At 37.9% G+C, this 52,056-nt stretch overlaps 3 protein-coding genes and 1 pseudogene across 4 annotated transcripts; 2 read left to right on the forward strand and 2 right to left on the reverse strand.

The window, feature by feature from the left end:
• Positions 1–12,759: 12,759 nt before the first annotated feature.
• LOC147495534 (BTB/POZ and TAZ domain-containing protein 3 pseudogene) lies at positions 12,760–14,447 on the forward strand (annotated as a pseudogene). The gene is made up of 2 exons (XR_015199186.1): positions 12,760–13,022; positions 13,135–14,447. The product of XR_015199186.1 is annotated as a BTB/POZ and TAZ domain-containing protein 3 pseudogene (transcript).
• A 6,651-nt stretch (positions 14,448–21,098) lies between these two features.
• Positions 21,099–23,278, reverse strand: LOC147495535 (cyanate hydratase-like). The gene is made up of 4 exons (XM_086564180.1): positions 22,915–23,278; positions 22,740–22,811; positions 21,858–21,966; positions 21,099–21,430 (listed from the first exon to the last, which is right to left on the reverse strand). The coding sequence occupies exons 1-4, from the start codon at positions 23,181–23,183 to the stop codon at positions 21,386–21,388; spliced, it is 495 nt and encodes a 164-aa protein (XP_086420306.1). The 5' UTR covers positions 23,184–23,278; the 3' UTR covers positions 21,099–21,385.
• Positions 23,279–24,417: 1,139 nt separating this feature from the next.
• Positions 24,418–28,706, reverse strand: LOC147495536 (plastidial pyruvate kinase 4, chloroplastic-like). The gene is given in 7 exon segments (XM_086568396.1): positions 24,418–24,736; positions 25,327–26,660; positions 26,662–27,007; positions 27,384–27,832; positions 28,109–28,152; positions 28,429–28,554; positions 28,703–28,706. Coding segments are annotated over 7 exon segments (2,439 nt in total). The 3' UTR covers positions 24,418–24,600.
• Positions 28,707–28,919: 213 nt separating this feature from the next.
• LOC147495537 (uncharacterized) lies at positions 28,920–30,351 on the forward strand. Its single transcript, XM_086564181.1, has one exon. It carries the CDS (start codon positions 28,960–28,962, stop codon positions 30,349–30,351), a length of 1,392 nt encoding a protein of 463 aa, XP_086420307.1. The 5' UTR covers positions 28,920–28,959.
• The last annotated feature ends 21,705 nt before the right edge of the window (positions 30,352–52,056 follow it).

The following is a 52,056-nucleotide window of genomic DNA, read 5'->3' on the forward strand; positions in this document are numbered from 1 at the left end:
CGTGATTTTAGGGACACACAAAGAAAGTCTAACCTAATATAATTATGGTAATATGTTGGTAAATGATATATCCTTAGATAGATGATTGTATATGATTTGGCCGGGTTAGTATTTTAGTTAGAACCTAAAAGCCTCGTGGAGGAACTAAATGCCTTTTATTATCGCGTATGGTATGTTGTATTAGTTGTTGGAAGTTAAGGCGCCTCAGTGGAGGAACTACCTGCCTAGATTATTGAACTTAAGGATGTTATATTAGTCGTTGGAAGTTAAGGCCTCGGTGGAGGAACTAACGCCTTATGGATCGCGGTATATATTTGTATAATTATATGTTGTATTTTAGGTATTACTCACACCAAAGATTGTTTATAATCGTCGACCGATATGCATGTTTGCTTATCGGGTGTGTTCATTCAATGAACATAGTTGATAAGTTTTTGCGGGTTTAGTGTTGAAGAAGAGTGGGTCACGCTTGTGGTTTTGCATTAAGCGTTACATCTCCGGGACACGCTTTTGTTTTTCCTTGAGGTGATATAGCTTTTCAGTCTAGACAATGTTTTTGCATTTTCATTTGTATATTGTTTTTGATAATGAAGATGACTGTTGTTTAAGTTAAAATTTTTATTGGTTTTAATTATCCGCATATTTTAAAACTGTTTATGGGTTTTTGGAAGTGGAGAGTGCGTCACACCTCGGAGATCGAAGAGTCGGGGACAAATAATGTTTTTCCGAATTCTGTCGAAATTCGGGGTGTGACACACGTAATCACCTTATTAAGCACTAAAGTCTCCAACGTGCACATATACAAACTTTACTGAGCAAGACGAACGAAAAAGAATTATAATATCATAACTTTGTTTTATTTTTATTTTTTTTCTTCTCTATGTCTACTACTTATAAGCAGCATGGGTGAGTTAGCCGTTTGAGCTGTCTATCAGTTCTGCTCTTTGCTATTTGTTTGACACATGTAAAACACTATAAAGAGTTAGCCGCCATACTGCAGGCCCATGTTATTTTGTGTATTTGTTCCATTAATTATAAAAAAAAAAAAAGGGTAATTTCCCAATTAGTAACCCATAATGTCAATCTGTTCCCAAGTAGTAACCACTCTTCAATTTTGACTTTTCAACCTCACTTTTGACACTTTTGCCCTTCTCCTTATTTTCAAACAATGCCCACGTGGACCTGCAACTCTCTCCCCTCTTTACCCATCGCTAGATAACTCATATTGTACTACGATGAGTTTGACTTTTACAGATGATGGACAACCGTTGGATCTTGATCAAGAAAACACGTTAATCAAAACATGTTGTAGTATCCGTGGTTGCTATAATGAAGAAGCACCCGACTAATAAACTATCAAAGAACTCATTGATTTTGGTTGTCGATTACCTTTACAACTTTTACCTCTTATTTTGAGCCAACCTAAAAAATAAGGACAAAAGCTCAAAGTTTTTTTTTTTTCTTGGTTGTTTCTTCTTCTTCCTCGGCCATTGTCCCTCTGCTTTTGTATTTTTAAGGTTTGACATGGAAAACATGACACATTCACATGATAAAGGTATAGTTTGTTGTTTTTTAAGCTATCTAGGGCCTTGGGTCTACGGTTTTGTTCCACGTAGTTTAGTGTTTTGTTTGTTTGATGTTTCATCTTTCAAGGAAGAGGGTTTTGAAGACAGCTATGACGTCTCCATGCATAAATGCTTGTTGATTATATAGTTGTGGTAGAATGTTGGTGGTTTCCATGTTGATTCTATATTTAATGTTGGGTTTAATATTAAGGCATTTAAGATAGATTCTGTCATAAATGTCCTAAAAGTGTTAGTTTAACTAGTTTGTGCTTAAATGTTTGAATTTACTTTTCAGTTTTTATGGTTTATGGTTAGGTACTTCTTTGTAACCATCGCTTTTTGGTTGTTTTTTATATATTTACTGGTTAGGTACTTCTTTGGATGTTCTTATTCACTACAATGGGGAGATGAAAGCGGACAAGTATGGCCGGATGAAGTATGTTGGTGGCGAGGTGAAATTGAGAGTTTGTGATGGGGTTATTTCATTTGAAGGATTCATGAGTACCGTGGAAGGTGTGTTGTCGAGAAAGAGATCTACTTTTTCTATAAGATACTTGACGAAGAAGTCCCCGCGGTCGAATTGATGAAGAAACGGATTATTTGAACATGATTATGAAACAAAGAAAGTCTCCAAGAAAAACAATGATGGTTTGGGTTATCAACGAAGTAGAAGTGGTAAGCAATGGACAACCTAATGTTAAGAAGAAAGAAGTTGCTACTAAGTTGTTTAAGAAAGACGCGACTCCAAGCATTGTTTCTCCTGTGAAACACTCTTTCTAAAAAAACGAATGAGCTAGCTTGTCAGAAGCGTCCTATTAACCAATTTAAACTTGTCGATGAAGCAATTGGTAAGTAATGCAGTTCCATTTGGTTAGGTCATTATTAGTGAGGGTGGGTACATGCTTTATTTCCTGATAGTTATGAATCTTTGGTTTTCTAGAAAGTCCCTTGACCAACCCCGAGTGGGAGAGTGGGGACTCATCAATGGGAAGATGTGGAGATTCACGACGCCGAAGAACACATTCAACCTCACGGCTTGTCAACGCTCGGAAAAGGTGATGGCGGGTAAGTCTTCGATATCATGGGATATGTTGATAGATGATAGCTTACCGTCGCCGATAGTGGTGTGGAACTTATCGAAAGTGTTCATTGAAATATAGATATTTGGCCGGAGGGTGTTTCCTCCGAAGTTACACTGAACCTTCAAGATGTAAAAGAGAAACGGTCACACCGCTTTCTCTTTTGTGGAAGGTACACTCTATAGCCTTGCAAGGTAACATATAGTTCGAGTTCTTTGATAGTGGGGAGCTAATCATCGATATAATATCTGAGGGACGGTCAATGATGGTGATGAGCAAGATGGTGTACGGATCTTGATCAACCCGATTATGATGACTTTGATTCCCAAAATCCATATGGTGATACTGAGAGGACGCGTCTCACGAGGAATATAGAATTTTCATGAATCAAAAAAATATTGACAATAATGAGGGTGATGATGATGAAGTTGAAATACTACATGAAGTTAATTTTGAAGAAGAAGTAGTACAAGTAAAGGATGGAGCTGATGATGATGAAGTTAGAGTAGTAAATGGTGGTAATCAAGATGATGATGATGAAGTTCAATTATTGGATGATGATTGTGATGTATGGTCTACTCCTAACTGTAGTCAAGAGTTTTTTGGGGAGGCATGCCTATGATACATTAATGATGAGGAAGGCCAAAGTGAACCTGATATGACTGTTAATGATGAGGAAGGCCAAAGTGAACCTGATATGATTGTTAATGATGAGGAAGGCCAAAGTGAACCTGATATGACTGTTAATGATGAGGAAGGCCAAAGTGAACCTGATATTGAAACAAATGGAATGGTTGATGCTACGCTTATTCGGTGCGTAAGATCTCAATTCGTAAGACTTACATCAAGGATATGATCCTCTTCGCTCTCCCCATAGTCCAGAAACACCAGCTAAAGTGGATGTAACTCTTCCTCATGTGAACCTGAAGTTTGTTCCTCCTAAAGTAGGACAACACTATCCTACTCGGGATGATCTTATAAAAGACATGAAGTCATACGCAATAGCAAACATGTTTGATTTGCATCGTGCGAGCACTTCTCCTGAGAGGATTTATATGAAGTGTAAGTCTCCTGGTTGCACATTTCATTTGTTTGCAAAACCGACCACTGGTTCTGATATATGGGTTATTATAACCTTCAGAGAAGCACATACATGTTCACAAGATAAAGCAATTGCAACTAATAAACAAGCTGATGCAAAATGGGTTTGAAGTTCAGGAAATCAAAACTTAGGGACAATATTGATATGGCTCCGAAACAGTTGCAGTTGGAGGTTAAGGACGCACACCAGACAAATGTGTCGTATAAAGTTGCTTGGAAAGCAAAAGAAATTGCAATGCAAAAGGTAACTGCCTTGGTTATATCAGCAACTAATGAACGCAATAGTAGCAACAACTAACTTATGTTTGTTTGCACTTTTTTGCTTGCAGATAAGGGGAAGCTTTAGTCAGTCGTACCAAATGTTGCCAAATTATTGTAAATAACTTAAAAGAGTGGATTTAGATTGTTTCACCGAAGCTGCAAATGTCATCGCCCCCGAAAGCACAAGTTTGAACGTTTGTTTGTGAGCTACGGCGCCACCGTCCGAAGCTTACAAAAGATATCTTCGGCCCATTGATTATGATTGATGGCATTTTCATGACAGGTAGGTACAAGTCAATCATACTAATCGCTATCGCGGCTGATGGCGATAGCCACGTGTTTCCAATTGCATTTGCCATAGTCCCAAAGGAAAATAATGACCACCGGATTGGTTTTCGGAAAAGTTAAGAGACCTTGTTGTTGGGACGGAGCAAAACTTTGTTCTTCTCTCGATAGGCATGTAAGCATTCTTCAAGCCGTGCCTAAAATACTTCCTAACGCGGTCCATTGCTTTTGTGCACAACACATTTCAAATTGTATGACTAAGCAAGAGACAAAAGGGAAGGTGAAGAGAGTCAGCCGAAACTTATGAACATGCATAATTTGTAAGACTTATGAGCCAAATTTATTGGCCGACAAACAAAGGTTATGCAAAGATTGTAAAGATTCGAAAAGAGTCGTGGTGTTGTGCTTTTGCTCCAATGAGAAGGTATGATATTTGCTACACAAATCACATAGAGAGTTGGAACAAGATGATACTTCCGAGAGAGCTATGCCGGTGACATCTCTTGTCAATGGTATCGAGGTTGAACATAATGAAACATTTTTATGACTACCGGGTGATGGCGTCAAAGCTGAAGACAAAACTGACCAAATCAGCTGAGGAAGTGCTCATCTCGTCGAGATATTCGAGTAGACGTTCCACAGCAACAAAGGCAAGTGAGCACGCGTTTACTCGGCAATCACTAGACCGTGACTTCGACACCGTAGACCTTTTGGAGAGGACTTGCACATGCGGTTTCTTTCAACAGGTTGGTCTTCCTTGTAGCCATGCTATGAAGGCAATCGATCACTGTAAGCTATGTGCATATGACTTTTGCTTGCATTGGTACACAAAAGAAACGATGATGGATACATATAGAGAGAACTGGACACCATTAAGAGGAAAAGAATAGTGGGTTTGGGTTTATGATGGCATCATCGTCCGTCCACCCGTTGATGAGGTGATGCCCGGAAGACCACAAAAAAAGAGAAAGCGCTCTAAAGGAGAGGGAGTCCCAGTGCAAAGAAGAAGGTGTATGCAGCGTTGTGGTGGTCTTTGATTACAATAAGGCAACTTGCACGGTTGCGATGATGATCTTTGAGTGGATTGATTTTTCAGCTGGGATTCCACCAGATTTTGCATATGAAGAGTACATATGATCTTTCTTTTAACCAATCACCAATAGTGGCAGCTTTGGTTTGTTTGTTTGAAATTGGCACTTGCAGTTGCATATATGTTAGTGGTAAATTGTTACCCTGTGGCTTTACTTCGGGGTTGATATTTTGGATAGTTTTGGTTGGCAATTTTGGTTTCAGAATTAATTTGGTTTGAACGGACATCTTCTTGTACTATTAATATCAAGTAACTATAACAATGACATGGTCAGTCTCTAATCGATAGTTTCTTTTTACAAGTAGGCTAACATCATCAACGCTTTGCCCTCTATTTTCATTTTAATAGGACCATCAATGGTGATTTGAAACCGGTTTTCCTTTGTCACCTTTTGCTTCACTAGCGTGCTTTAAATTTTATGTGTCCCCTTCACCTTCTAGATCTATCCATTTAAAACCCTTGCATGGATCGCCCTGCATGAGAGAAACCTTCTTCCCGGACTATGTGGCTTTGTACTTACACCATACCTCATATTCAGATTTGAGCATAGCGGATGAAGACGTAGTTGCCCATGGACATTGATCTTCCAAAGGTTTCCCCACACTCAAAACATTTGCTATAGTTGGTTGATGATGAACCAACATTTGTATTATTCTTGGTAGAATCCTCACCCCCACCCATTTTGAGCGAAAAAAAAAGAGAAAGAGAAATGGGATGGACCAAGAAAGGCAACCCAGTTTGTACTTATAAAGGAAACACACTATTTTCCCGCCCAAGTGGTGTTGGCGCCAAACTATTCCCGCCTAAACTATACACAAATGTTTGATGAAACAAAATATTCCAATAACCATATTGCATTGCAGGACCTATCAGCAACTAATTCCATAAAAAAATTCTTCACTAAAAGCTTAACTCATCACTCCATGAAAGCATGAAGCAATGAATGACAAATTCCATCATCACAAATTCGTAGCTGATGATATTAACGGCACCACAAAATGATATTACCATACTAAAATTAGACAACTAAACACAAAATAGAAGAAGTTATTTGTTTCACTAAACACAAAATAGAAGAAGTTATTTGTTTCACTAAACACAAAATAGAAGAAGTAGCATCCACCAAGCTGTTTCATAGTGATTCCCCTGCTCACGTACCGACTTCTTTATCATCCTCCAAACTCTTCTCCAATTGCTCTTGTCTGCTTTTTGAAATAGTATCTGGATTCAACCCACAATTAATTATATCCATTCCAATCCTCTTCCTCATTCGATGGGGTTGCATATCTATTTTGTTTACTTCCTCAGGTACACCCCTCAGAAGGCAGTCTAGATAGGCTAGGCAAAATAGGCCACAACTATTTGTATTTGGTTGTTGAGTAACAGGCACAAACTCACGAGCCTAGGGGGCTCCCAAATCATGAGGTGACGATGGATCAAAGACACCTCATGACATAAGTAAGACAAGTCTCTATAGCAAGTTGCTTTCATCGAAACTTTCTTCGGACCAAGAGAATCATAGTTGTAGATTTTTCTCTTTCCAAAATTGTAGACTTCAAGAACCGGTGGCTACCTTCAACTTGAAGAGGAATGATAAGACCCATTGCCACGGATGGGTGTGCTTTGATCTCTAATTCTTCCTTCATAAGGGTCTAAGTACTCTTTAACAACTTCATGTGGATGATACGCACCACTATCTACTCTGTCATCGGGAGTTGCACCACCTGAATGTTTGGTCTTCCATCTTCTTCTTAAAGTTTGTATACTCTCGCTCATGAATTTCTACATTAACAAAATCATAAAGTACTTCATCGATGGAAGGTGAACTATACAAAACAAATTCCATCAACCAATGAGATACAACTTACAGAAAAGTATACATCCTCAATGATAGTATATGTTTCTTCTTCTGGAATGCCATTTTCCTTACAATGTTAGATGTACCACTTGATCAACAGCTTCACATATATGGTGATCACCTGAGTCATAGAATTTTAAACATTATTATGCAGAAGTCTTCGATGGTTAATATGTTAGTAGTCGATGGTTAATATGTTGTTGTTCTGGCCGTTGGTTAATATGTAAGATAATATGTTAGTCAGGTAATCTTGACCTCCCCATCTACCCACTCTCTTCCATGCAATGAATGGAAACTTTGTACTGAAATAGACTGGTTGTATCCAAACACTCTAGCATCTAAACAGTTTTGTGGACTGTACAACCTTGTGAACATCTTCCAATAGTACTGTAGTACGAGGAAGTCACCTTTGGTGGTGGTTTTCTTAATAAATGTTTTGGCCATAGAAGACTTGATCAGTTCATCACATTCTTGTCCAATGTTTTCTTCCCATGACTGACCTTGCATCCCTTCCCTTCTCTTCTTTCTTCTTTGGTGTGTTTTTTCAGTTTTCTTTTCCATTTCACTTGCCATTTGACTCTGTATGCGCACCACATCAGGAACCACCATTTCCCCCTCCACAGCATCATCATCATCTACATCATTATCACGTTATCCCAACATCACATTATCATTTTTAGATTTCATAACAACAATAGATTTGAGTGACTATCTACCTCAAAGGTTTGGCGGTTGTGGGTGACAATATCTGAGGCAAGTCGGTTATGTCAAGATCTTGCAAGAAAGTAAAGCAAAAATGTGACCTTCTCCATTTGAGTTCGGGACTTCTTCCCATCAATATCAACATCATCATTGGAGGGAACATCAATATTAGGTGTAGGCAAGGGACCATCACGGGGAGCAATGTCCAAGGGACTAATAAATAGCACATGCTCAACAACATCCATATTATAGACTTCCACTAGGGAACTTTGGCCAACCACATTCTCATCAATGGCTCTTTCACACCCTCTTCTCCCCGTGACTTCATTGCTCAAAGACTCTCGAACCACATTCTCTTGACATTTGTAGGTATTTACAACCCTCTCTTCAACCTCCTCAACTAAAAACTCTGGAGCACCCTCATCATTATCATAAGGGCCTTCATGTTCATGTTCATGTTCAGGTTCTTGGAAAAAACCATGTACATGGTCTTCCCCCATCACCTGGTCATCATGAGGAGTCTTGGGTAACTCTTCACTAATATCTCTCAAAACATCAGCTGCTGCAACAAGATCAGTTTCACTACCCTCTCCCTCTCCATCTTCTTCTTCCTCACCTAAACCAATCAAATTTCTTCTTCTTTTTGGTTTGTTAGCTTCCTTGCTCTTAGCCTCCATGTCTTTTCTTTTCTCACTGACTTGACTTCTTTTCAAAATTGTTTGCCTTTTGCTAGCCTTTACAGCCTCTACTTTACTTAACCTTGGTGGCTGGACTCTCACTTGCTGCATACTATGTTTCTCTTCACCCCTCCTCCTTACCATTTTAAACCCCGCATTCACTCCTCTTTTTCTATTTTTTTCAACCTCATGTGAAAGATCAAATGTAACTTTCTTAGAGGATGATGACTTCCTCTTAGAAGGTGGGGATGGCGACTTCCTCTTAGGAGGTGGGGATGATGACTTCCTCTTAGAAGGTAGGGGTAGACCACCTTCTTCCACAACAGCCTTTAACCTTATTCTTAACAAACCGTGTAGTAGGTTTTTGACAACAAACATCGGCATTGGTGTAGACCACGGCTTCTTCCCCTTGTTTTCTTTGTTCTTGGTCCCTTCACAACCCCAGGATGATGATGGTTCACCCAATCCACTTTTCTTCCCACCCTCAGTAAAACCCCCTTGCAAGTATTGTCTCCATACTGTCCTAATTTCAGACTTGATGGTCATTCCGAGCCACCCTAACTCGTATTCAAAAGTTAGTTGAAGTAAGCATTGCCGATGTATCATAGAGTCCTATCTTATGAGTCATATCTACCTTATGAGCACTAACATAAAGTTCGATATATCCGGTTCTGAACCTATCTTATCGGTTAACATAAAACTACCATAGAGTTTTCGATATATCAAGTTTAAGAACTTATCCTGTGAGTCAACACAAATGTAATATATACTTCCCCGATATTTTCGGTTTAAGAGCCTTTCTTATAAATGCAACGGATGTCAAATAATTAAAAATGCAATCTTTGATGTATCCATTCGAGAATATAATTAACAATGCGAGTTTATAATCAACAATGCAATGCAGAGTTTATAATCAACAATGTAGAGTTTATAATCAACAATCAGAGTTTCAATCATATGCTTACAAGGCCTTTCGGTAGGTGTGCTGTCTCGAAACATCTCCTCTGAAACCGGCGGCTTTTTGTGTGGCTTTGTTGGTTGAAAGCCACCTTCATTACATCTTCATTCATTTCTTCTTCTTCAATATCCAAAGTGTCAAAGGCAACAACCTTACCCCTTAAGAGGCTCGAGCTTCTTCTTCCGTTTGGAGATGTAAGTTCTTGGGAGGCAATCGAACCCAATCTAGTATTCTTGGGAATTTACCATTCAATGCCCTACGAGCCCCAAGAGAGGGATGTGAAGGTATGCCCAAATATCAAAACAAATAACACAACCATAAACCGCAAAGGAGTCCTTCCGGCTAACACATTTTTGTAAATATCATCCAAACAAGATATTCCAACATCTCAAAGCAAGGTGTGCCCCATGGAAACCGATCAAAAGCAGCCTAGGTCCTGCGCAAGATCAACATACCTTCCATTTACAGTCCTAGAAGATCGGGAAGCACAACTTGGAGCACATACAACCTATTGAGCCTAAATATATCACTTTTATCTTCACTACTTTGGATTTTGCCACCACTAAAGCATCTAATATTTCTGTCTCACTACTAAAGTGCTTCCTTTAAAAACCTAGCACTAAATTCTGATGTGTTGTTCTTCACGTCGATGGTGTAGAATGAGTTAGCAAATGAGTTTACACTAAGACCCATAATCAACGCAACATCACTCTTCTTGAATACCAAATCTTTGTTACCAATCGATAGCAAAGTCTACCAACTTTATGGTTAACTATGGCACAAACTAGTGTAGTTGTTTGCGTGCATATTTTTTGGATTTGCAAAAGCTTCAAAACAGGAATTCTCAAAATCCTCCATTTCTTCCTTACTAAATCCACCAAATAATTTCTGCATTTTATCTAATGACATTCTACATGTCGGGGTTAAGCTTCCTCATTTCTCCACCAATAATTCGAACCGTAAAAAGATAAAATGAGGGTGGGGTTATAATATGGAGATTGAAGTGAAACTAAAAATTAGGGTTTCCAAATTTAATTGAGCTTCACTAGGAAGTTTTTTCCCCTAATTCCCAATTGATTTCTTTTTAAGTTTAGGTTAATGTGACACGACGCGTTCCAAGGTCATTTCCTCCACGTGTTAGACTTCATTGGGTACCCAACTTCATTTCCGCCAAAATATTGATGTCCATGTTGATTCCTCTATCAAATGAATAAACATATTCCTACCCTAGAAGAACTATCGGCAACTTTACTATACATTGTCTAAATAATTAATTCTAATAAGGTTAAAAAAAATTCAAGAAATTCATTATAAAGATTAACATTCTACATGAAGCTTTTAACATGCTAAAGCATGCTTGCCACTAGATATCATGAAATAAACATGGGTATTTGAAAAAAAAGAAAAAAGGGTTTGATTGCCTTTAAATAAATAAAAGGTCTTCTACAAATTGGGGACACATGTCAATCCTCAAATTTCCGCCAAAATAATGATATTCATATTAGATCGTCAATTAATAACTATATTGTGGCCTTAAGACTATCAAGAACTTTCTTGTACATTGATAATTATTTATAGGTACCCAAATTATTCATTCAATCCATTTAGGGTCCATTTATGGGTTAATTTTCGGGGTAATTTAGTCGAGTTGCATACTTGCATGTCCTATAATATGGCAACAAAGCGAATTACATTGGGTTTGACAAAGGGTCAAAATTCACTTCATTTTCTAAATTAATTTGGTCTTGCTGTCCCTTCATTGTTTTTGTGTGTCATGATGACCATTTACGGCATGACATTAAGAAAGGTGAAAAGAAAACTAACCACCCCACATAATTACAACGCCTCGTTTCCCGCAAACATTTATCTTTGAAATAGTCATCTAAAATTTGATCTCTCTCACATTCTAATATTCTTTATGTTAGCAACAATCTACCAAAGTTAAAACTTTTCTCTCCATCGTTTTTTATCAACATGCCTCTTCCCCGGATGTTCAAGCGGTGAAACCAATCGATTACTCAGTGACGAAAGCGAGAAAATGTGGGATAGTTATTTCGATGATGATGACAACGATGAAGAAGAAGCGATGAAGAAGAAGAGATGTATGATCCTTATTTTGTTGAAGACCCTACGATTACATGTGAGAAGACCAACATGATGATGATAGTTCGGTTAAGGGGATGATGGCGATGATGAAGACGAGGAAGATGAAGGCGAGGAGGAAGATGAAGAGCGATGAAGATTAAGGGTTGTTATGTTACATTTGTTATGTTACGCTTTTTATGTTAGTTTTTATGTTGGGGTTTATGTTTTGTCTTAGTTTCCGGTGTTTTTGCAATTTTTGTTGATGATAGTTGTAGAACGAACATGTCCCCGTGAATGTTGTGTAGATTTTGCTTAGTTTTAAGGGTTTAATACATGGGTTGGTTTAATTCATGATTTTTATCTTGTTATTTTTTACAAGAATCTTATCCATTATTCATGTTTTTACCATTATTCTTGTTATTTTTTACAAAAATCTTATTATTTCTACATTTTTCTTATTAAAAATAATTTTTTATAATAAAAATAGTATATGAACGATGTTAATGTAAATAACCGCCCATCTTAATGTTTATTTAATCTCGAGGCTTTTAAACCACGGATCGTTAAGTGACCGCTCATTTGCATCTCTTCATCTCTAAGATAATCGTGAGTATCTATCCACACACCCATCAAATCACTTCAAATCACTTCAAATAAGGAAAGAGAGTGTTGCAGTAGAGAGAGAGTGTTGCAGTAGAGAGAGAGTGTTGCATGTCCACGTGGGCATTGTTTGAAAATAAGGAGAAGGGCAAAAGTGTCAAAAGTGAGGTTGAAAAGTCAAAATTGAAGAGTGGTTACTACTTGGGAACAGATTGACATTATGGGTTACTAATTGGGAAATTACCCCAAAAAAAATCAGTTCAGAAGTTTGACCTGCTATTTTGTGTATTTGCTGCTCATTTATTGACACCTGTTAAGCAAACAAATCAATTATGAATTTTTGTTTGTTTTTGGATTATGAAATTTTGTTTGTTTTGGGACACGTGCAAATCACGTGTATGATTTCTAGTCACGTGCAAAGCACGTGTATGATTTCTAGTCAGTTTTATGACTGATGAGAGCCGGCTTTTTTTTTTTTTTTTAATCCAAGGACTCATAAAGAAATGTAAACCAATAGATTTGTTTCACAAACAATAAAATTTATTGGGTCGGTCTATAATACAATCTTGCCGCTACTAATGATATGTCCGATCCTTCTTCAATTTGAATTTTAGTTTCCTGATGGTTACTCCAAAATATGAACTCCATTCAACAACTCTTCAAATCCACTACTCATCATTACTAACTGGAGAAATTTGAACAAGATAATTATCTACTTCCTTCTTCAGTACTATCACAGTTTTCAAATTCAAATCAGAATGGTATTTCTATTTGCTGTTCAAAATTTCTTGGGTTTAGATGTATACTTGTTTTGATGTTTGGACTAGCTGTGTTGTTGTCTGCTATATTCTTGTTGCCGCCGTTTTCCTCAAGGTATAAACATAGATCAGATCTGGATCTCAAGTCGTTGATTCAAGCTCACGAGGTAGTGGCTAGTTTTAAACTTCAAACCCCAGTCTCTATGCTCAAAACAGATATTCTGCAGATTGAGTTGGTATCTTTGATGAAATAGCGGTTCCCAACACCACGATGGTGGATATTTTTCTAAAGCCTATGGCAGAATCAAATGCAACAAGTGTGGTTTTTGCCGTTGGTCCAATTTGGTTTTGTTTTGTCTAATTATCACAAGAGGTTCTTGGTTCCCAGTTATGTTTCAAGAGATTTCAAGGATGCGTGGGACAGACTTTTCAAGGAAGGATATGAAACTGATGTTCATGTTGCCAGAGAGGATAAAACTATTATCCCCGCTCACTCTATCATCCTTAGTATTATATCACCTGTGTTGAGAAACTTTCTGAAACAAGCAAATCTTAAAGATGGTATTCGATATATTGAAATCCTTGGTGTGCCCTCCAGAGCTGTCTGTGTATTTATTCGCTTCCTATACTCTGCGAGCTATGAAGAATAATGCCCTACATTTGCTGGTTTTATCTCACTCCTTCTCTATGCCGTCCCTTAAGAGAGTCTGCACAAATATACTGGAGCAGACCTGGTTGACTACAGAAAATGTGATAGATGTTCTCCAACTTGCTAGGCAATGTGATACACCACGCCTCTCCCTCATATGTGTACGTGTGGTTGTGAAAAACTTCAAGAAAGTCTCTTCAAGTGAAGGATGGAAAGTAATGAAAAGAGTTAATCCTGATCTTGAACAGGAACTGCTTGAATCAATTGTTGAAGCAGATTCGGGCTACCACGAGAATATGAGAAAGAATGAGGAGAAAAAGATGTACCTCCAACTGCATGAGGCAATGGAAGCTCTACTCCACATATGCAAAGATGGGCGTAGAACAATTGGACCCAGAGACAAGGTGCTAAAAGGTAGTCAAATCACATGCAGCTTCCCTGCTTGCAAAGGTCTTGAAACACTGGTTTGTCACTTCTCCATTTGCAAGGTTCGAGTCCCAGGAGGATGCTCTCACTGCAAGCGCATGTGGCAACTTCTTGAGCTGCATTCCAGGATGTGCAATGAGCCCGCTACTTGCAAAGTTCCATTGTGTAGGCATTTCACAGATAAAATGCAACAGCAAAGCAAAAAGGACGAGACAAAGTGGGTTGTTCGTCAGCAAGGTGGTAGCAGCAAGGAGTGCTTTAAAGCCTTCGTCAACCCAAAAGCGTAGAATGTTCTTAGCCTAACAAAATCTGGATTCTGGGCACTGTTAAGAATACAAGTTCAAAGACAAAAATTTAAGGGTTATATTGACATACACCCCACCACTAGTTGCAATTAGGATTACCCCCATAATAATTGAAATTAGGATTTCCCCAATTTGACAGTCAATAGGAGTCAACTGTCGTTGACTGGTCAAAGATCATGAATTGTCCTAAATACCCTTTTTGTGGAAATTATGAAATTAGCCATTGACATCGTTCAAAGCCCACAACTCAAAGCCCAAACTCGAAATTAGACACATCTAGGGCCAAAATATCGTAGAGATATCCGATATCTCGCCGATATATCCATAAATTGGTACACCGAATCGATTTTTCGAGATATATCCACCGAATATTGAACCCCTTTTTTTTTCCGAGATATATCGAATTTCCGATATGAAAGTTTATATCGCCGAAATAATCGATATTTCCGAGATAATCGATATATATCGGTTGACTTTTGACCAATTGTTAATAATTTAATATTGAAATTTCAAATATCCTATATATCCGAGATATATCGTGAAAAGATCCGAGATATCCGAGATATATATCGGTGAGATATCCGATATTTTAGAAACTTTGATTTGGTCACCAAAAGAACCGAGATATCCGATATATCCGATATATCTCGGTTTTTGGGTACACCGATATATTAACCGATATCGAAATTTTGGGCCTTGGACACATCTGAGTAAAAACTCTTTTCCCAAATCTCAGACCTTGTTTGACGAATTTCCCCAATGAAACTTGGTCAACCTTCACAAGGAACTCACTTTTCCGAACCACTCCACCTCACCATGCACTCCCACTCTACACCAAAATGCTCCAATCAAATTCCCACCCAAACAAATTCACTTTCACTTTCCTACTCAAAGCTTGCAACAAAATCTCAAAACCTCATTTCGGAATCCACTTACATTGCCATCTCATCAAATTCGGGTTAGAGTCCGACGCTTTTTACTAACGCCTCTTATAGGTACTTATGCCGATGGGTTAGTAAAAATATATCAAAAACTGTTTGATATAATGTCTAATAGAGATGTAGTTACTTGGATCTGCTCTTGTTTCAAATTTTTATGCTAAATGCGGTATGCCCCGATGAGGCTCATTTGCGTGTTTTATAAGATGCCCGAACGTAATGTGGTGTCGTGGGGGCGGTAGTGTCGGGTATTTCGGTGTGGGCAACATGATGAGGCTTTGAGTTTATTTAATGAGACGCAGCGTCAGCGAGAATGTAGTGCCCATTGAAGGTATGCTTATTTACGTGTTGTCTTCTCAAAGTTACCTTGGTGTTCTTGAGGTGGGTAAGTGGGTGCATGATTATGTTAAATGCAATGGGATATTATTGGACCGCTAGCATTGGTACTACTCTTCTTAGTATGTATGCTAAGTGTGGATGTATTGATGATGCAATTTGTGTTTTCATGGAAATGCCTCTCGAGATGCCCTTAGTTGGACAAACTATGATTTCGCACTTTCTATGCATGGAAAGGGACAACAAGGGCTAGCTTGTTTTGATGAGATGCTTAGTCTTGGTGAGACGACCATGTCATGTTTGTTGGGGTGCTTAGTGCATGTAGCCAATATTTGGATTTGTGGAGGAAGGTCGTTATTATTTCGGGTGCATGGAGGAGGTATATAAGATTGCTTTTGGTTTAGAGCACTATGGATGTATGGTTGACATTCTTGGTCGAGGTGGGCACGTGGAGGAAGCTTGGGATTTGGTTGAAACATGCCAATGAAACCCGATGCTTTTGTTTTGAAGAGTCTTTTGAGTGGTTGTGCTAGTTATGGTTACTTGGATTGTGCGAGTGGGTCGCTATGAAGCTTTTAGAATTGGATCAAGACAATTGATTCTCCTTACACTCTACTAGGTAATGCCTATGCAAGTGTTGGTAGATGGGCTGATGCGAGAAAGAGTTAGGAAGATGATGAGAATGCGTAGGGTTGTAAAACACATGGATGTAGTTTGGTTGAGATTGATGGAGTTGTTCATCGGTTTGTATTTGGAAATAATGAAGAACATCCCAAAATGGAAGAAATTAAATCTTTGTTACATGAAATGGGCAAGAATTTGGGGCTAGCTGATCATACTTGTGATTAGGACCATTGTCACAATGCAAAACAATGGTTCGGACAAACTCTTGTGCTTTTAGTAAGTGCACCCCTTCCCTCCAATTTTCGGATCTTGTAGTCAAGGTGAGTCATGGCGATTCTTGGTCTTTGTATATTATGGTCAAAGAGGCAAACAAACTAGCTACATCTACCTCCTTTTCTAAAGATGGCAAATGGGATTGGAGAATTGAGAACACTAAATCGCTGTTCGGCCTTCTTAATAGTTGAGCACGTTCGATAGGTTCTTTGTTGATAGCCCTTAGGTCCGAGAGATTTGGGAAAAGAGTTTTTACTCGGATGTGTCTAATTTTGAGTTTGGGCTTTGAGTTGTGGGTTTTTGTCAATGACTAATTTTCGTAATTTCCACGTAAAAAAGGGTATTTAGGACAATTCATGATCTTTGACGGTCAACCGACGAAACTGTTAGTTGACTCTATTGATCATCAAATTGGGGAAATCCTAATTTCAATTATTATGGGGGGGTAATCCTAATTGCAACTAGTGGTGGGGGGGTATGTCAATATAACCCAAAATTTAATGTCTTTGTCTCGCATCGCTCGCAATTAATCCTCTCATTGCCGAGCCCATAAATGCCGCTCGCATCCCTCGTTTTGCCGATCCTTCTCTATCAAACTAAACCAAATTCAAAATTGCCGATCAATATCCCACCCAATTTGAGTAACACCTACCTAAAAACTTTGGTGAGAACCGTACCTCTTCTCATTTGGCTATTCCAACTTTCGAATTAGACCGATCCTCCAAGCTCTTTTAGCCACTTGCTCCTCGTATTTCTTTAAATATGGCAGAGCCCATTATCAAAGCCATTCCTCCCATATTTACCAAAATACCATCATTATCGAACAAATTTGATTTTTTTATACCAATTTCATGTCAAACTCTTCAAGAAATTTTCCGACCACTTTTATTTTTCTGATCAATACAATCATTATTACTTCTTTCCCCATGTAACAAAGAGAGGGCGATGTTCCAGCCCCCCACAAATATGGCCTAATAAAAACCCAATTCAATACAAACTCACACTCAAAGTCCATGCTCAGAGCTTATCTACCAAAAAGTCCATGCTTAGAGCTTATATACAAAAAAAGCCCACACTCAGAGCTTATCTACAAAAAAAGCCCACACTCAGAGCCCATGCTCATAGCTTATCTACAAAAAAGCCCACGCTCAGAGCTCAGAGCTTATCTACAATAAAGTCCACACTCAGAGCACATATTCAAAGCCTATGCTCAAAGCCTACATATCTACACGTAAAATCAATATCAATTGCGCACATATTTTGCGAGTCAAATAACTTCCACAACTTCGTCCACATTTAAGATTCACTTCCATCAACTTCATATCGTGTGACAGTTCTTCTGCCAGTTCTCCAATTTCATCTCACGATTAAACAGTTCTCCTGCCAGTTCTCCAACTTCATCCCACGATTAGACAGTTCTCCCGCCAGTCTCTCGCTAGTTCTCCAACTTCATCCCACGATTGGACAGTTCTCCCGCCAGTTCTCCAACTTCATCCCACGATTTGACAGTTCTCCCGCTAGTTCTCCAACTTCATCCCACAATTGGAATATTGGAGAACGAGGAAGTAACTATCACCAATTCTATCTATAAAATCCAACCTTCGTCATTTTTTGAACTACGCCATCGAGACTTGATCCCAAGCAATATATTTGGGTACGTATGCAACTTCACACTGAAGTCCAGTCTCATCTTTCCCCAACAACCATTTCCTTCACCATCTCCAAAAACATTACTTCCGACCCTCAACTAGTGTGTTTTGGCAAATCTTGCTGAAACAAAACATAACAACAAAAAAAAGTCGATGGGTTTTATCAAAGTTTGGTGTTTCATTTTTATAGAGAGTGGTGCAAGAAATTTGAATGAGCGATTAATATAATTTTCATATCTCATAGCGCTGTATAGTTGCTAATATTTTTTAAAATAGTTTAATATAATGGTACCCGTTCAAACGGGTTCGAAAGCTAGTTAAAGCTTAAGACTACATACAACCTAATCAAATCTATAATGGTCCTGTGAGGACCAGTGACGGCTCGTCCGTTAGGTGAGTTAGGCAGTCGCCTAAGGCCACATATTTGGGAAGGCCTCCAAATTTCTAAATTAGTCTTATAGCAATCCCTTATTTATGTTTTTAATGTGGTATTATGGTAATAAACAATAGATATATATGGTAAATGTCATTTCGAGGTAACTAAATCCTTTCACTCCACGCATTAATTAGGGAGAGAATTAATTAACCAGGGTACATATTCTAGTGCTCCTCTATCATATGCTAATCCTGAAGTTTATCAAGGATCCAATGATCAGAAATAAGTCATAAGTTTTGTATTTTGTGAATGCGTCCTTAGTTAATCAATTTTCAAAAAAAAAAAAAAAAAAAAAAAAAAAAAAGATTTTATAACCAAAGGGCCCACGTTCTATGTTCTTCTCAATATTCCCCACACCTTCCTTTCACTTCTTCACTTCTCCCTTCTCTTTATGTAATACTTCTACTATTTTTATTTCATTTTTTGAGTTAAACATCATTTTCAAATAATAAAAGAATATATTTTTCTCTAATTTTTCTGTTTGGAATTGGATCTACACTATGGTAAATTTGGTATTTTATTTTCCAATTATGTATAACGATTACATAGTTGATTTTAATATATTATTTGGTAATTTGAATTTTCGTACATGGTACTTTTCTAACGGTTTATTTCTCCATTTAAGGCCACAAATTTTGTTTTCGCCAAAGGCCTTGCTTTGCCTAGAGCCGGCCCTGGTGAGGACATTCTATACTGATGGTGAATATGGGTCTGATTGTGCTCCAAATTGTTTCTCCCATGGTCATAGAAGATTCCTTCTTTGCGACAGCATCCACAACAAAATTGGCCTCTCGCAATGTATGTGAGATGCACCAGTGATCGAGTTTTTGAGCTGCCCTCTTCCATCTTGCTGTTAAGGTCCATGGAATAGAGCGTTTCCTGAAAGAGAGAGCTGTAGGCATCGAGTCACTTTCTAACCATAGCTTCCTCCAGTTGTTCTCGACAGCTCTTTTCATTGCTAACCTGCTAGGACAATTGTTGTATATTCGGTCACATAGTTTGAGGTGACCCCTATTTCATGTGCAAGAACCGCCAAAAAAATCGAACTGTGATCTCTGAAGATAACACCCGCACCTCCAGTACCAGGATTTCCTAATGCCGGGCCTTGATTGTACCTGGTGACGATTGCTATGCGTGTTGAGGATGACGATTCATTAAGTATCATAAATGGATTTGCACCCAGATCAATGTAATGCAATTGTCGTTTATGTTGAAAAACTGCCATATCAAAAGTCAAACACCACAAAAAAGTATTATACATTATTCTGAACTCAAACCAATATTTCCGCAGATATTGGCTTCAGCTGGCGGAAGCCCTCTAAGCCTTTGTGCAACCATACATGCCTCCAGGTTCGCCGCCAATATACTTTGTACCATACTACCATACGGCCTAATGGTGCACGCAAGGGCGGCAAGGCCAGGTTGGACAGATTGCCTCGAATAACGCTTCAGAAACCAAATGAACATGATTTTTTTTTTGCTGAAGATCACTAATTTGGTGATCACCAAAAAGGTCAGAGACTCATTTACATTTTTGCGTTGAGCTGATTATATCCGTCTGATTTCTTTTTATATATCAGCCATATGTCAAAAATTAGCGGTCCAATATGCGTCTATCTGGATAAATAAGCCTTTAGGTTCAATATACTTACTGTAGAACAGCAGTGTAATTATGCTTCTCGGATGAGATAAATGCAAAATGTGGTTCACAGATGAGAAAATTACTTTGGCCGCCCAGGATGTTATTGTTATTGTTATGTTTTGTTTTTTTTTTCTTTTGTTTTTTTAAAGAAATTATAGGGTTAAGGATACCCCAGCCTATATTAATGAATCCTGTAATAAATACAACCAGCTGCATCTTCTTCCACTATGCTTTGCAAGCATTTATTCAGTGGAGGAATAAAATACATTGCAACATCATCTTTTACATTCGATAATTTAGCTAACAGGTCTGCTGTCCTATTAGTTTCTCTGAAACCATGGTGCATGCTGCAAGAGATGAATAAGCCCATCCTTCTCCTAATAGATTCTCTAATGTTATTGTTCTTTCATATGACTATGAAGTAACTATCTATTTAGTCAATAATCTTCCTGATCCCTCGAGTATACTGCACTTTTGTTATGTGCATTAGCAGCAACAGGTTGGTACTAGTAGGTGGAAGGCGGAGAGATGGAAGGTAACGGTTTTGTTAAAAGAAAAGGTGAGCAGCCCGTATCACTATTAGAGCCTGCTTGTTTGCTCCAGAAGATGGCAGACCCTGGTGAAGTGTGGTGAATTTATGACGACCAAATTGAAAAAACAATTAAGCTCCGGAGCCATCCAGGTGAAAATTTATATAGGCCTAAATATGTATTGGTGAATTTTATTTAAACCTTCGAGGTCCTTTGGAAAAAAAATCTGTGCAAGTTGCCATCCCATGCAAATCTGTTTAGATCAAACAAATGAGGCAACGGCGAATGCTTCATTATTCCAGCCCATGCTGGCTTGTTTATGTGTACCTTACCTAGATCTTACAATAAGTCAGAATGCGTGTTCATTAGGATGATCACCCTCCTAGCTATTATTCATGTTTATAATACGTACCTAGTAACACATCGCAATATGCTTCTCACATGACGATTCACCACGAGTAGATTGTTAAAAGATCCAGGTGAAATCAATAAAAAGAAAAAGAGACATATTATTACAGAAACAGTTTCACATCTGCTCATCCCTTAAATTGCTTCCTGTTACTGATCATTCCGCTTTGATGTTGATACCATGTGCTCAGAAATCTGTAAAAAGAAAAGGCAAGTAACAATGAGAGCGAGCGAGCACACACACACACAAGAAATACATCTGAAATTCTGATGGAAGTTTAGGACCTGGTTTACATATACAATGGGAAAACAACTCCAAGGATGGAAAGTCGACAAAATGATTGGCGCAAATTCTGCACCAGCTAGGTTTGGGGCTAGTTAGAAGATGCTATAAGCCTTTCCCTACCTAATGACAATTCACAACCAAATGAGCAAATGCATGGAACACTTGGCCGCATTCTTTGCCCCGCAGGTTCTAATGCGTATACCATTTTTTTCCCGATAGGTTTACAACATAACACTAGCCTATAAAATGGCGTTATCAATCTATGTTCTTTATACAACTTCGGATGAAGCAAACCAATTGCTCCTAATTGTAATGTGCAACTACGAAAGTACTAACCTGTTCAGTATAAGGCAAGAATTTCCCATCAAATGTGATGACAACACGATCCTTCCCATCAACACCTTTAACTTTGTCAACAGAACAGTAAAAGTCTATAGCAGACATTCTGCAGCATAAGGAAAAATCGGTTTACAGTTTGACATACCGAAAGAAAAGTTTAGTGTAGAATTGCCGAACCAACAAAATAGGCTAAAATCATATGGAAATATAGGCCAAAATTATATAGAAATAAAGCAAAAATCAGGAAGTGCATCATGGTTTCTTTCTGTTGGGATGTGGAATCAGCCTCTGGTATCAAACAGTTCCCAGGAATTTTCATGTTGATGCAGTCTCAGGGGGTAATTAAGTGAAAAAGGTTGAACGTCTATATATTGCACCTTTTGTGTGTTGGTTGTATGGAAATCCAAATCATTTGAATCCCTTCTCGTTAGGCATGAGAGAATCCACATATATAGCCCCTTACTCAACTTTAAATGCCCAATTGCTTCTCTCTCTTTTTTTCCTTTCCCTTTCAATGCTCTTTTCCTTTCAAGAGATTTACTGTGTTTCTTAAAAGGTTGTACAAGAGAACTGTAATATTCAAGTAGCGATGTCAACTAGGTTATTTCTCTTAATTAAATTCTCTCATACCATTCTCTTCGGGATTTCACACTCCCTGTGTTCCAAATTCAATCAGAACTTGCAAATTATTTCATTCAAAATCGCCTACATCATTCAACGCCAAGATACCCCCCAACAAGTTCGTCAATTCATTACTCACTTTCAATTGGTAAAAGAAAAATAAATTATACTTACTATCCATAAACACTAATTAAAAATATGAATTAGAATTAATAATTTCAGTTACAAGACTTTTGTAAGAGGAAAAAACAAACTTACATTCCATCACCAAACTGTTCATTTATAATATCCTTGATGCTCTCCCCAAAATGCATAACTGCTTCATTCAATCTAAAAACAATTAATTTAAAACAAACCCATTAGCCATCAACATTCAACACACACACAGAAAAAAAGGGTCCAAACTCAACAAACTTAAAAAAGTGAAAATTACCTATAAATAGCAGGTTCTTGGATAAGATTTGGGTCATAAGACCTCATAGGAGGCTTCATCATTTCATCAACAAGTTCATCAGACAAGTGGGGCAGAGCTGCTTTTAGTTTAGAAGCAGTTTCAGGTGTTAGAATAGCTTGTCTTCTCAAGAGCTGTGCAACATAAACATTTGTTAAACCAGTTTCTTTTGCAATTTCATTGAATGTTTTGCCTGCCTTTTTTTTCACTGATAAGAGCTGGTTCACTATGATTGCTTTGCTCTGTTCCATTGTTTGCTTGAAATGTTTCTGGGCAGTGAAGAGCTGCAGTCGAAAGCCTTTTTATAAGCTCCACACTTGTTGTCCAAGTCCAAAACTATGTGATGGCTTTTGCAAAAGGTGTCAGTTTGATGATAATTGAGACCCAAATTATGGGCCTAGTTGTTGCCTTAGGGTGTACCTTGCCCAACAAGTATAGGTTTCCCGGAAATGGTCGCCACGTCGGATGTCGCCGGCGGCTGTTGGACTTGTTCAAGTGAATCTAGATCAGTGTTAATAGTAAATAAATTTTCAATTACTCAAATTCAGTTGGACTAGAGTGGAGTTAGTTGTTAGAAGTAAATCAATTATGTTTCTTTTCATAAAAATTTCATTCCCTTGTTGAAGGATCTATTGCAATTTTAACCTGGTTCTTCAACATGGTGAATGTGCATCTGAGCCTTCTTTGCTTTAATTTTTGTTCTCTTTCTTTCACTTAGCTTAATTTCCATGGGCTTTTAGGGTTTTAGCTTTTATTCATGCATACTAAAATTGAGTATTCATAGGTGGCATAAAAATCCTTGGTCGCTCTAGAAGAGATTAGCAGAGCATATTCTCAACCAGCAAATACTCCATCTTTTCTACAACTTACCCTTCCTCATTACTCTAATATATCTACTATCTAGTCTATTACCACTTTTGTAACCTAATCATAAGTTCATTTCCTCTTCATTTTTCATCTACTTAACCATTCAAATTATCCTATTTTCTACACAGACAATTACATATTTCCTTTTCATAATAATATATCTATTGCAACTTCCAGTCCAGTTCTATGCTAAACCCTCACACCCTGTAAGTAACCAACTCATTCAAAGATAAAAAACCAGTCAAGTTATCTCGTAAGCTTAATAACACCTTATCTCGTAAGCTTAATAACACCTTATCAAGCGACTATTTAGTTTTGTTTTTGTGTTATAATAATCTATCCTCTCATTTGGTTTGGTTTTTGTTGGCAATGATTAATTATTCCAGTATTTGATACACATACCAGGATCAAATTGTCAATAAATCTGCTTAAGAAATAATTACGTGTAAAAAGTTTCATTTCCCATTAAAAATGGGAAACAAAAGGAATTTTGTGTGGAAATGTTCACATTCTGAACTCAATCAATTTTTCATCAAAAAAGGGTAAGTGCTGTCAAAATACGTACAATAGTTATTCAGGAAAAAATAAAAAAAGCTCGAAAGACCACTGAAAGACCACTTTTCTGAAGCCGACCAATTCATGTTTGTTGAAGTGCGTTTACTTGCCAAATAATTCTTTGATGTTAATTTGCTTGCCTCCTAATCCTTCCCTCTCTCTTTTTTTCGATAAACCCTTCTAATCCTTCCCTCTTTTGTACATAGGCCTAAGCAAATGAGTCATCTAATCACGCTAAGGACTATATTACAATACATTACTGGAGAGCACCAAAGGCTTAAGCTCTGGCTTCATCTTTTTAGAATTGATTCGAACCATGGAATCCAATGTTGAAACTGCTTCAGCTAAATACTTTCCTTTGTTCAACATAATGCAACTTGCCCTGTTAATCCAAAGAGAATATTTGTCAAATTCTGACCAAACCTAATCTGAGACTAAATAGTAAATGAAATATGCATTATTAATATTTCGACCTTTTGTTTTCTTGAGGTTTTTGTACCAAGGTGGCAAGGTTTAAGGAACATGGTTTGGTAGTCTGGTAGAGAAGTAACATACTGGGAATGAAACTGTTATATATCAGAAGCATCTCATAGCTTCCATTTTATTTTCATGGTCAATGTTGGGTTAAATGGGAAACATTAGGGCGTTAGACAGGTTTTATTTCACCCATAAAAATAAATAACGGACGTCATTACTATTTACTAGTCTAGAATATGTTGTTTCAGCAAAGAGATCATTCTAATACCATTCCATACCCCCAACCAGAATAAGATCTCGAACGACTCACACTTAAGGAAACCAGAATTTTGACCAATCAGAAGTTCATAGACTAGTTGACACTGTAGAATTTAGCTGGTAACTTATGTTTTAAATGTCACCGCAATTTCCAAATTTTACAGACAAGATGATTTAAATATACGATAATGGAGTGTTAATAACTTAAAAAAGAAAGTAAGGAAAAGCACCAATTACCTCCTTCCATTGGCCACATCTGTAATTTCAGCTCTAGTAGGCAGACCTGACTTGACAAGTGACTCCAAAACCTGTGTTGCCCAGATGACTGGAATGTGAGCAGCTCCACATATAGATATAATTTCTTCTTGAATGTCTGCTAGCCTTACCCATCCACATTCTACAGCAAGATCACCTCTGGCAATCATAATCCCCAAGGGATTAGGAGACCGCATTGCCTGCAGCAACAAAAGGGGCAATTTCTCAAATGCACTCTGGGTCTCAATCTTCAATACAACCCCCAAGTTCCTAAACTTCCACTTCTCCAATTCTTTCTGTAGAACAACAATATCATGAACATCTCGCACAAATGATACCCCAACCATGTCTGCTTGAGCAGCAACAAATTCAAGATCCATAAGATCCTTTGACGTGAGGCCTTCAAACCGAATTTCGCTCTCAGGGATGTTAATAGATTTTCCAGACCCAAGTTTTGATCCTTTAGGACTTGCACGAGTAATTGAAACAATAATCTCTGAGATACTGGTTCCTTGGATTATTCCCCAAATCCTCCCATCATCAAATGCTATGGGTTCACCAGGCTTGACTGAATCAAAAAGATGGCTGGAGGGACAGGTTACCCTTGGACCATTAACCATGGACTCACTTGAATCATGCTCTGGCGTCAAGCAAGGATCTCGTGAAATAGTAAGCAAGTCCCCAACTCTCAACCTTACAAATTCTTCTGTGCTGGGAACCTCTACTACATGTCCAACTAAGTTCCTTCCTTTCTTTCCCTTCATAAACACCGATGTTCCTGATTCTACGTAAGTAGTTCTCAAACATTCGGCCACAAAGCCAATACCAGAAAAAACTGGAATTCTTTTGGTAATCTTTAGCATTCTTCGTTTTCCCCTGGCATCGTACAACCTCAGAACACTACCCACTTCAAGCCTACTCAGAAGTTGTTGGTTATCTATGAAAAGAACTGCATCTGGAGACAAGTGTGCAGGCGGGGGTCCTGATCCTGTGTGAGACAACCAAACTTGAGCAGCGAAAACTACGTTTCCACTAGCATCCCTCTTAGGAGATATTTTCATCACAGAAGGACCAGTTTTCATGGAACCAGTCCGAAGCTTTGGTCCAGCTAAATCCATAAGAATCCGACAAGGTTTCTCCAGCATCTGGGAGATTCTCTTTGCCCTTCTGATAATCTCACTCCAAACACTTGGGTCACCATATGCACAATTGATACGGATAATGGTGGCACCTGCCTTCAGAAGATCACTTAGAAGCATGTCATTCTCAGTAGCTTCTTTGCCAACTGTTACCATAATGTGGGTGGATTTTTCATCATCGAAGTGGACCTAATAATGTCTCTATATGAGACGATGCCTTCTTCCTAAATGTATTTATGGTGAATTCTCCCTTGTCTTTTTGGTTTGAATATTCCCAAGTGGCTTTAGTATCCCCCATTATATCAAGATCAGGAGTTGTGGGATTGCCATTGACTTTGCTGTTAAGAGAGTCAGAATGTGTTTCCAACATCTGAATGGCCGCAGTAATGCTTGCAAGAACGTAAGGGTTGATGTTGTCCAAATTCAGAAGGCCAGAGAACAAAAGTTCATCTTTGAGTTGCTCGACATCAAGGCATTTGAGTGCCAGGTAATGTATTAGGTTTGTTGCACTGGAAAAATAATCTCTGCAAAAACAAATTAACAAACAGATGGCTAAGCATTACTAAACGGAGAGTTTTAATTTCTTATATATGTTAGCTGGGAGAAAAAGTACCTTTATACTGCCAGGAAGATAATCTACATATACAGCATATATCGCCATCCTACTACTATGAGTTTATTACGTTTCAAAAGTTATTTTAGTTTTACTTGTATTTAGTCAATGAGATCACATGCGAGCAACTATGTAATAAACAATTTATAGATGCGGAACGGTATTGCCGATCAAGAACTCATCTCTTCTCTACATTTTTTATCAAATTTCCTTTAGATGTTAGCAAGATTAATTAAGCTATAAAACAGCACTGAAGTACCTCAAAGGTGATAGAATGAATCACGTACCTATGACATAGTTTAAGCCGAGAAGCATTCCATTGTTCCAATGCTAACACATGCAAGTGAACAGCCTTCAACTTATAGTGAAGGTCTCCTTGGTTCACCACATGACCAAGTGACAATTCAACAGGGTTAGATTCCGGGTTTGGAACAGATACAGGGCTGTCGACAGCTGAATCTTTGGGCTTCTGGTTAGCCCGGGAGACAAAGATTGATCTGAGCATTTCTTCTTCAGCATAAGGCACGAAACTACCTCTATCAGGTTCATCGTTTTCTTTCAGAGAGGCAAATGCTAAATGCTTTGATCTTAAATTAGCATTTGGTTTCAGATGAAGCTGAATAAGACCGTATCCAAACTTCAAATTGCCAACGTAAGCTCTACATGTTGGACGTGAGAGCTTCCCACTTGTCTTGGGAAATTTAGAAGCTGAAGAAGGGTTTCTTCTCTGAAAAACCTACAAGGTCAAAATGATCCAGTGATATAACAAACAACTGATGACCTTAGCAAATACAAATTCTCGCATATAAACGCACCAAGTCAACTTTGGACTCATCGAAAGAATATACAAGCCAACTTTGCATTTCGTGTATAAATTCATTTAAAAGTTGACTAAATTTGCCATTTTACATGGTACCAATGGAATTAATAGAGCATTCTCCTGATAACAGTTAATAGTGAAAATGAAAAGAAGAAAAATAATATACAGAAAAGATGAAGGTGCTACACTTACATGGTTGGAAACCGAGCATTTATCCGCAACCAAGTGAGCTGAAGCTGCATGCAGCGTCATCTAAGAAATGATATTCAGAAAACGACAATATATGACTCAATAATTCATAAGCGAAACTATAGAGATACGAGAAATAATACTACCACTACCCAACATGAAATAATAAGCTAAATTCGAAGGGAGAAGGAAAAACTTATAAAAATTCAAACTTTTTTGGCAGAACAACATGAGTGAAATTAGCTTAATTTAATTTCCAAATAACAAAGTACTCGAAAGAGAAATGATCGAGCGTTAAACAATAATGAAAAGTTATTAATTACCTTTATTTGGAGATTTGACTACGAAGGAAAAATAATCGGGAAGTAGCTTTTGAACTTTTCTTTTGATCCTCTTTTTTTTCGTTGGGCAAAGAACCACAAGCGAAGAGGAAATGTCTACTTTCTCGTCTACTTATATTTATATGAGAGTGTGGTGAGCGTGTGCCCAATAATCCCTACTTGATCACTAGATTCATTTTCTAGAAACACTAGATTCTGAATCTGACGTCTGGGCTTAGAAAAGTATTAGGTCTTAGTATGGAGTCCCAAGGCCCACTCATGCTTGGTCTATCATACTTGTTGTAGAAAACTAAGAATACACTCCTTTTATGGTTAGAACTCGGATTAATGATGGCAACTCGAATTTCGAAGCTGTGGTCTATATATATATCAGCATTCTATAAATAAATCGAGGAAAAGGAAAACGTTGGTTTGATTAGAGAAAAATATCAATTTGAAGAACTTTGGGGTGAGATTGTTAATTTGGGCCGGGGTGAACTATTTAAGAGAGAAGAGAACAGTAATAAGGCAATAATGGAAGCTTCATGTGACGATAGGAAGATTGTTAACATGGAGGAAGGTTATTCTACTACAAATAATGAAGACATTAATATTCGTGTTCACTCGTCGTCTGTCAATGTTGTTGATTCTGCCGGTGACAGCCACGAAACTAGTATTATAATCCCTAATAGTGTCGGGGTGTCTGAAACTGCGGCCTCCTCAAAGCGCCGCCTAGCTTCTCTTGACGTTTTTCGTGGACTCACTGTTGGACTGATGATACTTGTTGATGATGTTGGAGGTTTATGTCCGCTATTAAATCACTCTCCATGGGATGGTGTTACATTAGCAGATTTTGTCATGCCGTTTTTCTTGTTCATTGTTGGAGTTGCACTTGGACTTACTTACAAGAGAGTGCCACGCAAAATTATTGCAACTAGAACGGCTGTTCTTCGGGCATTAAAACTATTGGTTGTAGGTCTGGTGATCCAAGGTGGCTACTTCCACGGTTTCAATGATTTAACTTATGGAGTTGATATTCAATATTTCAGATGGATGGGTGTACTACAAAGAATTGCAATAGCATATCTGCTGGCTGCATTATGCGAGATTTGGCTCAAGCGCGATGATGATGTTGTTAAATCAAAATTGCCATTGCTAAAGAAGTACCAATTTCAGTGGATGGTAGTCCTTGTGCTTACTGTTGTGCATTTGACTCTATTATACGGTTTGTTTGTCTCTGATTGGAAATACCAACTTCCAAGTGAAGGCAGTAGTGCATCTGTTGCAACAGGCACATTCATGACTGTGAAATGTGGAGTAAGGGGAGAAACTGGACCTGCTTGTAATGCTGTTGGAATGATAGATCGTGCATTATTGGGTATTCAGCACTTGTATAGAAAAAGTAGTACATTTTCAAGGACAAAACAATGTAGCATTAACTCCCCAGCTCATGGTCCGCTTCCAGAAGGTGCTCCTTCTTGGTGCCAGTCTCCTTTTGAACCTGAAGGAATACTAAGCTCAGTGATGGCAGTTGTTACTTGCATGATTGGGTTACATTATGGTCATGTTATTGTACATTTTAAGGAACACAAGAACAGAATATTGCACTGGCTGATCCCTGCCTTCTTTCTTGTAGCCATGGGAATTATTTTAAACTTTTCTGGAATGCATTTGAACAAGGCCCTTTACAGTTTAAGCTACACATGTGTTACAGCTGGTGCAGCTGGAATCCTCTTTACTGTAATTTATGGGCTGGTTGATGTGTGTGGATATAGACGCCCAACTATTGTTCTAGAGTGGATGGGAAAGCACGCAATGATGATTTATATCCTTGCTGCTTGCAATCTGCTGCCTCTTTTCATTCACGGATTCTACTGGAAGAGACCTGAAAACAACATTTTGAGGCTAATTGGAATTGGCTCATGATCGTCTGGCAGGAAAATCTTTTTGTTAAGTGTATATGATACGTTTTTTTTTTGTAGAAACTAGGAAAGATTCCAGCAAACTCTGTACTGTTCTGTTTGCTACCGGATTAACTACTCTTAAGTCTTGATGCATAGCTTTTTGTAGGTTTTATATCTATTGCAACAATTAAGTATGTCTATGTCTATGTTTGTGCAGTTGTGTCTGTGTAGAACAAGATTTTACTGATCAAAGCGCATAACACATTCTGCACGTAGCACCCTTTAGTCTCATGTCAAAGTTTTCTTGGATAAATTGTTTTGTGATGTTAAATAATGGATTAATAGGGATGATTTTTTCAAGTTTCTTCCACCATTTTGTAATTTTCCACAATAAAAGGCTGCAAAATTACTGGATTATACAGTCTGCTCGAATCTTTCTCCCTATAAATCTCAAAATCTCAATACGTGTGGTTTTAGGCATTTAGCTGCTTGATGGGATCAATGATCCCAGGCCTAGTTAATACTGGTGTATGTGCTTGCAATTGCATGAAGCTTTAACACAAGGGATGAAGGTTCTAATGGTTAGAGACAAAGGCTGCTTCTACGTTACCCACTCTAAAGCCCATATGCCCCCTAGGGCCTAATGCTATTAATTCAGTAGCTGAGTTGATTGATCCCAACAATCGAACATGGAACACTATTATCATAAATAATCTCTTCATCCCTTTTATTGTTGATGAGGTTATGAAAATACCATTAAGCCAAACTAGGCACGAAAACACTATCAAATGGTTGGGCGATAATAATGGAGAACTCACGGTCAAATATGTGTACATGTACCTTAGCAGAAACTTGTACAACAATGGAAGGAATGATCCTCAGTTTTGGAACTTCATCTAGCAACTAAATGTAGCAGAGAGGGTCAAGATCTTCCTTTGGAAAGCAGTAAAAAATGGGTTGCGGGCCTACTAGAGAGAATCTTCACTTTCAACATATCATTCAGTGTGCTATTTGCCCAAGGTGTAGTAATCAAGTCGAATCCACTGCACATGCCCTCTTCCACTGCACCATCATCAGGCGAATCTGGTATGCTCCTAACCAGTGTATTAGAACTGAAAACTGGGATCCAAGTGAGAACCTCTACTCTATTATTTGCAAGCTTATTGATAGTAATTCATCAAAATATGTTATTATTGATGTGCTTAGCATTATGGGTACCATTATGTATTCGATTTGGCTAGATAGAAATGACACCATTTTTAACAAAGATTGTCATAACTTTATTGCAAGCACCCTTAGCTTACTAAGGCTTCGTCATTCATCACATCTAATATAGGGATGAAATGCACTAAAAGTGCATTAGTTGAATCTTGGCCTAATATAGACCAATATTGGTTTTATGTCTCAACAGATGCATCATGTATGGATGCAAATTCCCATACCGATCTAGGTTTTGCTTTATGGACTAATAATGGCATTTGCATTGGTGCAAGACACGACAAGACTACAGCTAGAGTTCCAGAAGAGGCAGATCGAGACTCATGCCATCTTCAGAGGAATAGAGCTAGCTAGGAAAATGAAGGTCAAGAAACTGATGATCTTGACGGATTGTATGAACTTAGTTGTTACCATGGAAAAGCGATGACTGTTGCTCAGGAGATTTATTTTATTTCTTCAAAGTTGGATGACTGTAAAACTTTATATATCAATAGATCCTTAAATATTGTAGCTCATAGTCTAGCATCTAGGGGAGGTCGAGCACCTCCATTCTTTTGTTTGGATCGAGCTTCGACAAAATCCCTACTGATTGACCTTTGTAAGTGTTAGTCCCATTGAGAGAATCTCTCCACTGGGGGTGACTCCCTTTTTGCTTTAAAAAAAAAGGCAAAGGCTGCTTAAAGGAAATTACTTCATATGGGCTGGGCCGGAGGCATTGTGGAACCAAAAATCACACATGTCAATTTCATTTCCCAACAAATGCAAGCTCTCAAAATGCATCATTCGATGGCAACTAATGATTCTGGTCAAAGAGTCTCTAATCTTTGGTTCTTTTGGAAAGCTACCTTATCAGACCCTACTGTTATTAGTGTGTCTTATCAGCATATCACAGCTAGTAGAATATCAAGGTCTATCTATTTCTATATTTCATGCTCACTCTCTCTACTTGTATAGAAGGCAACTTTGGCAGGATCTCTCGCACATATGCTCTCTCCAAATACCAACACTTATCATTGGAGACTTCAACTCTTACCTTACATTGCAAAAAAAAAGGTGGCAGATGGCCATCAGCCACTGCAATGGGTGACTTTAGAGACTGGATGGATAACAACTTTCTGCTAGAGGCTCCTTGTTCAGGCCTATTTTATACATGGAGTAATAAAAGAAGGGAACGAAAAGAATCATGAGTCACCTTGATCGTGCTTTCTATAATAAGGAATGGCAGATTCCTTCCCCAACTAGGGTCTCAAAGCCGTTGCAAGATTATGTTTTGACCATGCGCTCTGATTGGATAGCATAAGAGCATCCCCAAGCCCATAAATGTTCCTTTCAAGTTCTTTAATATGTGGCTCTCTCACCCTGATTTTATGGCATTGGTCAAGAATAGCTGGGAGGAGTACATAGAGAGGGTGATGAACTCTTTATACTAGCTCAGAAGCTAAAGACACTTAAAGGTGCAATAAAGAACTGGAACAAGCACTCATTTGGTCATCTTGGTTCCAAAATTTCTCTCGAAACTAAAAATCTAGAAGAGCTTCAACAAAGTTTTGAGCTCGATTGCAACAACGAGACTCTTGCAAACGAGGTAGCACTGAAAGAGAATTTGGTGGAATCCCTATTGCAACAAGAGGAGCTCATGTGGAAACATAAATCAAGAGCAAAGCTAGACAACGACATGGACAGAAACACTAAATTCTTCCATGCATTGACAAAGAGGAACAAGGCAAAATCTATGATTAGAGAAATTAAAGATGATAACGGGTACTTGATATATAAAAGCCCAAGAAGCTATTTCTGACCACATAGTGAAGCAATATGAATCTAAATTCAAGGGACAGGTGCACACTCAAGATCATGAGCTCATCAACCTTATTCCACAGAGTGTCACTGACCAAGAAAATGCCTCACTTGTCAAGTTGCCTACTTCGGATGAAATTAAACATGCAGTCTTCGCACTTGACCCAAATAGTTCTCCGGGTCCAGATGGATTTGGGGGAAGATTTTTTCAGGCTTGTTGGGGTATAGTGGGTCAAGATCTCAGCAATGCAGTCCTTTACTTCTTCAGAAAAAGCAGAATGCCAAAGAGCTTCAACTCCAATTTTCTAGTTCTGGTGCTTAAAGAAAGAAATGCAAACCATCTTAGCAAATTCAGACCAATTTGCTTGTCCAACTTTGCCTACAAAGTCATCACAAAGATTCTAGTAATTAGTTAGACTCATGCCAATTGCAACAAGGGTCATATCCAAGGAGCGTGATGGCTTTATTGCTCAAAGAAACTCTCACCAAGCCATAAGCTTAGCCTTTGAACTAGTTAATAGGTTAAAGGTCTCTAGATATGGAGGAAGTATTGGTATAAAAATTGACATATCTCAAGCTTTCAATACACTTGACTGAGATTTTCTATGGGCTATCTTATCCCGATTTGGATTCTCTCAAAGGTGGATTGACTGGAACAAAGAAGCCATCTATAACAACAACATCTCAATCATGATAAATGGAGGTCTTGTGGGAATTTTCTCGGCTGGGAGAGGCCTTCGACAGGGGGACTCTCTGTCTCCCCTTCTCTTTGCATTTGCAAAAGACAATTTAAGTAAAGGGATAGAGTGGTTGAGCTGTTAACAGAAAATTCAAGCGAATGATCATTGATTCTAAGTTCTCCAGTCCTACTCACTTAATGTTCATGGATGACATCTTTATTTTCAGTAAGAGTAAGTCCAATGGAGAGCTGCTAAATTGAGCTGCTAAAAGGTGCCACATAGGCCTTTTAGCTTGCCCAGCCAAATTTGGCACCCCAAAATCAAAAAACCAATCTAATTGTGTTTTTTGTTTTGAAGTGCTAAATGATACGGATAGCACATATAGTTTCTACCGTCCGTCCATTATTTTGTAACTTAAGTTGATTTTTTTTTTGACGGACAACATAGTTTCTGCTGTCCGTCAAAATTTAACACAGAAACGGTAGAAACTATGTCGTTCGTCTCCTGAACTTATTATAGCAGTTGCTAGCGAAGGTCTTAACTTTGGCTGAGTTTTTTACTCTTTCCAAATTTAAGACCCTTTTAGCAGCCCCATTGGAATGACATTTTGTGGTTGGGGTGCTATATTTGCCTTTAGTAACTTATATAGCCCCCCATTGGACTTGCTCTAATGCAAACAGAAGGTTCCTTAAACATCTTATGCTCCTCATTGACAGATATCAAGACTCATCAGGCCAGCACATCAACAAAGAGAAGTGTAAGATTTTTATGAGTAAAATGAAAATTCAGAGAAAAATGAGATTCAAAATCTATTAGGAATCAAAGAGGGCTCTCTCCCTGAAAAATACCTTGGTGTCCCTCTTATCACTGGAAGAGTTTCAAGAGCAACTCTAGCACCAATGATAGAAAACATTAGAGCTCGAGCGAGCAGCTAGCTGGGCTAGCAAGATGTTGTCTTTCAAGGGACGGGTGGTACTAGCAAGACATGTATTGGGCAGCATACTTATATACAATATGGCTTTGTACAAGTGGCCACAAGCTGTGGTTCGAGAGTGCGAAACTATTATCTTAAACTTTATGTGTCTGGTAGCTCGTCGAGCATGAAACTTATGACTCTAGCGTGGGAGAAAACTTGCAAACCCTTGGAAGAAGGTGGGATTGGGCTTCGTAGGCTAAAGGACATCAATCTCTCAATGATCATGAAGATGGCCTGGAGCTTATTTAATGAAGACAATGACTGGGCTAATTTTATGAGGGGGAAATACATAGCAAGGAATGGTGATTGGTCCTCAAGTAAGTCATCCAATGTTTGGACTGGAGTAAATAACTGGGCTCTAAAGGAAATTAAATGAAAATCCATACTGGTTGGTGCATTGGCAATGGTCGCGACATTCGATTGTGGAAGGATAACTGGCTTGGGAATAAAGCCATTTGTGACAGAATAGAAGGTAGTGCTACCTCCTTTTGGGCAAATAAGAATGTAAAACTCAATGATTGCATTAATGACGACTAGTGGAGCTTCTCACCCGACATGATCCTCAACAGACTAGGCTTTCATGTCAATCATCTCCCTTAACTATGTCCAGAAATCGTAGATTCAATGATATGGCAACTTTTTCCCGACGGCAACTTCAAGGTTTGCCCAGCCTTTGAAGCAATCAGAAAGAAAATACCTAAGCCCCTTTGGGAACAGTTTTTATGGAAGTCAAAAAATCAACCAAGGATAGCAGGGGTGGGCTGGAAGATCTTACAGGGTGTCATACACACGGATGCTAATCTGAGAGTAAGAAACTTCAAGGTGCTGCCTATGTCACAAACATGAGGAGTCAAAGAGACACATTATTTTTACATGTCCATTTGCCTTCAAACAGTGGAATCATTTGAAAGACATCTTTCAGATTAATTGGGACATGTCAAACTTTCAAGATCTCATTAATGTTAGTAGAAATTGGAGCCCAATACTAAAGGACATTTGGTCCACCACTGCTATCTCATGCATGGTATCTGTCTGGAAAGCGAAGAACAAAGTCGTCTATGATGGGGAACTCCAAGTCATGTCAAGGTCTGGTCCCAAATAAAATTGGCAATTCACTCAGCCTACAACTCTTCTAAAGGTCACATGGGTAACTCTTGCCAAGATCTTGCTACTCTCCACATATTGGAACTTCAATCTCGACCAAGAAAGGCCCCAAAGATACATGAATGTTACTGGATTCCCCCTCCAAGTATTTTGAAAGCAAACACATATGGCTCAAGTAGAGGAAATCTTGGGCTAGGAAGGGTAGGGACTTATATTCAGGGACAACAATAGGAGGACTAGGGGTGTGTACATGCTATGTCGCAGAATGCAAGACAATTGTTGAATTCATAACAAAGACAATTAGAGCTTGGTTGGACCAGACTTTGAATTCAAGCAGACTCATACTAAGCGTCAACATGCAGCTTTCAACACAAATAAAGTCCATTGGCAGTGCAAGGCCACTTGGGAACAGGCACGACACAAAATGGAGTGGCTTCTCATTTCAACTACATGGCGAGAAACGAATTGCTCAACCGATTCTTGTGCAAGGAAAGGAGCTTAATTACCCAAAGGTGTAAAACAATGGTGGAACTCTCGAGGATTGAAGACTCTAACTCTACATACTTCATATTTGATTCTTAAAATGCATTGAGGGGACATTCACACTAGTGCTCCCATTCTCTAAGATTTGTGATCACTTGAAATTGTTCCTATAACCCCACTCTTTTGCTTAATACAAGTTACCTTTAAAAAAAAAAAAAAAAAGGACTGGGCCGGAGGACTGAGAATCGATAGGGCTAACTCACAAAATTCTAAGATGAAGATAAACTATTTCTTTGGACTTGGAATCTGACCAGTGTGGTTTCGGGCTTGGACTTAAAGTATGGCCCAGAACTTCATATCTTGCATCTACCCAAAGAGCACTCTTAGTCCAAACTCCTTAAAATACAGTTAGTACATTTCTTAGGTGAATATATTATTCCTTTATTAAAACTCATTTCATATGGTTAATCAGATTCCCATGTATTTGGAAACAGTCACGGTTTTTGTATCACACCATTTTTTTATAATTTTTTTTGAATAACCATTACAATTTATCATTTTTTTTTAGAAATGATCACCATTGTTCGCCATATGAGATCCCCATATTCAATTTCGAAATCATCTTCTATGAGCAAGTTCACCACCTCCTTCCTCCACTGACTCGCTATACTATTGTGATATTGCTATCTTATCATTTTAATTTGCAGGCAGCCCATCAACAAAAATTTCCCCTGCACCACTTCCTGAAATAATACTTTAAGTGAGAAATTGGCAAAACCTCAACAAATATGTAGGATTAACTGATTATGGATTAGGCTTTAGTTTCAAACCAGGCAGGACATGCATGCATGGCATTAGATCGGGCAATATCACTTACCGAAATGAAAAGACTCTACTGTAGCAAGGCCCAAAACTAAGATAGATTTACGCAATCTACAGTATGAGTTTTGGCCTAGTCCAATCTACACAAATTTATTACTTTCGTTCCCACATCCCACAGGACGACAGTGCCCTTCAGCTCGTCATCATCAATGGGGGCGACTACACCACATGGTCCAGCACAAAAAAAACCATCAGAAGTCGACTGTGATTGGCTGGTGTAGAGAGAGAAAACAGAAAAGATGAAATAGAAAGAGAATTTGAATTGTTATTTTATTTTTACCAACCAATCACAGTCGACTTCAGACGTTTTTTTTTGTGCTGGATCATGCATTTTAGTTCTATCCATCATCAATTGCTTACTCTACGTCTCTACCTCGTCAAACTTCTCATCATCCTCCTTTTTCACGCATCCAAATCAGTAACAGTTGCAATGTCGTCAGTTCTAAAAGATTACGGGGAGTTTTTTATTAGCATATTTTCATTTTGAGTACCTCTTTTTCATAAACCAGCTCGTAAGTGTCTAGCTATTCTGTTGACGACACGTATAGTGTTAAGGACAGATATTTCTTTGTCCAATTCCATCGCGATCTTTTTTACAATGAGAGGATAGCGTTAGTGAAATTTCAAACTTTTTCTCTATCTTCCCCATGCAACTGTATATGAACTAGGCAAAGACAAAAGGCAGGATTTGGGAATCTCTCTCCTGCAAAAGGAACACTATCTTCTTCAGTTCTTCCATACTTCTTCGTCCTATCTTGAGATTTTCTACCTGAGAGAGTAAGTGGTCGTTAGGTTAGTTATGACTTACATGAGCATGTGAATGGGAAACTGACACAAAGAGATCCTTTTATATTCAATTTCTTACAATTGTCCATCTCTTATTTCAAGATGTTGATAGTGCACGTTCCAAAGAAACAAAAGGAAGTGAGGACAATATCTTCGGAAACACTTTTCGGTAAGAGCATGAGATGTCCGAGTTTATTACACATGGTGGAACCCCAATTTAATTGTGTCAGAACTCGGAATGCACGATAATTCACATGATCGTTGTTTAATGCTGTGACCACCGTACACGTGTGCAGAAACGTTTCCGGATTTCTTGGCTGAATTATGCCGTTGCTCTTTTAAACTTTTGCGCACGACCGAGAGTGTAACGATTGAGAATTGAGAGTCACTGTCGCCTGTCGGGGTAATTTCCAGTTTAGAGATGGTATACGAAAGGAGTTACTCGAGCTCCATCCGCTTTTTAGCTAGCTCAAGCCTCAAACTCAACTGGTATTGCAATATGGAATGAGCTACAACTCAAACTATCAACAAGAGATCGAGCAATACGGACAAACAGACAGTAAACTCATACTAATTAATCTTATACAGTGTTAACGTTATACCAAGACGCATAGGTGCAAACAAACAGATGTGGAACTCGGACATTTCCCAAGGCCACTGAGATTCTCAATTCGGCTTCAACTACGTACTTTTCTTGTGGAACTGAACTTTAACTACTTAAAAGTTTGATTTTGTGGAAATTAGCAAACAGTCACTCCTGAGTTTTAGAGACGCTGGGAAGACCGTTCCTCCCTATGGTGGGCTCAATGGAGAATTTCTAGCTTCTTCTTGCAATGTAGTCCAATAACCCTTTGTTAATTGATCTTGAAAAATTCAAAATTTAAGTCAAACCGTAAAACTATATATATTTTTTTCGCCAAGTAAGTTGAATTGCATTAAAAAAAAACCAAGTTAGTACATGTGTTTAGGGTTGGGCTACAGACAACACCTCCTTAATTCAAGCAAAATCTCACATAATACTCGTACAAATAAATATAATTATTTTGAACTAACAAAATCTGTAAAGAAGTTTCAGTCTCGAGTCGTGAAGAAGTTTAAGGAGACAGGCACGCGTTAGCTCGGCAACATGTGAATTGCAATTAGGAGCATCATCTGGTCTGAGACTCTGACTTCATTTTATTTGTTGACCAACACAAAACTTGCTAATGGGCATTTCTAATGGGGGGTGTAAACGGTATAGAGTGAAATTATTACACTCAAAGTGTCAAAAATTCTTTCTAATGGAAGTGATATACCGTAGGTAATAGACTATTAGTTGATAGGAGGGATGGGGAAAATTCTCCATCTCGCTATTAGTTAATAAATATCCCAAACGACACTCGAACACACGTCTGAACTTAAGTTCATCTCACACGTCACATTAACTCCCGTCTATTTTATTTTTTAAAAGATTTTTAACGTTCGTGATGGCCAAAGACCGTCATTTATGGGTTGTCTATTTCAATCAACCACGGACATTATTCGGAGTGACGTGCCTTTTATTTTCTTTTTAGTTAAATCTATTTGCGATGAACGTTGACCATCGTCTTTTCTCAGTTTTTTAAATTTTACAAACTCATCCATTTTTCTGGCATTGTATACTATTTTGGATGTGGAAACTATTAGTGTGTAATATGTATCATATTAGAATATGCCAGTATTAGAATATGTCCAATATAAAAAGTCATATGTTTCTATAAGTGTGGACATCCATATCTAGTAGTTTATATTATCATGTTTTAATTTAGTATAAGTATGTAATTACTCTGGGTATAGTAGAGAACAATAACTCTAAGACTCTATATTCTAACCCTAATCAATCTCTAGTCTTCTCAGTTTTTATTCTTGGTTTTTCTAATATATTAATATCACAACTCTCCTAGCATCACTACTAACACAGAATTTAACATGGTATCAGAGCGAGATTCAGTGGTATACTAGGAGAGGAATCCTTCACCAAGAAAAAAAAATCAAGTTTCTTTAAGTTTTTCAGTATGTATTCAAGTCAAGTTTCAAGAAGAAAAATGATTTCTCACAATAAGAGTTCTTATATCTCAATTCAAGTTTCAATTTTTTCTCTGGCGGGTTTATTGTTCACGATTACTATTCATAGGCACTGTTCATCGTCATGTTAAAGCAAGTTTTCAAGATTCCACTAGTGTTTAAAGTTTGTTTGAAAAATGTTAGGAGAGAGATCCGAAGTTTCTCAGTATTGGTTTCTTAGTATTGTTTCGCTTCCGCAATCTATGTCTTCAGCAATCATTCTGTCTTAGTATTGATAAGAAGGGCACAACCTCTCTGTATCCCAGAGTCTTTGAAGTTAGTATTAGGCGGACAAGACGCCACCATCCAAGAGCGCCAAAAGTTGTTTTCGTGGATTGTTCATTTTGTATTTAAATTTGAGGATATCGAGATGGGTGCGCGCGCGATGAATAGGGAAATATGAAGACATTCAATTCAGTAGTATATGAGAGAAGGAGAATATGGAGACGTATGAGAAAGAGTACTCATGTCTCCATATTCCAGCATGCCTTGACATCCCCACTATTCAATCTTCAGACACAATTCAGGTAGCAGTCACACCAAAACTGCAAGTATGTTTCAGGTAGCAGTCAAGCATAAACTGCAAGTATGTTTCAGGTAGCAGTCAAGCCTTTGGAAGGTAGTTTGCACTCTCATCCAGGATTGGAGGGGTAATATTGTTTGTATGTCGTTATGGATGTTTAGGTTTCTAACTTCCACGCAGTGGTATTGATGCCGTCTTCTGTCTCAGTTTCTAGAACATGATCAAATTGTTTGTTTGAAGTATTATAGGGGCACATGACCTCTATCTCACGAGGAATTATTCTTTCCATTTTCCACTGTTCCAGAAGTTTGCAGTCATAAAAAGGCGCGACCCACCCTCCACCCTCTATTGTGAGTATTGTTTGATGCATGTTTTATTAGATTTTTTTTTTGTATTGGAGTATGAAGTATTGTTTTTTGAAATCGGCATTGGTTGGTTGTATAAGTTGGTATTTGGTTTTCTCTGTTTCAAGTTCAAGTTGGAATAAACAAGTCTTGTACATTCCAACTTGAGAGGGGGAATATGGAGATATGAAGACATTCAGTAGTATATGAGAAAATGAGAATATGGAGACGTATGAGAAAGAGTACTCATGTCTCTATATTCCAGCATGCCTTGACATCCCCCACTAAGAATCACTATTAAGAGTAGCAATCGCAAGTATGTTTGGTGTAGCGATCAAGCCTAAACTGCAAGTATGTTTCAGGTAGCAGTCAAGCCTTAATTGCAATTATGTTTCAGTGCGGTAGCGATCAAGCTTTACAATTTCATCTCATTTGATTCATTAGGTGGTTTAGGCATAACTGCACCAGTATTTAGTATTCAGGAGTACCCATAATAGTATTTTGTTAACATTAACAGTGATATTGATAGTAGCAGCCAAGAAGCGCACATTAAGTCAGTATTATTGTTTTCAAAATACTATTATGACAGCCATAACAGCGAATGGAGTGAGTAGTAGCCAAATAACGCACCACTAAATCGGTGTTATGATTTCAGTCTGTGACTGTGGTACACCTTCAGTATTCAGGTTAGGTCATTGCCTACACCGACAGTTTCACCTCCAGAACGTCTCAACAGTTGTTCGAGTTCTTCAACTAAAGACAGTTCTATGTGAAATGGGGAGCAATATTCTTATCTTTTGTTTTTTTGTAATCCAAGTTGTAATTTGCATAGTTTGCATAATTACAGCTTGAAGGGGAGTATTAGAATATGTCAGTATTAGAATATGTCCAATATGGAAAGTCATATGTTTCTATAAGTGTGGACATCCATATCTAGTAGTTTCTATTATCATGTTTTAGTTTAGTATAACTATGTAACTCTGGGTAGAAAACAATAACTCTAAGACTCTATATTCCAACCCTAATCAATCTCTAGTATTTTCAGTTCTTATTCTTGGTTTATCTAATATATCAATGTCACAACTCTCTTAGCATCACCACTAACACAGAATTCAACATATCATAAAATCCTAATGGCACCTGTTTGGCGCTTATGTAGAGGTGTATATATCCACTCTCCATTGGAAATGCCCTAAACACATGCAAACAAAAGAATACACATTGTTGGAAATGTGAATGAATTTGTGTCCTCATGGGTTTGAACCCATGACCTTTTGTATCTACTACACTCTAATTTTTAGTCCCATTGGTTACTAAACTTAAGACTCTTAAGTTTATATTGGTTTTGTCCTTATGGAGGGATAGTGTAGAGATATATAAGGAGGTGCTCGCTAGCGCACACAACACAAGCGCCCTTGGTTTGGGGGCTCTCGAGGTGGGAGCTCCAGAAAAACTTAGTCTTGGCGTGTGCCCACACACGCCGCAGGGGGTGCAAATCCACCCAATTGGGCTTCAGCGTGGAGTAATCGGGCTTGTTTTTGCAGAATCTTTTGGTCTTCTTTCTTTTCAGAATCGTTTCAAAATCTTTCCTCATCGATTCGAAGTCAACACGTTTTTTTTGCTCTCACATTAAAATCGACGCGTGACTCTCGCTTCGAGGGCGAGTGGCAGATCTATAAAACAAAACACTCTCTTGTTTATCGAGAGCTTAAAACCCACTCATCTTGTTTTAGTTCTTCAAATCAAAAACCTAGTCTGGAGTATCCTGAGAGTTTCTACTGAGCAGGTCATTGGCTGGTGACACGCTCGTCCATTGTTGTATCCGGGAGAACGCTTGAGTTGTTTTTTCGTCTTAAAGAAATTGTGCCGAGCACAATCCTCAGTGATAAGTTTTACCTGCTTTATTATTACTGTTTTTCGATACTAGATTATTACAATCTTAAGACGAAAAAACGATTGTCTAATAACGAACTGTTATTATCTAGTATTGTGCTCGTTGTTGTTAATACTGCTAAGATGGAAAAACCTAGTGGTAAGTCTGTCAAACCTGAGATTTTTGATGGCAAAAATTTTAAGCGCTGGCAGATGAAAATGCGGTTTTATCTGACTACCTTAAAACTGGTTGAATGGATTTCGATTGAGAAACCCATATACAATGAAAATGAAGATGAACCTGGTCGTTCTGGTGGTGTGGAGAGATGGGAGAAGAAGGATTATTTATGTAGAAATTATATACTTGATTGTCTTTCCCTTGATTTGTATGATGTTTATGCTGTGTGTACGACTGCTACAGAATTGTGGAGTTTACTTGATAAGAAGTATGCTATCAAGATGCAGTTCTAAGAAGTTTCTTGTAGGAAAGTTTCGAATTCAAGATGGAAGATGGGAAATCTGTTGTTTCTCAAGTGGAGGAGCCGCAAATAATCATTCATGAGATTTTGCAGAAGGTTATAAAATCTGCAAAGGTTTCGTGTTGCATCCATCATTGAAGAAACTCCCTTCCTCGTGGAAGGAGTACAAAAACAATCTCAAACATAAGAAGAAAGAGATGACCCTAGAAGATCGATCGTCAACCTTCGGATCGAGGAGGATAACAGAAGGAAATTTGAAATCAATGTGGAGACTTGAAATGAAGGCTAAGGCTAACCCGGTTGAAGGTAACGCCGCTAGTTCTTCTAAGTCTAAATCAACTAAATTCCCGTCAAAAGAAACCATATGCGAACAAGAATAAACAAATTCCAACCTCACTTTAAAAGAAACCTTACAATCCCGGAAATTCATTGCTATGTGTGCGGATCTCGAGGTCATATAGCCCCGGACCGTAAATTCAAAAAAAGGTCCGAATGATGGGAAGAAAGACAAGGCACAAGCAAATGTAGTTCGGGATGGTAACTTTTCATTGCCGGGTTACCGAGGTTAACTTGGTGAGTAACATGACCGACCGGGTGGATAGACACTTTGGGGCTACCAAACACATCCGTGGCACTAAAAGTGCATTTGCGGCCCTTCCCTCCTCGGGAGAAGGAGAAAGTCCATTCATGGGTAACTCATCCGCTTCTAGAGTTGAAGGAAAAGGGGATGTTAATTTGAAGTTCACTTCGAAATGTTCTTAATTTGAAGGATGTTCTTTATGTTCCCCGATATAAGGAAAAATCTGGTTTCGGTTCCCTTTTAAGTAAGAAGGGGTTCAAACTTGTCTTTGAGTCGGACAAATTTGTTCTCGACTAAGGGGAGCCTTTGTGGGTAAAGGTTATTTAGATGAAGGCTTGTTTAAGCTCAATGTAACGATTTTGAATTTAATAAAGCATCTACTTCTTCTTATATGGTTGAGTCATTTGATCCGGGCATAGTAGACTTGGACACGTTAATAATGTTTCAATTAAAAACCGATGCATCTAGGTAAGATATCCAAGAATACTATTTCTGAAAATAAGAAATGTGAAGTATGTGTAGAATCTAAATATGCTAGGAAACCTTTCAAAAAGGTAGAAAGAAACACTGAGTTGTTGGCATTGATTCACACTGACTTATGTGATCTTAAAGGTTACATGACTAGAGGAGGTAATAAATACTTTGTTACATTCATTGATGATGCTTCACGTTTCTGTCATGTTTATCTTCTTAAGAGTAAGGATGATAGCTTAGCTAAATTTATTTCCTTTAAAACTGAAGTTGAGAACCGGTTAGACAAGAAAATAAAAATAGTTAGGTCCGATAGAGGAGGTGAATATTTCTGGTCATTTCAATAAATTTTGTGAAAATAATGGTATTGTACATGAGACCATCGCCCTTTATGCTCCCCAATCCAATGGGATAGCAGAGAGGAAAAATAGGACTCTCAAAGATATGATCAATTCAATGATCAATAGCTCTGGGGCTTCTATGAACCTATGGGGAGGCTTTGCTAACGGTTATATTCTCGAATAAGATACCTTTTAAAGACATGGATAAAACTCCATATGAGATGTGGAAAAATAGGACACCGACTTATAGATTCTTTAAAGTGTGGGGTGTTTGGCTAAGGTGTCTATACCAACACCCAAGAGGACTAAACTCAGAGATTGTGTCTTTATTGGGTATGCATGGAATAGCAGTGCCTTACTGGGTTTTAGTTTTCAAATCTAAAAATAAATTTGTTGATGATAATACCATTATTGAGTCTAGGGATCTTTGTCTTTTTGAGGATAAATTCCCATTTATTGAGAGATCGGGAGGGACTCGAAGTTCTTCTACACTTGCTCCTAGAGTTCGAGAAGATTCTTCCTGGTGAAGATGAAATTGAACTTCGGGAGAAGCAAAGAGACCTAGGACTAACACCTCTTTTTGGACTGATTTCCTTACTTTCTTAGTAGAGAGGATCCTCGACCTATCCAGAGGCCATGTCATCTTCCTCGATGCATTTTTTGGAGAGGCCATTCTAAGTGAATATGAGTCCATTATAACCAATAACACTTGGGAGCTGGTTGAGTTGCCCCGGTAGTAAAACTATTGGAAATAAATGGTTATTTAGAAAGAAACTTAAGGCGATGGATCCATTGATAAATATAAAGCGAGATTAGTAGCAAAAGGCTATAAACAGAGAGAAAGGGTTTGATTTCTTTGATACCTACTCCGCGGACGAGGGATTACATCTATCGAATGTTAATAGCCTTTGCTTCTATTTTCGTAATCTTGTAATTCACCAAATGGACGTTAAAACGGCATTTCTAAATGGGGAATTACAAGAGGAAATATATATGGATCACCCGAAGGGTTTGTTTTAGAAGGCGCTTGAGAGAAAAGTTTGTAGGCTAAAGAAATCTCTTTTACGGTCTCAAACAAGCTCCTAAACAAAGGGCATGAGAAATTTGATAGTGTGCTAATCTCTAATGGTTTTAATATTAATGAAAAAGATAAATGCATTTATTGTAAATTTGAGAAACAATCGGTGTAATTATCTGTTTATATGTGGATGACATGTTGATCATTGGAACCGGTTTAGAGACCGGCCAATAAGACTAAATCTTTTTTTGAGTAAGCATTTTGACATGAAAGATTTGGGTATTGCGATGTCATTCTTGGCATTAAGATTGTGTATAATTCTGATGGAATTACTTTGTCTCAATCTCATTATGTAGAAAATGCTTAAAAGATTTAATCAATTTGATCAGATAACCGCCGAACACCATATGATCCTAGTATACATTTGACAAAAATATTGGATTAGGTGTATCTCCTTTAGAGTTTTCTAGGGTTATAAAGCGCCTCATGTATCTTATGAACCGCGACTAGATTACATAGCTTACTGCCGTAAAGCAAACTTAGTAGATACACCATAAATCCCAGCAATGAGCATTGGGATGCTCTTATCGAGTATTGAGATATTTGAAATACACTTCAAATTATGGTGTTCATTATGGCGGATATCGGTTTGTGCTTGAGGGGTACATGATGCCAATTGGATTGCCGATTCTCGGGGAATCTAAATCCACTAGTGGCTATGTGTTCACTATGGCGGGGGGGTGCGGTGTCTTGGAAATCGCTCCACTATGGAATCTGAAGTTTATAGCTTTAGACAAAGCTAGTGAGGAAGCAGAGTGGATCGGGGAATTTTTGATGGATATCCCGCTTTGGCCTAAACCTCGTTCCCACTTGTCTCTATTCATTGTGATAGCCAAGCCGCTATCTTGAGGGCCAAAAATACTTCCTATAATGGGAAATCTCGACATATTCGTCGAAGACATAACAACGTCGCGGCATAGTTGTTAAGAGATGGGATCATAGCTATTGACTTTGTGAGGTCAAAAGAAAATTTAGCCGATCCTTTAACTAAAAGGCTTTGGCTAGAGAGCTGGTTTTAGTACATCGAGGGGATGGGGCTAAAGTCTATTAAAGACTAATTGCATATTTAATTAAATCACCGATAACTGACACCCAACCTTCGTGGAATGGAGATCCCGGATCAAGGTTCAATGGGGAAACAAGTTATCGTGTGAGAATGGGGGTACTACACCTAGAGTGAAAACTCGTACCCATCCCTATGATGTAGTAGTACCTTTCGTATCTTTTAAAGGATGAGTGAATACTCTTAATGCTTTTATAAGCTGGTTTTTCCAGTGGGGTGTAATGATACAAAGAGACACCCTCGATAGAGGCACCTATATGAGTGAGGAAGTAAAAGCCGCTTCCTATGAGAACTTATAGGCTTGTTCTCTAGAGCACTCATGAAACCCGGAAGCTCATGGCTATACGAGCACAACCGAGGGAACTCTATGATGATTTTTGAAGTTATGTGTGTTGTTGTTGACTTGGCTTTATATATATGTTGAACAGTTCAAGACTAAGGTCACCGGGTCAACTAGTAATCCCCATTGACAAACACCAAGCCCGAAGGTTCAAGTCGTGATGACACCTTGACCCCATTCATAACTTCTTCATACTCCGGACATTCTTGTTTTGTTTTTTCTTTTCTTCTCGTTTCTTAATAATTCCATTCATGTGGGGATTGTTGGAAATGTGAATGAATTTGTCATGGGTTTGAACCCATGACCTTTTGTATCTACTACACTCTAATGTGGGGGCTTTAGTCCCACATTGGTTACTAAACTTAAGACTCTTAAGTTTATATTGGTTGTGTCCTTATGGAGGGATAGTGTAGAGAGATATAAGGAGGTGCTTGCCAAGCCACAAAGCGCGCCCTTGGTTTGGGGGCTCTCGGGAGGTGGGAGCTCCGAGAAAACCTTAGTGCTGCGTGTGCCCACACATCGCCGCCAGGGGGTGCAAATCCACCCAATCGGGCTTCAGCGTGGGTGCGAAGTAATTTGGGCTTGTTTTTGCGAGAATCTTTTGGTTGGTCTTCTTTCTTTCCAAAATCTTTCCTTCGATTCGAGTCAACACGTTTTTGCTCTCACATTAAAAATGGGCGTGACTCTCTTTGGGGGCGAAAGTGGCGGATCTATAAAACAAAACACTCTCTTGTTTATCAGAGAGCGAAAACTTCTTGTTTTAGTTCTTCAAATCAAAACCTAGTCCGAGTATCCCGGCGTGTCATTGGTCGGGTGACACGCTTCGTCCATTGTTGTATCCGGGAGAATGCGAAATTGGTGGCTAAAGAACCATACCCGGCGTTTTTGATCTTAAAAAGCACAATCCTCGAATAAGTTTTACCGCTTTATTACTGTTTTTCGATACTAGATTATTACACACATTTCCCTTTATTTTTCTTCCCTAATAAACTTGAACTTTGCTTGCTCTATCCGTGGGATCACAGACTCACAGCCCAAATTAACCCCGTAGCTTAAGCTTGTAATCCAAATCTACAACTCAATTCGAGCCCAATAATAAACTTCTAGGAAGCACAGTTAGCATCCCTGAAAAGGCAAAGACTTGACTCGCGAGACCCCGAAGTTCGAATAAAAGTCGAGCAAGAAATGAAATGGCCACTACTCAAAATCCAAATTGAAGCACGAAGGTAGGACCATTTTGAGAGGCAAGTTGTCGCTTAATGCATGTATATACTTCCAACGTTTCCTTTGTATTTTTTCCTTAAAAAACATAAAGTGGTATCTTCCGTTAAAAAGTACTCAAGATAGCATAAATGAATGCGTTAGTGACAATGGGTCCTCGATGTAGTCATGGCTCGTAAATTCGTAAGCGATGCTTTTTGGTGGGGGTTGTCTCATTCAAGTATATGATAAACCTAATATCCACTTTTAAATTGAAATTTTCCAGCAAGAAATTAAAAAATTCAATGTGATGTTGAAGGATATATTTTAATAATCAGGAGCCGAGTTCGTTATATTTTGAGATTGGATTTTGAGGTTTGTTTTGTTTGAGTAAATTAAACCAAAGTAGTCTTATTCAGACCAGATTTTGTGTCTAAAATTATGTTCTATTTGAACACAATTATTTGCCTGATATTATATATGCAAAATTCCCCTTCACCCTTAATTTTCATCCTAATTCAGAGTTCGATCAAGAGCGATTTTCACATTCTTTTTTACCAGTAAGAGAGATCATGACCCTAAGTCCTTAAGAGTATAGCAGTGTGTTGTATCGCCTTAGAAGAGTTTTATCGTGTTAATTTAAAGTTAACATTAGTAAGACTTTAAAGTTGTCATTTAAGCTATGGAAGAAACCGACATTTTGTCACGAAGGAACCAAGTAACAAGTTATGTGAAAATTTGAAAGATGACCAAAGGTAGGTAAACAAAACATTCGGTGCCTACCATAATTAAATTATTGCACGAATTTATCCCGTAGGGCGTAGGCCTTTAGTAATATACCTTTAATTTCTTCAATTATAGAAACCAATCAAGGCACTTTGGCTTAAAATTGATTACATGAGTGATGACTAGTGAGTGGCCCTCGAATTTGAAAGAAATTTTAACTATATTCTCAAGCTTGATTGACGGGCGAATTGTCCCGGCACGGTTGCACCACTCATTTAGCCATGTTAGTTCTATCGTTCTAAACTTTGTAAGAAAGCGAGGCATGCAAATTTCATTTAAGATTGTTGGGACCATAATGTCCATAGTTGGTGACATTTGCACGTGTAACGGTGGATTCACTCTCGTAATTGATCTATTTTTTTTCGTTAGGTTGAATCATTTTGATTAAGACTGAGTCAGTTAAATTACACATTTTCTTTAGTTGAGGACACCAACCCTGACCACCGTACAACTTTTCAATACGCAGACAATGTGTTTAATCTCCCTTGTACTTAAATGGTTACACAAAAACCCCCTATAAGCGAACAAATATATAAAATCTTTCTATTATTTAAAACATAATATTAAAGTCAAAACAGACCAAAATACCCCTATAAAAATCGGGCTGACGTCATTAATCTTTACTTATAATTCGGCTTAAGAACAAACCGGGCTGACATCATCCTATGTAAATTTGTATTTACATATGACAATATAAAATTACACAGTCTTCTTAACCTATTTAAATTTAAATTTTTATATGAAATTTTTTTTCATAGGAAAATTTAAATTTATATTCTGTCTTTCTGTCGTCGGAAAATTTTCAATCTCAAAAGTTACTACGTAAATTTAAGTTTTCATAGCTTCAATGACTATATAAATATAGTTTTAGATATATATGACTATGTAAAAATACATTTACATATATTCTGTCAGGTGTCGGAAATTTTCAATCCCAAAAGTTACTATGTAAATTTATGTTTTTATAGCTCCAATGACCATGCAAATATAGTTTTACACACACATATATATATGACTATGTAAAAATACATTTACATATAGGCGGGAAATTTTCAATTCCAAAAGGGTAAAAAAAGAAATAAGATAAAATGGAAAATAAAAACAGACAAGATTTTATCTCTTTTTTGGAAAACAGAGAGGTTATTTAACGAGACCTAAATAATAGAGAGGTTATGTAATATGGGTCGATGGGAGAGAGTTTATACTCAACCGAGTTAGAACCAAGGGGCTGAGCCTCATTTCTTGTTTCCATATGTGTAAATGTTCAATTAGCCAATCAAAATTTTTATTTTATTTTTATTTTTATTAACAATTCTGTTTTAAATGAGATCAATACTTTTTTTGATGCTGTCAGAATTCGAACCCCAGACTTCATGTATCATCATCCAAAAAATTTACTGACTTTGACCTATGGTATTATCACCCAAAAATTTTACCGATTTTACTAGTTGGCATCTACAATCAACCAATCAGGATTCAAAAGACTCATGGCCTAAACAACCTCTCAATTTGTTAATTGGGTAAATTCTTGAATCGGACGTTGACTTAAATAGTAGGACATAATAGCCCATTGAATGTGTCAGAGAAGATTTATTCCACTTCCGGACATGACCCCCACTTGATGAGAGTATAAAATACCCCTAATACCCTTCTACAATATTTATATACAAAAATATTGTATCTCATAAGTACGACATTATGTAGTGTTGTAACATTCGTATTTTGATAACCTGAAAATACACGTTTAACTGAACTAAATATGATCATAGTAAGACATTGTAGCTCACTTGTACGACATGATATGCGTGGTGCTGTTAAATTCGTATTTGGATAACTTGAAAATACACGCTTAATATGGTTTTCATCCCTATTGCCACTACTGCTTGAGGTCTCTTTCCAATAATTCAGTACTTATCAAATGTTCTCATCTCTACATGACTTTTCCACCAAAAGTTGGTTTTTATTCTCGAATAATTCGTATTTGGATAACCTAAAAATACACGTTTAACTGAACTAAATATGATCATAGTAAGACATTGTATCTCACATGTATACATGACTTTTTCACCAAAAATTGGCTTTCATTCTCGAATAATTTGTATTTGGATAACTTGAAAATACACGTTTAACTGAACTAAATATGATCATAATAAGACATTGTATCTCACATGTACGACATTATGTCGTGTTGTTAAATACACGTTTAACTGAACTAAATATGATCATAGTAAGACATTGTATCTCACTTATACGGCATTATGTGCGTGGAGTTGTTAAATTCGTCTCATCCTAGCTATTTGAGGGCTCATTTTTCTTAGCCTTTTTAATATTCACTAGCAAACGGGCACGTGCGATGCACGTGCTAGCCATTTGATTTGATTAAAGTTCTTCTGATGAAAATTGAATTGTCCTATCAATTTCCTAAAATACCGTACTATTCGTTTTCAAGTTTTTTGTTAGTTGATAACTTTTTAGTTACTTGTTCTAGTTTCAAAAATATTTAAGGTACACAACTTTGCTATATGCTAAATCTGGTACAGGTTTAATCGCATTGATTAACATGGTTTGTAAGAGAAAAAAATAAACAGACATAGGATTCATGGCATGTAAAAGTAATAATATATTAACAACGTAGATATAAT

The sequence above is a fragment of the Coptis chinensis genome, chromosome 6 (genome assembly GCF_015680905.1).
Source record: "Coptis chinensis isolate HL-2020 chromosome 6, ASM1568090v1, whole genome shotgun sequence".
NCBI lineage: Eukaryota > Viridiplantae > Streptophyta > Magnoliopsida > Ranunculales > Ranunculaceae > Coptis > Coptis chinensis.

What these genes read in the sequence shown, in the direction of transcription:
- LOC147495537 (XM_086564181.1), top strand. Translation starts at nt 28,960, where the DNA reads ATGGAAGCTTCATGTGACGATAGGAAGATTGTTAACATGGAGGAAGGT.
- LOC147495535 (XM_086564180.1), bottom strand. Translation starts at nt 23,183, where the DNA reads ATGGAACAGAGCAAAGCAATCATAGTGAACCAGCTCTTATCAGTGAAA. An exon ending in CAAGAACCTGCTATTTATAG is followed by an intron (nt 22,812 to 22,914) that starts GTAATTTTCACT and finishes AATTGTTTTTAG; the next exon opens with ATTGAATGAAGCAGTTATGC. An exon ending in TCTTGCCTTATACTGAACAG is followed by an intron (nt 21,431 to 21,857) that starts GTTAGTACTTTC and finishes TTCTTTTTACAG; the next exon opens with ATTTCTGAGCACATGGTATC.